This window comes from Cavia porcellus, unplaced genomic scaffold, assembly GCF_034190915.1.
Source record: "Cavia porcellus strain 051 isolate PalLab524CR breed Dunkin Hartley unplaced genomic scaffold, mCavPor4.1 scaffold_10, whole genome shotgun sequence".
Lineage (NCBI taxonomy): Eukaryota > Metazoa > Chordata > Mammalia > Rodentia > Caviidae > Cavia > Cavia porcellus.
In genome coordinates, this window is record NW_026947493.1 from 14,861,831 (window position 1) to 14,933,919 (window position 72,089).

The following is a 72,089-nucleotide window of genomic DNA, read 5'->3' on the forward strand; positions in this document are numbered from 1 at the left end:
TCTCTCTCTCTCACACACACACACACACACACACACACACACACACACAAAAACAAATTCAAAATAAATGACCCTACAAGCAAGACAGAAACCTGGTCTTAGAATCTGCTTTCCTCCTCAGTTAGAGGAAAGACTGGTGCTGAAGAAAGGAGCAATAAGCTGAGGATATGGGTCTCAGTGGTAAAGGCAGGACACATTTGAAATGACAAGAAAGAAAGGACCAAGGGAAGGGAGGAGGGGCCTCCAATAGGGGCACTCCCTTCCTGCCAGCCTCAGCTGGGCACTTGTGGTCCTCTTGGTTAAGGGCCTCAGATAAGCCTTTCAGACAACAACTAGAGGATGGCTACTGAAGATCAAGATGTAGAAAAGAAGGAAAAACTGGTGGGAGTTTTCCTGGGAGCTCACCCTGACCTGTACACGTCTCTAAATTAGTTCTCTCGCCTTCCACCACTGCCCTAACATGAAGGGAATTTTCCAGGGAAAATAAACCATCTTTGAAATCCACAACTGTAGTAATATTTCAAGGAGTTACTTTCCACATCCCCTTGCACCCAAACATACAATCTTGTGAATGAGCCCAGCTGCTACAAAAAAAATCAGATGCATTAAATGATACGATTTTACTAAGGTTAACAGGGAAATTCAGATTATCATGAGAATTGGTTAAGTCTCGTGCAACTTAGGGGTATGTTTGAAAATTATTCATTCAAATCTAATCCATTTATTTTTAAAAAATGCACTGTGGAGTAAACTTTTACATATTTGGAGACTTTATTCCGTTGTTTCAACTGCTTGAAATAAGATGTGTCTCCAACCCATTCAAAACCCATGAATAGCCCCCTAAATACCACTAAAATTTTTAAAACCCCTATATGAATCCAGCAAAGATCTTACCAGAATGTAAACATGTAAAACATCAATTACTGAATTATTTAATACTTACTGAACTCATTCTTCTGTTGTATGCTGTACTCGATGATACTACACAGGGTTAGGTGTAAGCCATATTTTTTTCTAGTCTGCATAGAAATAAACAATGTTATTTAAGATAATGAAGAATATGATAGCTACGCTAAACAAGGTGACTGGAGGTATGGGGAAGAGAAAGGGAAGGCAGTAAAGAGAACAATATCAAGTAACGTTCCTGAGAAGGTAATTTGTGGTCAACCCACAGGGATATTCTGATGCCCTGTGGGTCACACCTCTATGTTGCTACAACACCATCTGAGGGAGCTGTAGTATTTTAAACCATCCCTCCACGACCACCACCAATTAGTCTTTGGTTAAGACTGTCTTTAGAATAAAGGGTAACTAAATTCCCCTGTACTTCTTATTCTCTATGCATTCACTCATAGATGATTCCGGAAGCCAGAGGAATGAATTTCAACAAAGCAGTGCTCGCTGCTTTTAGTGCAAGTGCCAAGGTGGACCACCGTTATATGCAATTCTTACTAGGCTCTCTTTTTTGTGTAGATACAGAACTGAGACCTTGAGAGATTCTGACTCTCTCCTTTTTTGTTTTGTTAGTTTTAATTATATATGTCCTCTCCGCTTTCATGTTAAACAGCTGGAAATTCTAATTGCTTTAGTTTTCATTTACAAAAACAATACACTGACTCACCAACTTAAGAGTCTCAGGTATCCCTTCTTTTTGAAATTGAACTTGTTGCATCTCTAATCTCTTAATTGAACAAAACTGATCATAACATTTTGGGGAAGCAAATAGAACAGCTTTGTTTATAAGGAAGATTTTATCATTTTTTTCTCATGCTTTGGTGATGGTCCCAGCTTTGGACTGGCTATTTTAATTAAAGAACCCACTCCACTCATGTCTCTAGTACTGACCAGCAGTGATTTTTATACTTCATGGCATCAATCTATGGACTTTTAATTTTTCAACCCTAAAAGCTCTGCCTAGAGAAGTATACATCTTTCTCCACATATATAACTATTTCTCATTCATCTTTAGAAACTGGTTTTTTAGGGGAAGGATTTTTGCCCACCTAGAAGACCAGGTTGGATACACTTGAGTGCTATGCTAGCATTTTATTCTGTGAACTACCCTACTGTCTTCTAATTGTTTACTAACATTATTCTCCAAAAATTTCATCACATATCAAAAACAAGAACTATTTCTTATTATTGTATCTCTCAGGCTTGGCACATATAAATTGATTTATGAGTAATTATCAAATAAGCAATCTGTGATAAAATCTCTTCCTGAATCTTAATGGACATTTCCAAGCTCTCAAAAATTAACATCTTATGATTAACATCTTAGTGATCAGGATCCATTTTTCATCAATATAGAAATGAGCATAGATGTTCATTTATCAAAAGTGTCTTTTGCTCATTTTTAAGCATGGGAAAATACTGGGTACATGTCCTTTTATAGAAGCAATATCCTTCACTATAACCACTAATAACCTATTTAGCTACTGGAAAAGAATTAGCCCTTGCCTTCTCATGTGTTGTAATATAGTAAGAACAATGAATTAAACCAGTATGGCAGAAGACAATGTTAGCATTGCTACTCTGGGCCAACTCTAATGTCTGTGGTCACAGATTTTCTTATATTTAGACACAGTATCCACAAGCACGACTTTTTAAATTCCTTTCTGTGTGAGAATAAATAGTTCCCACAAATCAGCACTGCCTATGGAGGCAATCCTAGAACAAACTCAAAGATTGTCTTACACAGGGGTCGCAAAAGTCCAACGGAGGCGTTGAACTCTCCTGTTTGCCTGGGAACCAAGCTCCTCTGGCTCCCTGTTGGTCCGGTAAGACCAGCAGAGGCAGGGAACCCCGCTCTAGGCCAGTGAACTGTTTTCTCTGCCTGGGGCCCAAGATCCAGCTGCCTGTGAGTCGCAAAGTACAGCAGAGGGGCTGAACTCTCCTGTTCGCCTGGGGGCCAAGCTCCTCTGGCTCCCTGTTGATCCAGTAAGACCGGTGGAGGCAGGGAACCCCGCCCTAGGCCCGCAAACTGTTTTCTCTGCCTGGGGACCAGGATCCTGCTGCCTGTCAAAATCAGTGAGAAAGGAGGGAGCAGGGACCTCTGTCCCAGCCTGGCTGACCTCTCTACCTCACTTGGAACAAAACTTGAAGCACAAAAATACAGGAAAATGACAAAATGAAAGACCAAAATGCAGTCTCAAACATCCAGCCCATCCCAAGAAAGCCTAGGAGCCATGTGTATGGAAGAAAATATATGCCACATACCTGAAATACCATGAAATAATAGTAACTGAAATAAAGAAGCAACTCTGGGAAGCCTTAAAGGAAATCAAACTAGAAATAATCTCTCAGGTAAAAGAAGAAATGATAAAAGAAATGAAGAAGATGCTGAACATATCTAAAGAAGACACAGTTAAAAAACTTGAGGAGATAAACAAAAAGAATCCCTGGATGAACAATATAAGAAACAAACAGAATATATAAAGCAGATGCAAAGATATATACAGGGAATCAAAAACTCCATTGAAAGTTGTAAAAACCACCTCAATGAATGTGAAGATAGAATTTCAGACCTTGAAGACAAGATTGCAGCCAGTGAACAGGAAAGGAAAGATCTTTTAAAAATAACAAGAAATAAGGAAATAACAATTCAACATCTGCAAGATGACACAAAAAGGAAAAACATAAGGTTAATAGGGATAAATGAAAAAGAAGGGAACAACATAAAGGATGTGAAGAGGATATTTAGAGAGGTAATAGCTGAAAATTTCCCAAACATGAGACTTGAAACTGATATCAAGATCAGTGAAGCATATAGAACTCCAAATAGCCATAACCAAAATAAAACTACACTCAGACACATAGTAATGGCCATCCCAGAAATCCAACAAAAGAATAGAATATATTAAAAGCTGTAAGAGAGAAAAGACAGATCACCTATAAAGGAAAATCTATCAGAATCAAAGCAGACGTCTCAGCACAAACAATAAAGTCAAGAAGAGCATGGAGTGAAGTATTTCAGATCCTAAAGGAAAATGATTTCCAACCTAGGTTGATGTATCCTGCAAAACTGTCCTTCAAAATCGATGGAGAAATAAGACACTTCCATGACAAAGAACAGCTGAAAAACTACATGATCACCAAACCAACCCTGCAAAGAATACTGAAAGACAGCCTAGACGCATCTAGGAAAAAATCACTAAACAAAACAGACAATTAAACAGAGCAGAAAGATAAAGAAGCAACAGCAGAAAGATAATATGTCAACAATAAACCAATATATAACAGTTATAACCGTTAATGTAAATGGTCTCAATGCACCAATTAAAACAAATGGATCAAGAAGCAAAATCCAACCATATGCTGTCTACAAGAAACCCATCTACCCAAAAGGATACCCACAGACTGAAAGTCAAAGGATGGAAAAAAATACATAATGCAACAGGAACCAAAAAAAAAAAAGCGGGGGTGGCTATTCTGTTTGCAGACAATGTGAACTTCAAGCCAATAATGATTAGAAGGCACAAAGAAAGTTACTACATACTGGTTAGGGGGAAACTCCAAGAGGAAGAGATAACTATCTTAAATATATATGTACCAAATTCCAGAGCACCCAGTTATATAAAACAAGTACTAACAGAAATGAAAAACCAAGTTAACAGTGACACAATTCTAACAGGAGATCTTAACACACCATTGACACCAATAGACAGATCAACCAGACAGAAAATCAGCAAAGAAATAAAAGAACTGAATCGCACCTGTGAACAAATGGACTTAATAGACATACACAGAGTATTCCACCCAACAACAACAGAATGTACATTCTTCTCGGCAGTACATGGGTAATTTTCCAAAACAGACCATATATTAATTCACATGGAAGTCCCATTTGTTCCAGCTATTCCACTTCTAGGCATCTTCCCAGAAGAACTGAAAGCATCATACCAAAGTGATATATGCGCACCTATGTTTATAGCAGCACAATTTGTAATTGCCAGATCTTGGAAACAACCCAAATGTCCATCAACTGAGGAATGGATAAAAAAGCTGTGGTACTTCTATACAATGGAGTACTACTCAGCTATAAAGAAGGATCACATTGAGGTATTTATCAATAAATGGGCACAGCTTGAAACCATACTCATAAGTGAACTAAATCAAACTCACATCTGTGAACTCTGAATAGGTTCCCTAGTGTAGGAAATGAATCAAATATATAAAAGTACGTGATAACCATGATTCCCCATTATATGGCCTTGAAGCCTTATAAAATTTTTACTCATTAATTGGAATGGCTTTTTCTGGGCTGTTTCATATTATGGCCAGTGATGCAATGAACAGCTACTTTGAAGAAAATAAGACATATATATAATAGCTAGTGCCAGTTTAATACCATCTTGTTTTAAAGCCGCACCAAACTATGGTTCTTCTGTCTCCATTGATTTTATCGTGTTGTAACTTGTTTATCGTATGTGGTAGTATAAACAAAAATTGTTATAGGCAAAGAGATAATATAGAAACCATTGATCATTTTTTCTGTTAGCTGGTTCTAAATACTATACAATGCTTTCATCCACTTGAATGGTGTTACACAGTCTTGATATGTTTGATGCTATAGCATATGAAGTTATATTCAAATATTTCAAAGAAAAAGATACTATGGTAACTACTATTAAGTCAGGTTATTTGGTGGTGAAGCACTAGGTTGCTGAAAGTGTCATGCTTTAACCTGTATTGTTATGTTGTTATGCCCCCTTTTATCTCATCCTCTCCCTTATTCATTAAAAAATTATTTTAAAAAATATCTAAATAAATGCAAAAGGGTTGAAATCATCCCTTGCATGCTATTGGACCATAACACTATGAAATTAGAAATTAATGATAAAAGATACTACAAAATTCCCACAAACACATGGAAACTGAATAACACACTCTTGAGTAATCAGTGGGTCACAGAGGAAATCAAAGAAGAAATTAAACACTACCTACAAGAAAATGAAAACACAAATACAACTTATCAGAATCTCTAGGATGCAATAAAAGCTGTCCTCAGAGGAAAATTTATACCACTGAGTTCGCACATCAGGAAAACAGAATGAATATAAATAAATAACCTGATTTTACACCTCAAACATCTAGGAAAAGAAGAGCAAGTCAAGCCCAAAGCCAAAAGCAGAGAAGAAATTATAAAAATCAGAGCAGAAATCAATTCAATAGAGACTAAAAAAAAAAAAATCCAAAAAATCAATGAATCAAAGAGTTGGTTCTTTGAAAGAATAAATAAAATTGAGAAGCCCCTAGTCAACTTTATTTTAAAAAGGGGGGAAAAAAGCTCAACTTTATGCAATAAGGAATGAAAGAGGAGAAATCACTACAGACCCTATCGAAATACAGAAAATCATCAACACCTATTTCAAAAACCTCTACTCTCAAAGGCTTGACAACACACAGGAAATGGACAGATTCCTAGAAGCATACGAAGTACCAAGGCTAGGTCATGAAGATGTAAAACTACTGAATAACCCAATTTCTATTAATGAAATCGAAAATGTAATTAAATCCTTACCTACAAAGAAGAGTCCAGGCCCAGACGGATTCACTGCAGAATTCTACAAGAAATACAAAGAAGACCTAATGCCAACACTCCTCAAACTCTTCAATGAAATTGAAAGGAAAGCAATCCTTCCTAAGTCATTCCTGGAAGCAAAAATTACTTTAGTACCAAAAGCTGAGAAAGACCCAACTAAAAAAGAGAACTACAGACCAATCTCCCTAATGAACACAGATGCAAAAATCCTCAATAAAATATTGACAAATAGGATGCAGCAAATCATCAAGAAGATCATACACCATGACCAAGTGGGATTCATCCCAGGCATGCAGGGATGGTTCAATATACATAAATCAATAAATGTAATCCACTGTATCAATAAAACCAAAAGTAAGAATCAAATGATCATTTCTATAGATGCAGAAAAAGCTTTTGATAAGGTCCAGTATTCATTCATGATAAGAACCCTGGAGAAAATTGGAATAGATGGTCTTTACCTCAATATAATAAAGGCCATCTATGACAAACCAACAGCCAGTATCATATTAAATGGCCAAAAATTGAAGGCCTTTACTTTAAAATCAGGCACAAGACAAGGATGTCCCTTATCACCACTCCTATTTAATATAGTACTGGAAATACTAGCCAGAGAAATTAGACAAGAGAGAGAAATAAAAGGCATAAAGATAGGAAAAGAAGAATTTAAGCTATCATTATTTGCAGATGACATGATACTCTACATAGAAGACCCCTTAAACTCCATTCAAAGACTGCTAGATATAATAAATAAATTTAGTAATGTAGCTGGCTATAAAATAAATGCTCAAAAATCAATAGCATTCCTATACACTAACAACAAAGTCACAGAGAGAGAAATAAGAGAAGCCACACCCTTCACATTAGCAACCAAAAAACATGAAATATCTAGGAATTACCCTCACAAAAGAAGTGAAAGACCTGTACAGGGAAAATTATATTACACTGAAAAATGCAATTGAAGATGATCTCAGAAAATGGAAAAACATCCCTTGCTCATAGATAGGGAGAATAAATATTGTGAAAATTGCCATTCTCCCAAAACTTTTATACAGATTCAATGCAATCCCAATAAAAATACCATCAACATACCTCATAGAACTCAAGAGATCACTCCTAAAATTCATTTGGAGAGAGAAGAGACCTAGAATAGCAAGGACAGTTCTAAGCAGCAAAGGCAAGGCAGGAGGTATCACAATCCCTGACTTGAAACTATACTACAAAGCAACTGTAGTAAAATCAACATGGTACTGGAACCAAAACAGAGCTGAAGATCAGTGAAATAGATTAGAAGATACAACCACAACTGCAAACACACTCAACCACCTTATCTTCGATAAAGGGGCCAAACAGGTTCACTGGGAGTACGACAGTCTCTTTAATAAATGGTGCTGGAAAAACTGGCTCTCCATATGTCAAAAACTAAAACTAGACCCATGCCTATCACCATGTACTAAAATAAAATCTAAATGGATCAAAGATGTAAATATTAAAACAGAAACACTAAATCTATTGGAAGACAAATTGGGTAAAAACCTTGAAGATATAGGAGTAGGTAGAGAATTCATGAACAGGACTCAAACTACACAGGAAATACTTCCCAGAATCAATAACTGGGACCACCTCTTATTAAAAAGTTTCTGCACTTCAAAAGATGTCTCCAGTGTGGTGAGAAGAAAACCCACAAACTGGGAAAAAATCTTAGTGAACTGCCCCTCAGACAAAGGACTTCTGTCTAAAACATATAAAGAATTAAAAAAATCAGACCCCCAAAATTCAAAGACCCAATCCAAAAATAGGCATCTGAGATGAGTAGACAATTCTCAGATGAAGAAATACAAATGGCAAATAAATATATGAAAAAATGTTCATCATCATTGGTCATTAGAGAAATGCAAATCAAAACCACACTGAGATTCCATCTCACTCCTGAAAGAATGGCCAGGATCAAGAAAACCAACAACAACAAATGCTGCAGAGGCTGTGGAGAAAAAGGAACTCCCCTGCACTGTTGGTGGGAGTGTAGACTAGGGCAACCATTGTGGTCATCAGTTTGAAGATTTCTCAGAAAACTAGGACTGGAAGCCCCATATGACCCAGCTATATCACTTCTAGGCATATTCTCAGAAGAACTGAAAGCATCATACCACAGTGATATATATGCATCCATGTTTATAGCAGCACAATTTGTAATAGCCAGATCTTGGAAACAACCTAAGTGTCCATCAACTGAAGAATGGATAAAAAAGTTGTGGTATTTTTATACAATGGAGTACTACTCAGCTATAAAGAATGACTGCATTGAGACATTTATAAATAAATGGACGCAGCTTGAGACCATACTCATAAGTGAAATAAATCAAACTCACATGTATAAATATCAAATAGTTTCCCTAATGTAAGAAATGATAATAATACACAGAAGTATGTGGTAATCATGATTCCCAATCATATTGGTTTGAAGCCATATAATGTTTTCACTTATTAACCGCAGTGGTTTTAATCTGAGTTGTTCGATTTTAGTATCTATGATAACACGAATAGCTATTTTGAAGAAAGCAGCACAACATAAAAGCTAATGCTGATTTAATATCGTCTCTGTTTTGAAGTCCCATCAAGCTGTAGTACATCTGTTTCCACTGGTTTTAACATGTTGTATCTTACTATATTTCACTATATGCTATAGTATAAACAAAACTCTTTATAGGCAAAGAGATAATATAGAAAGCATTGTTTGTTTTCTATTAGCAGGTTCTATATACCCTGTAATTCTTGCATTCTCTTGAAAGGCTTCACATTGTCTAGATATGCTTGATATTATAGCACGCAAAGTTACACTCAAATAATTTAAGGAAAGAGGCACTATGGTGACTACTATTATGTTAGATTATCTGGTGGTGAGACACAATGATGCTTGAATTGCTCGGTTCTGCCCTGCATTGTTCTATTACAATGTCCTCTCTTATCTCAATCTTCCCCCTATTTTTAAATTAATCTATTTTCTCTTATTTTTTTAATTAAGGGAAAACTAAATTAAAGAATAACAGGACATATTATAGTAACTTTTTTGTTGTCCTATTAACCTGACTTGAACCCCAGTATTGCTCTCCCCATCTTGTTCTGTCTGATCATTATATATTCTATTTTGTTTGATAGTATCAAGTTTGAGGGTATAGGCAATCACTTTGAAGGCAATAAGATATACTATGATGCCCAGTATGGATTGACTATCATCCTTTTTTTTTTAAAGTCCTGTAAGGTCCTCAGTGTAGATTTTGTTGGTTTTGTTCCATATTGTTTTGATCAATTCTATTATATCTGATGATATAGACAACTCAATTTAAAAATAGCAAGAGGCACAATGGTAACCACTTTTTATCACCTGCTGTTCTATTTTTGCATCACGTGCTATGCCCACCCTTTTGTTCTAACTGAGACTGTTTTGCTTAGTCACATTTGTTTGTATTCTCTTCAAAAAAGTAATAAGAACCGTGAGAATAATAAAACCCTAAAAGTCTAATTGTTACTGTAAAAAAGAGAGGAAAGTAAGGTGGACTAAGGGATATAACCGCAGGTATGTTCAAGAGTGTAGGACGGAAAACCATATAACTGAGCTTTTGTTGGATCATTTAACGGAACTGTCTCCAATTCCACTGTATGAATGTTCACTTTATATGCTTTAATTTAGTGACATGGACAACTGTTTCTGGGAAGATAATGTGTAGCCTGTTAACTGGTGATTTCGTACTGTATATATTTTTCTAGATCTACTGTATTATTTGTACCCTTTTACTGTATTGTTTTTTTTTAATGTCCTTTCTTTTTTTTTCTTCTCTCTTTAAATAAAAAAAAAAAAGATTGTCTTACACCACTTTCTCTAGCTCTACCACTCATGAGATACTCATAAACATATCTACTCAGCTGTGTAATATCTAACCCACATGGAACACATTAAATATAACAAGTGACTAGATTAAGAGCCAGTGCTACGCCCTCCCAGTCACACCCAGGCAATTACTTCCCTTTTTAAAATAAAAGGCCCATGGTTACACTCTAAATTCCAGTACTAGACATAAAATAGCCCAGAGACTCAAACAAATTGCAGTCATAAAATGTATCACAGCTAAACTGCTCCCTTGGTGATGTGCTTTATTCTCACAACCAACACAGCCTTTGAATTTTTTTTCTTACATATGACCTTTTCCATCTTCTTGCCCAATTGGAAATCCTCTGCTGATCTCAGCAGGACTTCCCTAGGTCTAACTGCAGGACACAGGCTCCAACTGAGTCAAATCTATGGTGTTCTCAGTCTTCAAAGGCCATTTATGATGGCAGAATTTGAAGGGCTATGGTGGTGTATGTCTAAAATATACCCCTAAAAGTCTCATGTATTCAGAGATGGTATTTTTGAAAGGTTCATGGTGGTGTACACTCATCAGTTGATTAATCCACTGAAGAGTTCTTAGCTGAATGTCTTGTTAGGAGTTAAGATAGGAAGAGGTGGGTCATGGGATGTGACATGTAAGGGCATATTCTTGTAGCTCGATCTTCCCTCTCTTGTTTCTTGGCTGCCATATGTTGAGCAGCTTTCTTCTATCATATCTTTCCATCATGATGTATCTCTCTTGGAGCCTGCTGAACATGCATGGGCTAAGCCTTCTGAAACTGTGACCCAAATAAACTTCTTATCCTTTAGGCTGTTGGTGTCAGGTATTTTGTCCTAATAATGTGAAATAACTAGTATAAGGGCATAGCCCACTGGCACCAGCCATTGTTTACATTGTATGTGCTAATATCCTATTAGCCAAGGCAAGGTACATGGCCATATGAGGCAGGGTGTATATCCATCTTTCACAAGGGTGGGGAAAATAAAATGAATGTTTGTGGACCAATGAGCTAATCCACAACATATCATTAAAATATTTAATGTATTGTTTTAGTCCATGATGGGTTTGAGACCTAGGTAGGCCGGATAAGGACAGAGATATAGGTAGGAGCTTATAGCTCAGACTAGAGTATGGGACACTGGAATTTAACAAGACGCATAAAAGGAGATGTCTCAATACATGATCAGATAAGGTAATTCCCCAGCACTACTTACTGTTACACCATATATAAAGCATGTCTTGTGCTCACTACTTTTAATGAACTACCTTTCATATAAAAAGAGATCCAATATAAGATATGAAAACAAGAATTAGAGAAGGACTCACAAGACCTGTGTCCTCCTGTTTATTCCATCTGCTGCCGAGAGGCCTGTGGGAAACTGGTTCACCTTGTTTGACCTTAGTTTTCTCATACTGGGATGACATTTTCTTTGCCTTTAATAAGCATGATTACAAAGATCAAAAATGAGCCCACAATAGCACCTAGAGGGGAGCCAGCCCAGTGAGTGCTGCAGTGGAAACACAGGACACTGTATCCCATGGCGCCACACAGAGCCAACAATTGGAGAGTGAGGTAAACCAGTGCCATGTTTAGGCACACTTACATATGGAACAGAAACTGGTGGACAGAGCCACCGTTTTATTTTAAAGGGCTCAGGGTGAACTCCATCAGCAGAATAGTGCTGGCTTGCTTCATGTCCTGGAGTGGAATGAAGAAAGAGTCAGTAAGTCACAGTGGACTGCCAGCAGTTGAGAAACAGGCTGGGGTGGGGTGGGCAGATTTCTGCTGAGAGATAGGAGCCAAGACCACCCAGACTCCACTCTTATGGCTGCAGAAAACCAGTATTAGTCCTAAAGACAAAAGACCAGAAAAGTGCTTCTGTTCTGTGACCAGCAGGGAGGCTTTGACCCAGCAGCATAAGCAGGCAAGAAGCATTGTCCTAGAGTGAGATGAGGACATTCCCCTTGCCCCATAATCAGTGGGTAAGAGGAGCTAGTGGTGTGGAATACAAGAAGCTGTGCAAAGTCTGCAAGGAGGCGACTGTATACAGGGAAAACCCTGGGCTTTCCCTACCCCCAGCCACCCCAGCAACCAAGAGAGTGCAGAAGAGACAACCATGGTAAAGAGAAATGGACACCCAAAAAGCTTTCTGCTGAAGACCAATCCCAGCCTCCACATCCAGAGGCCAAGATCACCCTCTAAGGAAACACCGGTTCTACTGCAAAATTGCTGGGGTTATAACACATTTCTACAATTCAACTTGGGTACTACACAGAACTGTGAACACCAGAGGAATTTTGTTATTTTTCTTTTTCTTTGATTGGTTTTCCTGTTTCAGTCTAATTTTTATTTTACTAGCTAGATTTCTTACCTTTATTTTTGCTTTGTTCTATTCTTCTTCTTCTTTTTTCCCTCAACTATCCTCTTGGTTTTAAGAGACTTTCATGTGAATGAACATTGTTTCTTCTTTTTTCTGATTCACTTCAATATTCTTTTGCTTTTTCTTTAATTCTTTCTCTCCTATGCTTTTTTTAATTTTCCCAAAGCTTGTGTGTATATCCTATCCTTACAGCCTCACTTTTACTGTGTTTCTTCTCATTCATCTCTCTATTTTGTACCTTATCCCTCTTAAATACCACATAAATAAGGTAAAAACAAGCTATCAAAGAGAAACATTGCATACAAGTTCTGGATATATATTGGATTTTGTTATATAACTGTAGAGCATGCTTCTATGGTAAAAAGTATCAAATTAAACATTATCACAGTTTATCACTTGCCAGGCTATGCTTGATGCTATTGTTATTGCTAAATATATTACTTTAGCCAAGCTGTCACACATGTTGTAATTGGTTTTTCTCTATCTTATGACAACACTGACATTGTCTGGGGATAATAACCATAACTATAGTCCAATACCAAAGGAGAGTGTGCTGAGCCAAACAGATATCAGCTTCTCATCCTTAATAAATTGGGAATTTAAGTTCTTGGGATAGATACTAAGAGTAAGAACCACCTACACCTAGAAGACAGCTCTGAGAAATAGATATTTCCTAGGGAATCCTCAATACTAGTGATAAAGCTATTTACCACAAGACATCTATAAGAACCAACACAGAAAATAAAACAAAATAAAATAGAAAATACAAAATGACAAGACAAAGAAACAAAATGTGATCCCAGACCTCCAACCCACACGGGACAACTCCACAGCACAAGATATAAGAAATCAGAAGGCACACACTGAAAATTTCTGGAATGATAGAAGAATACATGAAAAAAATAAATAGAAGTGGCCATAGGAAAAATGACCTCTCAGGTTAAAAAAAGAGAGACAGAGACAGAGAGAGAGAGAGAGAGAGAGAGAGAGAGAGAGAGGGAGGGAAAGAAATGATGATCAAAATTAAAGACCTTCCCAACAAATCTAGAATAGACAGAGATTTTAAAAAACAGATAAACTTAGGAAAATAATGGAACCCATGAAAGTCCAACATAGGAACAAAACAGAAGCCATGAAACAGATCCAAACAAATCAGGGATTAAAAATTCCACTGAAAATATATGCAATGGGCTGAAGGAAGGCAAAGATAGAAAATCACATCTAGAAGACAGGATTGTAGCTAGCAACCCTGAAAAAAAAGTGTCATAAATGGAGCAAAGGACTATGGAAAATTACTCCAACATCTGCAAGATGAAACAAAGAAGAGAAGCATGTGATTTACCAAAGTCAGTAAAAACCAGAGATGGTACAAATGCCACAAAGAATCTCTTCACAGAATAGCAGAAACTTCCTCAACATGTATAAAGAATTTAGCATACAAATTTAAATGTAGCATATAGATTTCCAAATAGTCACAAACAAAATGAATATATACCAAGGCATCTAATAATCAAGAATTCAGAGTTTCACTACAAGATCAGAATATTAAAACAGCTGGAAAAAAGAAGCAAATCACCTAAAATGGAAAGACCATCAGAATCACAGCAGACTTCCTAACACAAACCAAAGGAGACCTTGGAGTAAAGAATTTCAGGCCCTAAATAACAACCTCCTACCCAGAGTGATGTAGCCTGCCAAACACTCTCTCAAAATCAATGGAAAAGCAAGATACTTTCAAAATAAAAACATGAAGAAATTCATGACCACCAAGCCAGATCTCCAAAATACTCTGAAAGATATTTTACAAAAAGATAAGAGAGGCCATTCACAGACTGCAAGAGAATAAGAAGCCCTCAAGAAGCAAACTCTTCCTTGCAATGCAATTCAATGCCATGCGCAGGCCACTGGGGGAACAACAAGACACCAGCCTTCTCCCGTGAGTCAGCACCATTTATGGACTATGGGGGAAAAGAATAAGAAGTCATTAAAAAGCAAGCTCTCCCTGAAAACCAGCGTCATGTGCAGGCTACTGCAGCTATTTCAAAGATAAGAAGATATATTATGGTAGCCATTTTGGATTTACTATTATCTGTTTTCCATGTCATCTGTTGAACTTATTGTTTTATTTTTATTGGTTCTATTTTACTCTGTTTTGTTTGATTTTTATTATGTCTGAAGGTATCTGCAGCTATTTTGAAGACAACAAGTAGCATTATGGTAACCATTGTTGATTTCCTATTGTTTTGAAGTCTTATTTACTTACACTGTTATGTTTTGATTGGCTTTATTCTGTTTTCTTTTGCTTGGTTTTATTATCTTTAAAATAAAAAATTTTTAAAAAGATAAGGGAGGCCACACTTCCAAGAATACCAGCAGAATACCAGTTATGGCAAGCAATTAAGCATAGGGGGTGGGGAAAGAGTATCAACAACAGAAAAAAAAAAGCACAAAAGGAATACACCAACATGTATAAGTTATACCACAAAACAGCATAAGTGCAAATAATCAAATGTTGAACCTCAAAATTCTAGAAAAAGAAGAACAAATAAAACTCAAAGTTTGTACAAGAGGAAATTATAAAGAGCAGAATTTAATGCAACTGAGACTTAAAAAAACAGATCAACTAAATTGACTCAGCATAGTTCTGGGTGTGGATGGCCTATTCTAGGGAAGTCACCAAAATGGTAAGGGAAATGAAGAAGGAAAGATTGGTTCTGTTTTCATTGGAGGAGCTCCAGTCTTTGATTTCACCTTTATTGTCATCTCCTGGCTTTTAGCACTCATCCTTTGCCTTCTGGCACAGGCCTTTCAGCCTCTTCACATGGACTCACCCTGGATGTTGCATGGAGCTCCAGGCCTTTGACTGGAATCTTCAGAGCCCCATTGCATAGACAGACTTTTCGCACTATTTCATGTATGCAGGCAATCATTGTAAGCCAATCTTTTAAACTCTTATGTATTTGTATATTTTGTATTAAATTTGTTTCTGTAGCCCTGACTGATACCACTACCATTTATATTAAAATCATTTGTTCTGGCATATAAGTTGGGGGTACATTTATTGTTCAGTAAGCACAATTGTTAATTAAAGGGACCTATGGTCTTAACTTTGATACTATAATGGACAAGGTAAGTGCCCTGCCAGATGACTCAGATACTATCCTAGACCATATATCTTCTTACTGACTCCATATAACACCCCCACCCTTAAACTTCATTCCCTCTTTTCTAAGCATTTATTTCTAATAGCCAATATATTCACCAATTTTTAATGCCCTCAAACTACTAGGACCTGACTTGATGTGTCTGGGAATTTATATGTCCCATAAAAGATTATGGGAAGAGAATTGTACCAGTGCCTGAAGAAAGTGGGAATAAGACAGCCCACTGACAATGGGTTTAGGTAAATCAACTGAGACCTATCCCCAAAAGTTCTGCTGTAGGATCACGTTGAAGTTATCCTTTAGAGGACTTCACCTGAGATTGCAAAACTTACATTATCTGTCGGTGTCGATCCCGGCCGGCAGGAAAAAACACACGACACGAGTAGTCGGCGGATAGCCTCTGATTTATTTTCTCTCTCCGTACGCCCTGTTCCGGGATCTCGGATCCCGCCTGAGGGAAGCCTCCTCTGGTCCGTTCCCTACGGCTCCTTGTGTGCTTCTCTCAGCAGTCCCTCTTCTTGGTGTGTGTTCTCGCCCCAGGGGTGGTGTCAGCATATATATGGACACATCGACCAATCACATCAAAGTAGGCAAGACGAGCTGATTGGCCAGCGTCAGCTGTTGCTGGGCAGACTAGCTTACAGGGCGTGTTGCTTACTAGCTAGGGAGCAGGAAATGGGCGCCATCTTGGCATACTCGATGGGAGGGGTAATCTAGCTCAGGCTTCACTCCTCACCACAGGCCTCATATCACTCGGTCGAGCTCCCAACATCTCCCCCTTCTTTATTTATTAAGATAGGGTGGTCTGTGGGTCCATGTGAGGTGTCTGGGAGTGGGCCTATTTCGTAGGCCGAGGCATGAGAGAATGTAGAGGTCTATACCCTGCTGTGCATCACCTTGTCTCGTACATATCCTTGCGCCAGGACCATGCTCAAGGTGAGTGGTTCATTTTTTCGCAGGGCCAGGCTTTTGTGAACCGAACCTGGATGCATATAGACATTCATTCCTGCCTTCCCCTCAACCCTCGAGGCGGATGGCACTGCAGTACCCTTGGTCTCGCATCTCAATGCCATAACTCTCACTCCCTAGAGGACCCTCGGAGTAGAGCCTGTCTTAGGTTGATCAGGAGAACTTCTCCCGTCTTACCCGTCGTTGGCTTGCCCACTCAACTCTTAAAGCTTATATCTTGGGGGGGACACGGAGGGGTCAGCCGAGTGACATTTGAGGAACCGCGTAATCACTAATTACCAACCATAATCCCCGTTCACTACAATCACTAATTACTATTTTCTAATTATCAATGGGAACACGCCTTAAGCGTGGGGTCCTTCTAGTCTAAGTTCGCAGCCGCGACGGGGAAGGAGACGTACGTAATAATACTAGAACATCCGTAAGAATAATGGCGAGGGCAGCCACGTACTGGTTAAAGGAGCCGTGCCTTTCTAGCCTGAGCCCAGAAAACGCTAGGTGTGGAATCCCCTTGACTCTGGGCCAGCAACATCATCAATGTCATATGTGTCTTTTGGGTCGCCCTTATCGACCGCAGGCACCTAAGAGTCACGAGAGTGACAATCACAAGAGCAAGAATGATCCCATACGCAAGAAGTGACGAAGGTTTGAAGAAGGAGCCTATCTGGCTTAGGACATCATCAAAAAAGGAGGCTGTAAGTATAGGCACCTCTATCTGATCTAGCTGCCGGATAGTCATATCCAGGCGCACGCTAGCGTTCCAAAAGGAAGAATTATAGGTGGTGAGAACATAATCCTGAAATTGCCTGTAAGCCGAACGGTTGACCTGGATGGGGGTAACGCACAACTGGGTGAATGCCCATCTGGCGTCACATAAATTGTTAGCCACCTCCCAGAGTCCCTGGACTTCCTGAGCGATTAGGTCGATCTGCTGCTGTAACGCCATTATGGCGTTGTGCTGGAGGAGGTTGACTTCTTGTTGCTCCCTCAGCGCCAGGGAGGTGGTGTCCGTAAGATTGGTAAAGGCCTGAGCCGTCAGCGTAGACTGGGTCAGAGCAACGGCAGCCGTCACAGCCGTCGCAGTCAGAGTCACGAACAGTGCTGTCAGGGCCGCTGTGATCCCAAAATCTCTCTTACGTCTGAGCATGGGTAGTTGGTCCTGCTGATAGACGGGATGAACCCAAACAGATTCGTTAAAGGGAACCCACATCAGTGGGGGTCGAAGAGCCAACATAGCATACGGGAAAGACCCATTCCAGCAGTTCCCTGTAAAGCATGGTTGGTTACTGCACTTAAAGGAGATGTCAGCAGAGAATACCCATAAGTAGGGCGGTTTTACGCATGCAGCCTCAGAATTAAGGGTGACATTGGTGGTTCCATTAGAGGCAGAAGCGTTAATAGCGAGCATGGGTCTTAAGTCCATGCAGGCTCCGGTGGAGAGGCACAACCAATTTTCATTAAGGGGGAAGGGGAAGCTTATTGCCCACTTGTTGTTCACTCTCAGGTAGGACTCCCACCAGGTCAACGCGAATATGTTGTTACTACCGGATGGAGGAGAGAACCGGGACCACCAAGACATGTTTAGATGAGTCACTCCCACGCCGTCGACAGTACAGGGCTGCCATGAAAGTTGTGACAGGTCCACCATCTGTCTTTTTCGGCTTGGGGACACACGGTATGGGCATGTGGGGAAATCGGGACGGGTGTGCATGGCTGCTCGGGGTTTGCAGGTTGAGTTAAAAGTGATGACTCCGCCGCTAAGTGTGCCAGCTTTAAAACATCCAGGCGAATGCAGGGATGGGACAGACAACCTCACCGTCAGGGAGGTATTGTACCATTTTACAAGGAGGGGCAGGAAGCTAACGCAGGATCCCCGGTGACACGAGGGGTTACTATTAGTGGAAAAAATGACCACGTCATTGGTGATGGGAAGGTCAAAACGTATGGGTCTGATGGTTAACGGTATATCTGGTATGCAAGGCAATCTGGCGGAGCAGTTTTTTGCATACAACTTTGGGAGAGAGGGGGCTGTGGTGGAGATAGCGGCTAGCGCTGGCGGATGATGTATTGCTGCCCACACCAAGTCTGCTCCTATTTCAGTAGTGGTGGTGAGCATCAAAACCAGAAGGAAGGGGGCTGCCGGAAGGCGGCGTGGCCTAGCCACTCTGGCTGCACCGTACCCTAAAAGAGAGCCAATTACTATCGAGAGCATAATCATTACTGTGTCCCATAAGTCATACGGTATTCCTCGGTCGAGCAGCAATATCCTGGTCGGACCGATCTTGATTAGGCTGTCCGCTGCCGTTGAGTTTTGGAGTGTCTCCTGCATTATGTTTCGTTGGATTCGCCACACGCGTCAGCCGTTCTGGGACCCACAATGGTTCTCGTCCTGGTTCCTGCGGGAAAACACAAACCGCACCTCGGTTCCAGCTAACTACTGGATCCGGGCCCATCCATTGTCCCGTCAGGACATCTTTCCATTTCACCCATCCCCTATTGCCAGGAGATGGATTACAATGTTCCATGGCCGGGGAGTGATTGTTGTTATTCAGGTTCAGAAAATTGTATGTGAACAGTGCCATGGAGAGCCGTGCCTTTGGGGGCAGGCCCTGACTTATTCCCCCTTTTTGTTTTTGTAGAATATCTTTAAGGCTCCTATGAGCCCTTTCAATAATTCCTTGACCTTGGGGATTGTATGGGATGCCATGTTTTAACTGTACCCCCATTTTTTCACAGAACTCATTAAAGGCTCTGCTTGTATAAGCTGGTCCATTATCAGTTTTTAATATTTTTGGTTTGTCCCATGCGGCCCAAGCTGTCAGGCAATGATTGATTACATGAGACACCTTTTCGCCAGTTTCAGCAGTCGCAAATATAATATGAGAGCAGGTGTCCGTAGAGACATGAACATATTTAAGAGATCCGAATTCTATCATATGTGTGACATCCATTTGCCAAGTGTCGCCAGGAATCAATCCCCTGGGGTTAACTCCCGTTGATACGACGGGTGTGTATGTGGCGCAAGAGCCGCATAACCGTACGATGTCCCGCGCGTCAGCCCTGGAAATGTGGTACTGGTTGGCTAACGTCCTGGCGTTGACATGAAATCTGTCATGAAACAGACGGGCTTGTTCTATTGAAGATAACATATTGAGTATCCACAACGGGCGAGTGGCCACGTCAGCTGCCGCATTGCCCTGTACCATGGGCCCTGGCAGGCGCGTATGTGCTCTTATGTGAGTGATGTATATTTTGTTGTGTCTATTTATCAGCAGAGTCTGGATAGACAAAAACAAATTAGTCACTTTGGAGGTTGGCTTAATCGGGCCCGCAGTCTCAAGGACCTGCATGGCATTAACAACGTATTTTGAATCAGAAACAATATTAAGGGCCCCTGGGAACTTCTCGAGGACGGTTTGTACAATTTGTAACTCTACCACCTGTGGTTGATCTGGTTCAAATTGTATGCTGATCGGAGGCATACCTGAGACCACATAAGCCCCTATCCCGGTTTTTGACCCGTCCGTATAGATCGTTGTTGCAGGAGTAAGTGGTGTGGACGCGGTGATTTTTGGAAATATCACCGGATGTTGAGTAACAAACTGTAGTATGGGGTCCCTGGGGAACTGGTTGTCTATCTCCCCAAGAAAAACACATCTCAGGATGGCCCACGTATCTATACAAGCAGTCAGGATTTTTATTTGAGAAGCGGTATAAGGTACCCGAATAGCATGGGGTGCAGAGCCAAAATGTTGGATAGCCCTGCCATGTGCCTCCAAGGCCAGGGAAGCGACCGTTTCCGGATAATGTTCGATAATCTTGGCAGGTGAGACCTTAGGGTGCACCCACAAAAGTGGTCCCTTTTGCCAAATCACTGCCGTAGGTTGAGAAACGGTCTGCAACAAGCAGACCTCAAAAGGCTGTTCTGAGTCAATTCTCCGCAATGCAGCTGTACTTAGGGCTTCCTCTATCTTTCTCAGAGCAACTCTGGCTTCCGGGGTGAACTCCCTGGGGGAGGCAATATCCGGGTCTCCTTTCAGGAGGTCGAACAGGGGCTTTAAGTCCGAGTTAGGGATGTGTAAATAAGGTCTGATCCAGTTTATATCTCCCAGTAGCTTTTGCATGTCATTCAAGGTCCTTAGGCTATCTGTTCTGATGGTTACCTTTTGTGGAGAAATCGATGTGGGGGAGACTTTGGTGCCCAGGTAGGTCACTATGTCTCCTCCCTGAATCTTGTCAGGGGCAATATGTAAATTTGCCTTTCTCAGGGCCCTGACCAATTGGCCAAGCATATCCTCCAACTCAGTCACATCTTTTGCACTGATTAGCAAATCATCCATGTAATGAATACATCTAATTCTGGGGAAGGCTTCACGCAAGGGGGCCAGTAGAAAATCAAGATACATCTGACACATGGTGGGACTGTTGGCCATACCCTGGGGTAATGTAACCCACTCGTACCTCTGATCAGGACTCTCTTGGTTAATGGTGGGTAGGGTAAAGGCGAATCTGTGGGTGTCCTCTGGATGCAGGGGGATTGAGAAAAAACAGTCTCTAAGATCTATGGCATAAACTGGCCAGGACCGAGGGATGGCTGAGAGGGCTGGTAGTCCCCTCTGGATCGCCCCCAGGGGCTGCATCTGTGAGTTGACAGCCCTCAGATCATGGAGCAGCCTCCACTTGCCTGATTTCTTCCTGATAACAAAGACAGGGGTATTCCAAGGGGAGGTTGACGGCTTTACGTGTCCCGCCTGAAACTGGGTTTTGACTATCTCAGTTAATGCTAAAAGCTTCTCCTTGGGTAAGGGCCACTGAGGCACCCAAACTGGATTTTGAGATTTCCAGGTGATCTTAATTGGAGCGGGCAGGAGAAGTTTCTCAGTGACCCCTAGGAAAAACCCAACCCGTGTCTACCTTCCCTTTTTTCTACAGGTACGGGGGATGTCCGGCCCTGCAGGGCTGCGCCCAGGCCCTTGCCGGGGACATATCCCTGATTTTTGAGTATCCCTTTGGCTTGGGGAGAGCAGGTGGATGTAAGAGTGACATCCATCTGGGTGAGAACGTCTCTTCCCCACAAGGATACTGGCAGCTGCAAGACAAAAGGTTGAAAATGTCCTCGGTGACCTTCCTCATCACCCCAAGGCAGGGTCACGGCACTAACCTGGGGGGCAGCCACTATCCCCAATCCTTGGAGTGTGTTGTCAGCTGTGTTGGTAGGCCAACTAGGGGGCCAGTCTTTCTTGGAGACGATGGAACGGTCTGCCCCTGTATCTAGGAGTCCTGTTATCTTTTTTCCGTTAATCCTGAGCGATAGCATGGGCCTTTTATCAAGAGTCATATGAAGTCCTTCAAAAATTTCCTTAGAGGAGCCAAGTCCCTGACCCCCTCTAACCCGTTGACCGGACCGGGGTCTCTCATGGAGACTGGGGAACAGTAAAAGTTGTGCTATCTTATCCCCTTCATCAATTACTATGGTCCCTATATGAGATTGTACCATGATTTTGATGTTTCCTAAATAATCTGGGTCTACAACTCCAGGGATCACGGTAAGGCCCCGGAGGGCTGTGGAGGACTGTCCAATCACTAAACCAACCAGCTTGTCGGGTAGTGGTCCTTTGGAGGTGGTTTCAACCACCTGAACGCCCATATCGGGTGTTAATAGGAGTCTGGAGGCGACACAGAGGTCCACGCCTGCTGGCCCGGGGGTGGCCCCTGTGGGGGGGTGCCATCTTGTGTTGTCCTGTCTAGGGAGTGGGGGCCCGTCCGTAAGGAGGGCCCCCTCTGGCCGTTTTTTGGCTCCGTAGTCTCCCTGCCACTAATACGGTTCCCCTGGGCATCAAAAATAGATCTGCAATCTTTTGCTTTGTGAGAACCTTTACCGCACCTTTCGCAGGTTCCCGTTCGTCTGTCTGATTCCTGTCTCTTGGATATAAACTCCCCCTGTCCGGTCTTGGGGCAGTTTTTCCTTATATGGCTGGGATCCCCACACTGGAAACATCCCCTGGGCTTACCAGGGTGATTGGTCTTCTGAGGCCCTGTCTGTTGTAAGGCGGCGGCTAAAAGGGCAGCCACGCCTGAGTTGGATAATGGCCCCCCTATTTCTCTACAAATTTTAATCCACGCCTCTATGTTTTTACCTTTATGGGGTGCTATGGCTGCCCTGCAGTCCTTGGTGCACTGTTCGAAGATTAACTGTTTAATAAGAGGAGCAGCAGCACTCGGATCTGAAAAGAGTCTGTCAGCTGCCTCCTGCATTCTGGCCACAAAATCCACAAAAGGTTCTGTGTTGCCCTGAACAATTTTAGAGAGGCATTGTGAGGCCACCCCTGTGTTGTTTACCTGCTTCCAGGCGCGGATGCCTATGTTATGTATCTGTTCATACACATTTGGAGGGAATCTAGTTTGATCTTGAGCGTACTGACCCTTACCCACAAGCATATCCTCATTTTGCCCCCTATGGCCCCTAGCCGCATTTTTTTCAGCCTGTTCGGCGGCAAACTCAGTATACCAGGCGCGCCAATCCAGAAAAGCCCCGGGGGCCAGGCAGGCTTTAGCCAGTTGGGTCCAATCACTGGGCGTCAGAAAGCCACCGGCAGACAAATTCTCCAACATAGTTATAGTGTAAGGAGCAGTAGGGCCAAATGTGGCAACCGCATTTTTAAGCTCCTTAATTTGCTTGATCTCCAGTGGTTCCCAGTAATTGGGTCCTTGGCCTTGCGCTAGGAGCACCGGATAAAGCCCACATTGTTCATACTCATTCGCCCCTTGAGGAATCTGTTCCATTCTAAATGTCCATCTACGAAAATACCTTCCCTGGGACCTTGGCATTTTTTCACAGGGTGGTGCCTCCCCATGAGATGTCTGTCCCTCCCTATCACAAAATTGTATCTCTTTGTAACATGGCCGACCAGTCTTTGGGGCACAAGATGGCGGGTCGCCAGGCAGACAAGATGGTGGCCCTACATGTGACAACGGTCCAGGCCACTCCCTCCATGGGGGGGGTGACGGAGGATGGCCCCAGGCCGCCATCTCACCACAGGAACCGGTGTTTGGGACCTCCCAGGGTGGCGCGGAAGGCTCTACGGCTTTCCGTTGGGGAGTGCTCAGGAGTTTCCTTCCCTTCTCTAGGTCTGTCTGCATCTTGACTAGGTCTCTACGTAAAGCTGCAAAGGGATTAGGGGGGTCACTTGCCTCATTGTCCTCGCCTTCCGAGGTACCTGAGCCCGAGGAATCCGAGGCAGGGGGTACCTCTCTCTTGCCTCGCTCTCGCGAGCGCCTCCGCACGCTCCCTGCGACGGACCCCTCTCGGGAGGACTCCGAACGGGCCCCTTCAAAAGCTCGGCGGGCCTGAGAGAGCCCATCTGCGCTATCCTTAGCCCCATTCCTCTCCCCTTTGAGGCATGAATGAATCATCTCCCAGAGCGGCCGAACCGAAAGTGGGAGTCGGCGCTCCTCTTCTGCTCTTTCTAAATCCTTACCTAATTTCTCCCAGCAAGGTAGGGACAAGTGCCCCGTCGGCAGGAACCAGGGTGCCGCCTCATCTACTTGTTGGAGAAACTCCGTAAGTGTCTTGGAGCTCATTGATATACCTGAAATCTTGAGCAGGTCTTTCACCGCTCTTACCAGTGACTTGGAACTCTTAGTGGGTAAGTTGCCCATGCCTGTCACTGAGGAGTCCGTTCTCACCGTGTGAGGCTAACCTGCCACATACACGTGAGCTTGAGGGGAGTCTAAAAAGCCCTGTAGGTGCGCGCCACCCAGAGCCCAGGTTTATCCCCTACTCACCTGTCCTGCAGAGCAATACTGGAGCGTCGTCCGCCTCGCCTCGGGGGTGATCAGCTCCCCGTACGGGCCACCAAATGTCGGTGTCGATCCCGGCCGGCAGGAAAAAACACACGACACGAGTAGTCGGCGGATAGCCTCTGATTTATTTTCTCTCTCCGTACGCCCTGTTCCGGGATCTCGGATCCCGCCTGAGGGAAGCCTCCTCTGGTCCGTTCCCTACGGCTCCTTGTGTGCTTCTCTCAGCAGTCCCTCTTCTTGGTGTGTGTTCTCGCCCCAGGGGTGGTGTCAGCATATATATGGACACATCGACCAATCACATCAAAGTAGGCAAGACGAGCTGATTGGCCAGCGTCAGCTGTTGCTGGGCAGACTAGCTTACAGGGCGTGTTGCTTACTAGCTAGGGAGCAGGAAATGGGCGCCATCTTGGCATACTCGATGGGAGGGGTAATCTAGCTCAGGCTTCACTCCTCACCACAGGCCTCATATCACTCGGTCGACGGGAGGGGCAATCTAGCTCAGGCTTCACTCCTCACCACAGGCCTCATATCACTCGGTCGAGCTCCCAACAATTATCCTTTTCCTGTTTCCCCATTAAGGAATATTTCATTAATGAATTACTTATATATGGATCCTATTCCCAAGGACTACCTCTGAGAAAGTTATCTTAACAGAACCATCTGTGCACATGTCACAAATCATTCAGTATCAATAAGCAATGGGTTTGTTGTTAATATATTTATTGTTGTTTGGATTTAAAAGAATGACTCCAGCTATACAGAAGAATGGTGCATATTAAGAAACACTATTTTAGAATGATTAGCAAGATATATGATCAAATTTTAAAAAGATGAAAACAAGAATGTGTAGTATGTCATCTAAGAAAAAACAGAATAATATGTATGCCTATTGTGATTGAATGTTTATATTCTCCCAAAATAAAGACTGAAACCCTAACCTTCAAGTATGACTGTATTTGGAAATAAGTACGGATAGGGAGGAGGTCAAAAAATTTTAAATGAGGTCAGAGGATGTGTTCCTAATCCAATAGGACTGAAGCCCTATAAGAGAAAGGAATACCAGGGATCTCTCTATCTCTCTGCCTTATGGGGACATAGCAAAAAAGCATTGTCAGCAAGTCATAAGTAAGGTTCTCACAGGAAACCAAATTGAGCAGCATATTAATTATGAACTGCTTGGCCTCCAAAACTATAAGTAATTTTTTGTTAAGTTACTCAGCCAGTAAGATTTTGTATAATAGTCCAAGACTATTAATACAATATTTACTTTATACCATATTCTGAAAACAATAGAATAATTGTTACTGTGGGCATAAGAATCCAGATGGGTTTCCAGGTTCTCATACACAAAGATCAGAGCATTGGACAAAAAAGCAGCAAAATTTAATAAAGTTTAAGGAGTAAAGTTATACATGAAGCAAGTGGATTTATGCTGGTGGAAAGGAAAATGACACAAATAACAGACGAATGACATGAGCAGGAAGAAAAGAAAATAGCTCAGGCCTTGAATGCATTTAGGGATTTGAAATATGTGTCCATCCTACGCACCTTCAACTGGTTCTTTCACAGCATGATTGACTGCGTGATTGACAGAGTGAGTTGGGGTTGACACCAGGGCCTTGTCCAAGATGAGGTGAGTGAAATAGAGTGGTCCCATACCCCTAGTTGTACTAATTATACTCTTCCCTATGAGATCCTATCCCCTGAAAATCTTTTTTCTTGCAACCCTTTTCTGCAAGGGTCGCAGAGAGGGTGGAATGTGTGACTTCTAAAGCTACTTTCTGCTGAATAGGGGCACTGGCACTACCTATAGGGAGACTAAAAAACTCTCAGCCTCCCTGATCTAGCACGCTAATAGAGCCATTTTCTTTTACTGAGGATTTGTTGATGAGCCAGAGATGTAGAGGTGGGTTTTAGTCCTTGGTTCTGGTCATCAACCATAGTTAATGGCTGTTAAACAAGAAGAGGCAAATTTGCCTAAGAGACTAAATAAGTATGGTCTAAACAGTAAGATTATGAGAAGCATTAATGAAGGATATTAGCCTCCAGGGCCAGATAAACAAGGGTGTATGTTCCTGCCCAGTTTGCTGGAAGACATGGTAGAAATTAGTGCCACATAGAAAACAAGGTTCATAGTCTCAAGACAGAAATGATTTTCAGTGAAAAACATACGAATAAGCTATAGCAAGCACAAGAGCAGTAAAACTAGCTATATAGCCATGTAAGAAGAGAACCTATTTCCAGGATGGCACTAATTTTTTTTTATTTGGAGGAAACAAAACAGTTTCCTTACCTGGCTCAGCAGGCTGCTTGGTGTTTTCTGAAGAGAAACTTGAGGCCATCCATTGGCTCAACAGTATATGAGGTTTATGGCCCATTTCCTGGTGCCTCTAGGTGTTTGCTTTTCAGCCTGGAGAGGTAAATTTAAGGGTTTTCAAGGGAACAGACAATACAAGACATAATTTATAGGATTATTTTATAATATTCACCCAAAAAGTCAAATGCAGAGGAGTGCAAAAGAGCTGTGTGCTGGAGACCCCAAGAATTGCCAAGAGCATGGATCTCATGGCAGTGTCCCACATGAATCCAGCTGAAAGCCTGGAGCTCATGGCAATGGCTCATGCAAGTCTGTATCAAAGATCAGCCAGTGCTGCAAAGCATCTGGACTATTATCAGAGCCATGGCTGTTAATCCTGAGTTTATCATAGTTTACGGGATTGGGCATGCCTTGATGCATTCCCACTAAGATGGCTTTGAAGTGGTTTTCCATCCCCAGTGTTATAACTCTACTGGTCCCCTTTTTAAGCCCCAGATAACATATTAGTTGGCTGATGATCAGTGGGTGTAGCCCTAAAGTTTAATCATAGACCTGTATTGCAGCTTTTACAAACTTTCTCCTTTTGATTGCTGTGAAGCAAGAAATCAGGATAAACTTGATATATTATCAGGTCAGATCAAAGCCAATGTCAGGATATGGAAACTGTCAGCAAACTTTTCTGGGCCCTTAGAAAATTTACCCAGCTTCTCTTTTTGTAGATAAATAGACTGAAAAGGGACTTGACCTTGGTACCATCTGCTCCTGCCACTTCTTGAAGGAGTAGAATGGTGACAGGCTTAGATGTTGGGTTCATGAGTCCAATGCCTTATGGCAGGCAGACCTGGAGGAAGTATGGGGTGGGCTTGAGATATTGGTTTTATCTCCTGGGGGCAATGACTATGCAGCTTGGTAAGGAGGTAGCATGTGGGTGGGGTCACATTTACCCCTGTGTCTGAGAAGGTATTTAAGCAGGGAGTCTGGTGGAATGGATGAAGCATATCCCAAGATGGGTTTGTGGGGAAGAGGAGTAAATATTAGGCTGTGGGAACCTTATAGGCCTTCACTGGGTCAGTTCTTGGCCTGTTTGGTTCCAGGGGATCTCCTATACAGCTAAAACCCTTGGGATTAGTCATAGGAAACTTTCAGAGTATGCTCTGTGTCGCTCCCTGCACAAGAACCTTACAGGGCATGCTATGGGTTAGTCTCAAATCCATTCAGTCCTCCAGAGCATACTCTGGTAAAGCTGAACTTAGGATATGTCAGATACTCTGGGCTTTTGTGGGCACTAATACTACTTCCTCTGAACCTATGAATCTCCACATTAATCATCATCCATCTCCCAAATGGGTCAGGACCTGGGATGACCTACTGGGTGAGGCTTCAAACCAATTACAAAATCACCTAACAACACAGTATACCTGTCTAAGGATAGGTAATAGAAGTGCTTCTGTCAATAAAACCCTAATAAATTTCCTTACATAGGGAACCAAGAAACAAGTAGGATGGAGAGAAGAAGAGAGCTAGTATTAGAGAAATAATCCAAAAGAGACTCCAGGAAGAAATATCTAGATTCAGTAAGAATCGATAAGCAGGCCTAGGACTCAGGAAGGCTGTGGCAGAGCCTAGAGAAGGGCTAAAACAGAGCCCTTCCTGTGAGCCTCTCTTACCAGATGGAAAAACAGATGCTTCCCCTCACCCCTCCCATGCTGGATGGGTACACTAGCTCCTCTACTTTCCAGTTCCCTGTATCTCCCTGATAACTAATCCCAGGGTTCAAGAAATGTAAAGGATTTGAGACAGAGTTAAAGCAGAGAGAAAAAATAAAAAACCTTTTGACTGAGTTTAACAGAATTGAGGTCTCTGAGGTCTGTATGCCTCTTTGTAACTCCTGGCTGGCTTGTCAACAGTGTTATCATGGAGAATGGAGATCCAGGACAGGTTCCCAGATTCTCATGTGTGAGGAACAAAGCAATGAGCTTTGTACACAATGGTATAGAAAAAGCAGCAAAATTAAATGAAGTTTGAAGTGTGAAGCTAGGCTCAGAGTGAGCGCCTCCCGCAGGCAGAAAGGAAAATGGCATGAACAAAATGAAGATGGCATGGGAAAGAAAGGAAAATGGCACAGTGCTGAATGCGTTTAAGGATTTGAAATGTGTGCCTGACCTAGCATACTTCCCGTCAGGTCTTTCAGAGCAATGACTGATAGCATGATTGATAGGGTACCGAGTGAGGTTGGCCCCGGGGCACTATGTACTGTATCTATAATGAATCAAAAAATTGACAAATTCGTTACCAGAGTGGTAAGTTAATGGTGGGCTTGGAAAACTAATACACAAAATAAGTTAGATGACCAAAATAGAATGGAATCAGAAGTGAATAATAGAAATTTAGAGAATATACAAATATGTGGAAATTAAACAATTTAGTTCCAAATAACCAAGAGATCAAAGAAAGGGAAAAGGAAAAAAAAAAAAAAGAAGAAAGAAAACTAGAAAATCTATCCATTAAGCAATTTGTCTCTCGGATATATTCAACTGAAGAAGTTGTCTCTGGGCATTGCACTTAAGCATCTTTGTTAGCTTAAAGCTCCCCCTGACAATCACCTCTTTATGGCCTAATTCTGAATCTGTTTCAGTTCCTCAAGGCATTGGCTTCTCCAGGCTTATCAGGGCTTTTCTAGAAATGGAGAACCTAACAACCAGCCAACATCCTCCAATTTCTGCATTCCCTGGCCCAACCTCTGCCCCATGGCCCCAACACATTCCTCAGGCTTAAATACTGTTGTCCTGCCCTCTGGCTGGCTGGCTAAAGTCTTTCTTTCAGATCTCAAATTAATAGTGACTTCTGCTTGGGTTGGAGGTCTCTAGGCCTTTTAACCCACTTTACATGGGTTTCACCCTTTGGGGTACAGTATATTGTTTACCAATCAATATTAAAACCAAACCTTAAGACATCATATTAATTAACAGGAAGTGTTCTGATATATGCAGTAAAAGGAAAAATATTTGTCAACGGGATGTTGTTCTGGTCTATACAATAAAGGGAACTGAAAGCATTTTCAAATAATTGATTCACATAAATTCAGCCAAATATTCCTTCAAAATATTGTAACATTTGTTCCAATAGGACTCAGTGTCATGAGGTGTCATGGAAAGGAAGTTAGGACAGTTACAGTTAAGCGAGCATTCTGGAAACCAGGGACAGCTGAGTGCTATTACACTCAACTGTGAATGGAAGTCAGTAGTAAAGGAGGGTGAACAGCACACTTCAAAATAGGCAGCAAAGTTTGGGAAGAATAATCACCAAAGTCTAAGCAGAATTTCTAAATAACCAATATATGTCTAACTGTTAATACAGTATCTTTGACACCAAAAATCCAAATTTCTGTACATCAGAAACATTTAGAAGCCACAGATAACAAATTATACTTCTTCAAAAAGTAAACAGGTGGGGTTTTTGAAGTATTAATTGTAATAGATTTCAGTATATGTTATACATCTATCCATTTTATCAAACTAAAAGCATTAAAATGTTATTTTTTAATTTTAATCACAGAGGCAAATCATTTGATTGATCCAGTATTTTTAGAACAATGAAAATAAAAGTGCAATATACCAAAACTTATAGAATGTATTTAAAACACTAGAGCAAAATTTAAAGTCATAAAAACCTATATTGAGAAAAAAATCTCAAATCAAGGACTAGTTTCACCTTAACAAACTAGAAAAAGAAGAAAACTAAATTACAAACAAAATGAAGAAAGAAAATAAAGATGATAGTAAAAAGTGAAATAGAAAAGAGAACAATTTAACAAATTAGAAAAATTTAACAAAATCAGAGTTGGTACTGTGAAAAAATAAAAATTGACAAGCTGAGCTAAACTAACCAAGAATAAAAAAGAAAATATTAAAATTGTTAAAATCAGGAATGAATAAGGAACTACCATTATCCACAGTAAAAATTAATTATAAAAAATTACAACATTGTGTGCCAAAAAGTCAAAAACTTAAATGAAATAAATTTTCCTAGCAACTTACTGAACCTACAAAACTTATTTAAGATGATACAAATAAATATCTACCACATATAAAGAACTTGACCTAGCAATCAAAACACTTCCCACAGAGAAAAACCTAGATAGCTTCATCACTGGATTCTACCAAACACTTACAGAAGAATTCAATAGCTTATAAAACAAAACAAAACAAAAAACTAGGAAAAAACCTAACCAATGAGGTTGGGGAAAAATAGAAACTGGAAAATGATACTAGAAAATATTCATCCATCAGTATAATTAATATTGTTACAATAATCATATTATCAAAAACAATCTACAGATTCAATACATATTTCATCAAAAATTAAAAGTCCAATGACATTTTTCACATTAGTAGAAAAAATTCTGAAATTTACATGAAAGCACAAAAGACCCAAAGTAGGCAAGTAACACTATGCAAAAACTACAATGCCGGTATCACAATACCTAATTTCGAAACAAACTACAGAGCTACAGTGGTAAAAGCAGCATGACACTCACATAAAGGCAGACACTCAGACCAATGGAGTAGAAGAGAGAACCTAGAAATAAACTTTTGCAACTACATCCATTTTGTTCTTGACAAAATTTACAAAAACATACGTTTTAAATAAATAGTACTGGGAAAACTTGAAATCCATATGTAGAAGACTGAAATTAGATCACTGTCTCTCTCACCCTATCAAAAAAATCAGTTCAAAATCAAGTCAATGAACACAGTGTAAGACCCAAAACTTTGAAACTACTACATTAAAAGATAAACACTTTAAAAGCCAGGCATTGGTAATGGCTTCCTAAATAGGTCTCCAATAGCTCAGGAAATAATAGCAAACATTGACAACTAGGATTGTGTCAGATTAAAAAGATTCTGCACAGCCAAAGGAAACAGCTAGCAATTAACTACAGAACAATTTTTCAGAATTAACAATATATTTGCCAGCTACTTTTCTGACAGTCTTAATATCCAGAATATATAAAGAACCCAAAAAAAATAAACAACCAAAAAACAAGAAAGTCAGTCAATTGATGGGCAAATGAACTGAACAGACACCTCATGAAAGAATTATATATTGCCAATATTACATGAAAAAATATCAATATCTTTAGCCATCAAGAAAATGCAAATTAAAATTACATTGAGACTCCATCTTATTCCAATATGAATGGCTATCAGGAAGAATACAGAAGCAATGAATTCTCACTAGGATATGGTGGAGAGAAAGGAAAAGAATTCTCATTCCCTATTGGAAGGTATAAATTAGTATAGCCACTTTGGAAATCAGTATGAAGGTCCCTCAAAAAGCTATACAATAAAATTACTATATGATATGGCTGTATGTACCACTCTTCAGTAATGCATACTTTATAGAATTAAAATCAGCATTCTACATGGATAACTGTATATCTATGTTTATCATGGCACAGTTCATACTAGCTGAGTTCTAGAGTCCTCCTAGGTACCCATTCATGATGAATGAAGAAAACATGGTGTATATATGCAATGAAGCAATATTTAGCTATCCAGGAAGAGCACAATCATCCCATTTCCAGGCAAATTGACTGAATTACAACATTGTTAACTGAAATACACTAGATACAGAAAGACAAGTATCACACATATTTTGAGTTTTGTTTGTTTCATACGTGGAATCTAGTGGAGAAAAACACACCATGAAAGCATAAATGAGACTACTGAAGAAGAGGAAAGGCATCCAGAGGGAAGAATGGAGGAAAAGGAAGGTAATGTGGCTGGAGATATGATCAAAGTAGGTACACGAGTGTACAAAAATATCACAAGAAACCCCATTATTCTATGTAACTAATATGTGCCAATAAAAAAGAATTAACTTCAATCACTCCAAAATCTTTCCAAAATGTAGGAAAAAGTAAAATATTCTACTTTATTCTATAAAAGCCAGAATTACTCCAGTACCAAATCTATCAAAGAATTTAGCAACAGAATGATGTCTCTTATGAATACAGTGGCAGAATTCTCAACCAAATGCTAGTAAATTGAAGCCAGCAACATATAAAAGAGAGCAAGTTGAAATTATCCCTATGGCACAAGAGCAGTTATACATACAAAAGTTAAAATAACATATGATATTAGTAGAACAAAACATATAATCAACTCAAAAATCATATTACAAAACCTAATATCATGGAATGACAAAAATGTTAGCTTAAGTAGAAATAGAAGAGAATTCCCTCAATCTAAAAACATCTGTGAAAAATCCACAACTAATATTGAACTAATTTTCAAAATCATATTTGTAATAATAACTTTTAGTATTTTACTTAAAACTCCTCTGACAGATTGTTTCTGTAAATTCCATATTCGCCAAAAAGAACCATGGTTTCATGGAGAAATGACTAGTTCCAAATGTGTGACAAATTAACAGGATGAGTTTAAAAGTTCATAAAGTGAGAAATCTTGAATATCACTAGGTTCACATTTGGAAAGGTTTGAAGCCAAATAGAAGTTGGCACATACATAGAAAGATGAATCAAACATCAAAGATGCTGTTTAAAACCCTTGAGTTCAACATGATACAAAAAAAACTACTTTTGTGTATAAACTACACTTCAGTGTTACTAAATAGATAATGAGCGAAAGTCTGCTTTATAGTTAATAAATGCTGATGGCTTTGATAGAATACCCTTGAAACAATGAACAGGAAATAATGAATGGCTGTTAAAATAATAAAATGAAAATAACTGGACTTTATATGCCTCCTGGTGCTAGTATACATATAATTAAAAGCATAACTGAATTTGACCAAGTATCCGGCTTAAAGAACCAATTACTAAAAAATGCAGAAGATTGGAGAAATGTTACACATCATTACAGGCATGCAACAAAATCCTGTGAGTGTTGACCTTAAGTCCAACAAGACTTAACTCTACAGGAATTTCTCCAGGACAAATGGGCCAATTTCTTAAACAAGTAAAACAAAGTAGCTTAAAGGATAAGAAGGGAAATAGAAAGCAGATGTAAATAAAGTTTTCACAGTACACACTGTTCTTCAAAGAAAAATCAGTAAATAACATTAGAAAAGGAGGTGTACTTAGACAAATGGATATTCAGTGGAATTATAAACATTTAATTTACTCAAAGGTAGGCAGTCTTCAAATAGTGGAGAAAGGGAACAAAAAATAAATGGAATAAATAGTAATCAGCTAAATTGTTAAAATTAATAAATTTAAACTCAACCATATCTATAATTACATAAAAGGTAATGGTCTACATAACCCATAACTGAATGTAAAGATATTCAGTTTGGATGCATAAGCTGTCTAAAATAAGTGCAGAGATCATCATTTAATGATAGTAATGAAAAATGATACTACGCAAACACTATTCAAGAGAAAATTAAAGTAGTTACATCAATATTAAAATACATGTCAGAAGAAGGAAGGTTATCAGTAAAAAATGGAAACATCTTACAATGCCTAAAGGGCTGTTTCACCAAGAAGACCTGATAACCCTAAGTATATATGTACTTAAAAAGAGAGCTTTAAGGGGGTGGGGATTTAGCTCAGCGGCATAAGCGCCTGCCTTGCAAGCAGGCAGTCGTGAGTTTGATCCCTGGGACGATATCCCTGGGACGATAAAAACGAAAAAGACAAAAAAAAAAAAAAGAGAGAGCTTTAAAAAGTGAAGCTAGAACTTAAAGGAAAAATTGAAAAATCAATTAATATAGTCAAAAATTTAATATCCTTCAGTCAGAATTGATAGAGTTAGTACAGGAAAATCAGTACAGATATAGAAGATTTTAATAACATCATAAAATAACTTGACCTAATGACATTTTTTGAACATGTTAACTAACAAAGCAGAATGAATATACATTTTCAAAGAGTACATAAAATAAGATAGATTATGGTAAAGGTCATAGAACAAACTTTAAGATTTAAAAGAAATGTAGCATACAAAATAGCATAATCTCTGACTATAAAAATAAAGAAATCAATAACATACATTAGGACATTCTCAAATATTTGGAATTAAGCAACATACTTCTAAATAACCTATAGATTAAAGAGGCATAAGAGATCAGTAATAAATATTGAGTGAATGGAAACGAACATACAACATGAAAATTTGTGAGATGTACCTAAAATAATGCTTAAAGGTAAATGTATAGTATTAAACGTTTATTGGATACTTACCTGGCAGGGCAGATACCATGATCACGAAGGTGCTTTCCACAGGGTGAGGCTTATCCATTGCACTGTGGATGTGCTGACTCCTGTGATTTCCCCAAATGTGGGAAACTCAATTGCATAATTTATGGTAGTGGGGGGACTATGTTCACGCTCTCCTATATTAAAAAAGAATGAAGAAAGAAAGAAAAACAAGATAAAAGAAAAAAAATAAATGTTGGAAAATGGGAGTGATAATAGATTAGTGATACAACCTTCCTTGTTACTAGACAAAGAAGAGCATACTGAACCCAGAGCAAGCAGAAAGAAAACAATAATGAACATAAATCAGTAAAATTGAAAGCAGAGAAATAATAAAGAAAATCAATGAAACCAAAAGTTGGTTCTTTGAAAAGATTAATAAGACTGATAAGCCTTTAGCAAGACTGACAAAAGAAAAGAAATGACACACATTACCAGGACCGAGAATGAAAGACAAACACCAATAGACCCTGGCGGCACTGAAAGAATAATAAATATTTTATACCAGTGAACTGTAAAGTTGTGTAAAATAAACAAACTCCTTGAAAGAAACCAGCAAGCTGAAAGAGATGACATGAGTAATCTTAAATCTATTAAAGAAATTAAGTTTTAGTTTAAACCTTCCAACAAAGAAAACTCCAGGCCTAGATGACTTCACTAGGGTATTCGGCCAAACATGTAAGGAATAGATAACGTTAGCTCTACGCAAGCCCTTCCAGAAAAATGTCACCAAAAAAGAGAAAGAAATAAAGAAAACTACAGACTACAGACCAATATCCCTGATACACATAGATACAAATATTAGTAAACTAAATCTAGAGGTCTGTAAGTTTCTACGGAGAAAAATAAAATATAGAGAAACTGAGAGATTAAAGGAGATTTAAGCTACATGTCAACGGGCTTTCTGTGTGGATGCTGAGGACAAAGAAGGAAGAGAGCAAAAAAGGCAGGAAGCAAAAAAGGCAGGGAACAAGGAAAGAAGAGAGAGAAATATCTGGACTCAGTATTGGTTGTTACTAAGGATTCTTCAGTTTCTTCACTGTGAAAATGGTACTCTCTTTTTTTAAAGAGTCTTTTAGAGATGCAAAACAAAATAGCCACATATGCTGAAAAGTAAAGATCAAACACATAATCTCCAGAACTGTCTTTGAAATAATCCCATATGTAATGCCAGCCATAGGAAATGGGAGAGGCTGTAGAGGAAACAAGATAGGCTATATGCTAGTCACTGGGAAGCTAGGTTCCTTATTCTTGTCTCTCTACTTTTACCTATGTTTAAAAATGTCTGTAACTAACATTTGATAGAACAAGTTAATGTAAAGCTTTTGAAACAATAAAAATACCCCTCCCTAGGACATCCCTAAGTGGTTCATTCCATTTAAAAAACACAACCACAGGCCTGCTGAGCTATTGATCTTCCCCCTCCCCCCCCCCCCCCCCCCGCCGCCCTATTTTGAAAGGAAGGCATTTGAAGTCTAAGCATCAAGTGCAAAAAGCTTTTATATTTCAATACTTTTTTATACATTGCTGGAAAATTAAGACATTTTCATATTGATAATCTCCCTGTTTCTATTCCAGGAAAATGTTTTTACAATTTTTTCTTTAATGTTTACAAGGTGCCAGGTATCCGCAAACTTGCAAAGATATGCTACTGAGAATTACGTGAAAAGCGTCTTTCTGTTCAGTGTCTGCTATGCACAAGCACTATGATGCATGTCACTTCATTGGAAATGAACATTATTCACAATATATAAATGAGAAAGAAGACTTAACATGATGTGTGGCCTTCAACCTGTATCATTGTTTCCGCAATGTGTTTATAAAGATAGAATCTAGATAATTTTGCTGTTGTGTTTTATTTCCCATGAGGGTCAGTGAGTTTGTTTCAATAAAAGCCTATTAACAGGTAAATCTTTCAGAATGTGATCTTTGTCACAGAGTCTGCTTTATTTTGCTTTGCTTTGCTTACAACCATTTCATCATGTAAAATAAGAGAAAGAAAGGAAAAAAGAAAGAAGAGAAAATTCTTGGCTCTCAGACTTACCCCAACATAGGCCGATTTGTTCCATGGGTCACAGCTTGCCAGCGACTGGAACAGGCTAGGGTATGTCTCATTTTATTTCATCAGGAATAATTCAATTAAAATCCCCGAGGGAATATTGTATTAGAATAGAGTACTAATCACGATGGAAGGTAGATCATGAATACTTCATATTTGCTGTCCGATGATTACTATTCCCCAGACATTTCTTAATGGACTGAGGATGATGGACTGATGAAAGTAATACCAAGAGGTAGCCTGACCCACAAAGCATGACTTTTGCAAGTGTTTTGTCAGGGAAAAAATGTGGTTATCTTAATTCTATAACAACTACATTTATTCTAAGGCTGCAGCAAGTTGATAAAAGAACTCGATCAAGATAATAAAACATGCCTGTCTTCACAGGGGAGATAGGAAGTTAGGACTCGGTTTTCCCATTCAAGTACCCTTGAAGCACAAAAAATAAGTCAAGATTATGCTTAAGCCTTCTCTACTGAGCTAAGTTCATGGAAATAAAGTGTATTCTAAACTAAAATAGATGCAACCAAATAGACTGTGGTGTTTTTCTTTCTTTCCCTCAGGATCATGTATCCCCAGACCTTGTTGAACTCACCAAGATTAAGATTGCTGAGCAGGGTTGCAAAAAGAAAGACACGGTGCTCCAATCTTTTGTTTCTAAATCAATGTTTAAATCTATAGCAGTAACAGGCATCCTGGATAAAAACAATTTGAGAAGCCAAAGTGAAGTAAGCCTCAACGTTATGCCCTGAACAAGTGCTGGGAGAAGAAAAAAGACACAGATGAAAGCAGATGCAGTTGCTTGTGCTCATCTGATGAGGAGGAAACACAAATGGAGGGGAAGCTACCAGAGAGGAGAGTGATGGAGCCAGAAATGGTCATGGGGAAAGAGAGGAATCCGCTTTGAAAGGCTGTCTGTCAGCTTTGGTGCAGGCAGCCCAGCCTAGCTGTAGGCCGCATGCCACATCAGTGAGCGCTGAGTTGTTTGAGGTGAGGACAGCTTCTGCAGGGGCCAGCAGGTCTCTTGTTGGTCACTTAGCAATAATGATGCCCATTGCTGCCCTGATAACTTGCTTAACACAATCTGAACACATGAGGTGGGCAGATCGGAACACACTTACAACTGCCACTCCTCATTCCCCTCATACACATCACCTGCAGCAGCGGTGTTGAAACCCTAACGTAGGTGTCACCACTGAGGTCCACAGAGTGTTAAGTACACAGAGATACCTGCTGCCAGATGTCAAAGCCAGACTCAAGCCCGGACTACTCTTTCCTTAACCTTGCCATTATGCTTCCACCCAAAATTCTAAATTCCATAATGCTTTCTAAAATGAAAGTCCATCTTATTTGTCAGTGCACAAATACACACAGAGTTCCTTATGTTTATCCTGAGCCCACCCAGAGTTCCTCATGAGCACTAGCTCCCTGGAGCCCCACAACCACACGCAAGGTAAGCAAGGCTGAAGATGGGGATGGATACTTGGGTCGGTTAATTAATTTAACCCAGGCGTATGGCTAGTAAGTGGCACGGGCCAGCAACAGAGAAACCCAGTTGTGGCTGATACAGATTTTGCTCTTTTCCATTATAGCAAATCTACACATACATAAAATTCCTGAAAACAAATTGCATCATATTTTGGAGGTCTTGTTTTTTGTTTGTTTTCATTTTTCATTTTTGAGACAGGGTCTCACTATGTAGTTCAGGTTACTCACTACGTAGTCCAGGCTGACCTTGAACTTGCAGTGATTCTCCTGCCTCAGCCTCCTACCTAGAACAAGTACACTTCAAAAAACAATATTAAATAGTGGTTTTGGATTTCCAATAAATGTGTGGCATTTTTTTGTAAGGCAAATCTTCTACACTACTTTCTATGAGGAATGTCAATTACTCATGGCTGATTTAACTCTGTAATCTCAAGGCCAAGTATAATTATCTTCAGGAGCGTTCCCATTTAAAGTGAATAAAGTTCGATGCTGGGTACCAAAAAATAAACATTAAAAAAATAAACTGAATCAAAAGCCAGGCATGATGCACATGCCTATAATCCCAGCACTCAAGATTCTGAGGCAAAAGGATCCATGAGTTCAAAGGCAGCCTGTACTGCATAGTGAAACTCTGCCTCAAAAAAGAAAAGAAAGAAAGAAAAAAGAAGAAAAGAAAAAGAGTGAAAAAAATGAGTCTTTAACAACGCTTCCAAGTGGTCCCACATCTAAAGCATTGCAAATTTTTCAAGTCCAGGTTCAATTTTGCTCAGTTAATCTGAAAATTAAATTTTTTTTATACTGGGGATCAAACTCACAACCTTGCACTTGCAAGGTAGGCACTGTGCCGCTGGCTATATCCCCGGCTGAAAATTAATGTTGAAGGAATCTTTGTTGACATTATTAACAGCTGTGTCTTTGTTAACTAGCAACTGATATTTTAAATATGAATATGTCATCCTTAGTGATGAAGGATTTTGTTCTTCCAATAGGCTATAACAGTTTTTAAAGGTTTGCTGGTTTATAATCTATTTTGTTTCTTGGCTACAGCATCAAATATTTACTGGAGTAACTAATGGCAAGCATATGACATTGTCAGGCACAGAGAACCTAAGTTCCTTCCAGGACAAAATGAAACACATTTCCTCCATTTGAGTTCAGTAAATGTACTTAGGCAGATTTTCACAAAGCCCTGCAGTGACTGCTAATCCAGTGCAAATAGCAAACAGCAGTGTTCACATTGGCAACTCCATAGAAAACTGCTTGTCTGGCAGAGCCTTTAAATCTCCCCTTAGGGCCATATGCCTTTTACCCTCTGGGTGAATTTGTCGGGGTCAGTACAAGTTAAGAAAAAAGAGCTGCATATTCTATTCCAGTATTTCCATTTTTCACTGTATACAACTGCATTCTTCCTGCTGTACCAACTCGCCCCACTCCTGACCAGTCCATGTTACCCTAAACCACCTGGTTCCATCCTCTCTCTTAATCTACACCCCTTCCCTATTTAATCCCACAACAACCATGGGTGTTTATTAGTAAAAGTGGGAGTGTCTGTGTCTCCTGGTGATTTGGATGGTTACAAAAACCTTAAAAACCTGAAGTGTTAACTGGGGATCACAAAATTATGTAGACTCAAGGACCATGGTGTTTTTATTAAAAGGGACAGGAGGTAGCATAAAGCAGCATACAGGAACTCTTGACCCCAAACAACACTATGGCCAGTCCTCCACCCTCCTGACTCAGCCCCTCATCACTCTCCTGTCTGTGCACCATGCTGGTGACCCCACACACATACATATGCTAACCTGGTTTGTACAAGTTGCCTATAACTCAGATTCAGTTAACTCCAAAGTATAACTAAAGTGCCTCCGAAATTATTTTCTTATACAGATTCTCTACAGATAATAGAATCTGAGTACCTTATGAAAAAGTCCAGGTAAATTCTGTCCACACATTTTTAGGAGCCTGAATCAACATCACCTCTGGATTTTTTTCCCCAAGGAGTTGTAATTCAGATCCGACTTGCAGACTTTTCAACAAACACAATTCTTATTTATTTCAGTTTGGTACACATGTGCAATCTCCAATTTCACTCTCATGAACCCATTACACAATAAGCCCAAACTGAAAGTCCTTTCTCAAACTGAAAACTCTTCCAGGTAAAAATGAGTTTGAAATCTGTCTTCTCTTTGGCCCTAGTTTTAAATAATGATCCAGAAAAAGAATTCTATTTCCATGAGTCAAATGCTCAGTTTTATTAAAACAGTGCAGCAGCTACTGATGAATGGAGACTCCCAGGGTGGTTCCTGACTGCTGCCCTCAGCTCTGTGTCCCAACAGCTTGGTTAAATCCCCATGGCACATTCACCAGCCAAATGATTCTCCCTATCACTTTTGCTCCTTCCTTTCACGTGAAGAAAGGACCTCAGAGAGCCTCTTGTTATAAATGATGATTACAAAAGCCACTCTGCATTCCTCTGTTCTTCTGTCCTTTCAGTGAAAAGCCACAGGGTTTTGTGAAGGTGAGCAGATCCGATTTTAATGTTAACAAGCTTTCAAAATTTCCTTAATTAAAATAATGGCTGGCTGACAATATCTAAGTCTTATGACTCACTGGTCTGAGTGCTAACGCTCTACTGCCTAACTAGGTTTATTTGATCACTATGCAATCTCTTATTTGTATACTCTGGCTCTGTCCATCTCTACAGCATAAGGCCAGAAGCTACAAGATTTATTCGTTAATGTTTCATTGCTCCTCCTTGTAATCACTGCACATACATTCTGTAGTTATAGCAGACAGTTCTTAGATTAACTGAGAAACCAGAGGACAGAAATGTCTTTTCTGTGGTCACACATGCTCCAGTTTTTGTAAAACAAACAACAACATGATGTTAAAATGAAATATCAACAAAATATCTTTTCAAATGAAATGGCTTCTGATTACCCAAAGAGTGGGGATAATGATTTGCAGTTAGTAATTCACTATTTGGAGAAAAAAAATTTTAACTTGGAAAAGCATTGCACCTACTTAAGTAATTACAAATTAAAACAATGGCTATGGAGGAGTTAACTTAAATGGTTTCATGCTATACACCTCACATTTCCACTAGGACTGTGCTCAAAAGTAATTTTATAGGTCTGTCTGGATTCACTTCATGAAAGTCAAAGAAGACTCAAAGCATATTTGATGTGATTTTTCCACTCATGAAATTTTGTGATTTCATGAAAGAAGTGCGAGAAAATTACCCTGATGTTTGATATTATGCATGCAAGAAGCATCATGGAAAATTCAGCATGCAAATTGTAAGACTCTCAGCTGTACAAAATTTGATAACCTCCAATTTACATGTGATTATGAATCTTGGAGAAGAGATGATAAAATTTATGTTTTATCAAAATAGGTACATTAAGAGCCATGTAATTTCATGCTTGCTTATGTGTGACTTTAAAACATTAAATCATAAAGTGCTAGAATTACTAGAAATCTGAGATCATCATTTCTGACTTTCTTTAGTGAGACGATGACACAAAACTGTTAGTAATCAGCTGAAGGTTCTTTTGCTCAGTTTGGATGGAAATCTCAAAATTAGCAAAGTGCTACTCCTTTAAAGTTAGTGGCTTTGAGCTTTGAGTGTTGGTGGCTCCCAACCCATAGTGCCACAGCTCTGAGCCTTCAGTGACAGTGCCTCTTAGCTCTTAGTCTTGCAACTCTTGGTAATACAAGAGTTAATGTTACTGCCCCTGGCAACTTCTAGCCACCTCTCTCAACTTCACCAGAGCCTAGGGCTGCTAGGTCCCTTTGTGGCTTTCTGGAGCCCTACCTAGCAACTTTTGCTGTTTCTCTGGGGTGCTCTTCCACCTGCCTCTGTGGGGGAAACCCCCCAGGTTCCAGCCTGTTACCTCTCCCTTTGCCAGCAGCCTCAGGCCTCAGTTCTGTCTTTTCTTCCATGATCAGCCTTCTCCTCCAGGGACCTCAGGCTTTGCCTCAGCTTCAGTCTTTTGCTGGCATCCTCAAACGCCATATTGGCTTCCATGTGAGCCTTTTCTGGATGCCTTAATCCTCAAGTCTTTGGTCCCACTTCCACTGTCTCTCAACTCTTTGGCATTAATAACCCCTGTTACCAAGCCCTTTTAGTGCAGCTCACTCAGCCCACCCTACCTGAGGAAAAAGTCAGGAGCACAGAAATGGATCACAAAAACAAAGCATAAGGACCCATGCTGTAGCACAGGATGGGAGTGTGGTGGGAGGAGTTGTCCTCCACTGACCTGCACAGTGTGAACCAGACCTGCTTATTACACAGAGGAGTGAAGCACAGTCTTACACTTTGTGGATTAACTCACTCCAGGAATTTTAGCATAGCATCAGTGGGACCAAGATCATCTGGATGAGTGGGGCCACCGAGGGCACCATGAGGTGAAGCTATCTAAAATAGGTCCATTTTTCAAACCTATTGCCACAAAGGTCAAGATCTTCTGGAGCACCCAGAGAGTGTCTAGGACAGCCTCGGATACTAGGGCAGAATCTCCAGAGAGTTCCCATGTGTCCACAGAATCAGTGCAGAGAAAACTAGGGCTCCTGGGACTTCCCCTTCATGCTATACTGGGGATTGAATGCAGGAGACTCAGTCTAGCTGTTTGTTTTCTTTCCATTTTGAGAAGAGGTCTCACTAAATCACCATGTTTCCCAGGCAAGATTGAGTTTATCTTCCTGCTTCAGCTTCCCAGAGTGCTAGGATTGTAGGCTTTTGCTCCCAGGCCCAGCTCCTGTGATTTTGATAACATCTCCAGGAGGAACTGCAGTATTGCTCATGGCCCATTGTGGTTTAGACTTTGGTGGTGATGTCAGCTGTGGCCCTGGTGCCTCTCCAATCTTTGCACATTTTCAGCTGCTCTTCAGGTGCTTGGATCAGGGGAGGGAACCACCAGTTAGGTTCTTCCCCCAGATGACTATCAGGACAAAGGGAAAGTGTTGGGCCCCATTTCTATCTCAGATCCAGAGAGCAAATAGCCTGTTCGAGTCTCTTTTTATTCCCTTTTCCCCATTCTCTTTCTCCTCCTCCTCCTCCTCATCTTCCTCCCTCTCATCTTGTTCCTCTTCCTCTGCTTTTCCTTCTCTCTTTTCCTCTTCCTGCTCTTGCCAGTTACTCCTCAGCATACCACCCAATATGAATTCTGCCTCCTCCATCCACCCCATCACAGGAACTCATCTCCCAAAGGCAGTACTACGCTACTGTCATTTCACCCTGTCTTGAAAAATTCTTTCCTCTTCACTTAACACATTTCCCTGATTTTCTGCCTTATGACATCACCGTAGAGTGCCCTATGCTACTTTCACTTACGTGTTAGAGTGAGGACTTCTTCGTAGGCCTCTTCTCTTCTCCTCCTACATGCTGTCTATCTGATAAACCCCATCCTCCTTAGCACTGATCATCCCCAATTTCTGTCTTCACCCCACACTTCTTTCCAGAGTATCAGGTCCATGTATCCCACTGCCTACTGGAGCTACTGATTTCTCAAATTCAACATGTCCCAGACTGGTCATGCACCTTCTTCCTGTATTTCCTAAGTTAGATAAAGACATTCTAGGTGCCCAAGTGACAAACTGACATAGCATTTTAAACTCTACCCTTTCTTTTCTGTTCTTTTTTGGGGGGAAGGAAGTGAGACAGAGTGTTTCACTGTATAGTTCAAGGTGGGCTTGAACTCACTGGGTAGTACAGGCTGGCCTTGAAGTTGCAGCAATCCTCCTGCCTCAGCTTCTGGAGTACTGGGATTACAGGCATGTACCACCACACACCACACCCAGTTGCTTCTTCTTGTCTTTCTTTTTTTTTCTTTTTGTCTTTTTTGAGATGGGGTCTCGCTATGCAGTTTAGGTTGGCCTTGAGCTCACTTTGTAGCCCAGGCTGGTCTCAAACTTGCAACGATCCTCCCACTTCAGCCTCCCGAGTGCTGGGATTACAGGCATGAGCCACCAAGCCTGGCTTGTTTCTTCTCTTCTTTAACCACTAAATCCAATGAACTAATAAGTTTTACAGATCTTGTTAAAGTGTGTTTCTCTAATCCATAGATTCTCTTCATCTCAACTGTGACCATTCTAGTCCAAGCCATTGCATAACCTTCTAACTAACCTCTCCCTTCAATTCAGGTCTTTTTCTAACATATTTTCATCAGAGCAGCTAAACCAAGGTTTCCTGACATTTCATTATTAAATCCCTTTGGTGTTTACCTAGGGCTCTTAAAATCAACCCAAATTCTGCTTCAAATGGCAAGGTTCTATATTGGCTTGCTCTTCTTCCATTACAGAATGCACATTATGCTGGGTTCAGTGGTTCTCAACACCACTGAAATGTTGAAAAAATGTAACATTTTTTACAAGTCAGGTTCTCCTGACAACATGCTTTATCTTAAAAACACACGCAAATGCAAACACAAAAAAAAGCCAGGGGCAGTAACATTAAGAATTATATTACCAAGAGTTGCAAAAAGCACACACAAACTCTGTAGGTCCATGGAGGACAGCTCCTCCTACCATATTCCCATCCTGTGCTACAGCATAGGTCCTTATGCTTTGTTTTTGTGATCCATTTCTGTGCTCCTGACTTTTTGCTCAGGTAGGGTGGGCTGAGTGGTAATGGGGCTAGAAGCTGGCATGTTTTCTTTTGTTCCTGTGCCTTTACTTGCTTTTAATTATGCCATGTTGCTAGAATGGACCCATCAATTTCTGCACACATTCTGAAGGACCAGAAAAATAATTACTGGTTTCTCAAAATACAGCAGCTATTTATGTTTCCCCTTTGGATACTTCTCTCAATGCTCAAATTCTATAGAAGTCCTTTCCAAAAAAAGAGGGTTTTTTATCAAACGAAATTTCTGGCATTTTTAATATATGCAAATGCCACAGAGAACTGGAAAGAATGAGGCCAAAATCATCAAAGAATAGTGTCTGTGGTTTCCAACTAATGCCCCACCAAAGGCATTGTTAAAATATCCCAGTGTCACTAAATTATAATACTTTTCAGGGTCACCGAGAAAGTTTTTGAGAAATATGGCCTGGTATGATCCATAGGCTCCTGGCTCAATGGGCTGTGGGTGATACTGGAACACAGGTTTGTAAGCCTTGAACACAGATAATTTTGATGCACAAAAACACTCCAGAAACACTGAGATAAACATCAGCAACCAGTTCCTGGAGAATGTGTTCATGGGGTTGCATCTCTGAAGTTGCTTTAAGATACCTCACACTGTTCAAATCTGGAGATAAGAAAGACTGTCAGAGCTTTACAAAGTATTAGGACACCAGCCTGACCAAATGAAGCTGTCAATCAACTCATAACCCCTCCCTAGCCTGAAAAGAAAAAAAACAGGAAAAGCCAGGATGTAACTCTATGAGGCAAATAAAAATTCATGATGAGAGAGAACAAGAAGATAGATCAAGATGGCATTCCTATTTATTCCTGGTTCTGTTGATGTTCTTTTCTTTATGCAGATATATAAAAAATGTAGTTTAGGGAATGTTGTAGACATTTTCCAAAAGTTTTGAGAACATTATTTTTGTAGTAAGTAATAGGTCTTGAGACTCACACGTATTTAGGACCAAATCTTTGCTGTGCATCTAACTCCATGATCATGAGGAATTTGCTTACTTCTTTTGAAACTCAGTTTCCTCTGGAGTAAAAATCAGAAAAACACTAAATAGTGAAAAAGAAAGTGCTCAAGGGAATCAAATTGCCCTGGGATGTTGCAAAAAGGTAGTGACTTACAGAGAGGTAGGACAACAGTGCAGAAATCAGAAGTGTGGGTAGGTAGAGAAGCTTGTAGGCAAAAGTGTTAGTCTTTGGAAAGGGAGTTCAAACAAGAAACAAAAACAAAAAAATAAAAACAATAACAGCAACTCCAAACCAGTAAGTCTCTGATTCAAGGAGGGGTGGGGTATGATTCTACTAGCCCTGATTCAACTTCAGGTACATTTTTGTGACAATACACAGCAGAAAATGAGAAGCAGGAAGTATTTTCAAAGCCCTTAAAATCATCAGTGATACAGATGTACAGATTTGACTAGGAGGAGTCACTGTAGCAGCTGGGAAAACCAAAATGCTCAGTGAGGGATATGGAGGATTTTAGTTTAAAAAGCATCATGGATATGTCCTAAATACACAGGGTTCCATAACATTTTTGCCATAAGCCACACAGTGATGGAGAAGCTAAGAAAAATAGAATTCAGCAGTTGTCAGAGTTTTGAGGTCCATTTTCATCCTGACTCTGTCAAGCTGGTCAAATAAGAAAAATTTTATTTTATACGCATATAAAGTTTCTAGCACACACTAAGAACATCTGCTCAGCACCCTTTTAGGTACCGCCTCTGTCCCAGTTCAGTTAATCAAATCCAGAGCGGCTATCTTAACACCGAATGACCTCAGCTGGCCCTGGGAATGGATCTGTTCTCCAAGACGTTTAGGCTTAGAATGAAAAGCTTGAGAATAGTCTCTAGCTGTTCTGATCATTCACATTTCCTGCTGTACACAATGAACCTGCATGATGTGAGAAGCAGGGGTAAAGATACAGCAGTGTGAGGCCCAGCTGCATGCCTGCTCTTCCCAAGACTCCTGTGCAGGACTCTTTTTGCCTCTGGGAGACACCCCATTATCTTTCCTTATTATTGTTTAAGACACCTATAGTTGGTTTCTGTAATATCCATCTTAAAGAATCTTAACTAATGCTTAAGTAATAGTTGAGCTTGTCTTAGCAGTTATCTACATGGGAAATAAGAATAATTTAGTCTGATATTATATTTACTGTCCTAGAAATATTTTCAACCATCCACTCAAATGTATTAACACAGCTTATTAACATTTATGTACTACAGTGCATAACTACAGTACTACTACAGCCCAGTGTTAACAACTTGAATTTTGAGGCCAGACATCCTAGCTTTGAATCCCAGCTACATGTGTATAGTATGCTCTGTAACATGCCATCAGATGCCCCTTCAGCACTGAAGAGGATTTATTTCCCAGTTTCTAGGAGTGTGACCAGCAGGTTGCAGTCATCCCTCAGCTGCCCTCTGCTGAAGAGAGCCACTGCACTCAAGGTCACAGCCCCTGCACAGGGATATCTTGCATAGTATCAAGGCAAACCCATTTGACTCAATTCTGAAACACAGTATGGGACCATCTCTACCCCAGAACTCTTTGTAAGGTTGATGGAAGACTTCAACTGACACTGAAGGACACCTTAACTTCCCTTCTGCCCACTCCTGTGTCTGCCTTCCCTGCTCCTTATGTGTATTTTGGAAGCACTCCCAGAGATACCTCCTCTGTGCAAATCCCCATGCCAGTCTCTAGAACTAGGGCACCCAGGCTGCAGTGATTCATTTAAAGAGCTTGCAAATCATTCAGTTTCTCTGTACCTTAGTTTCCTCATCTATGAAATGACTAAAATAATATGACCTGCTTAACAGAAATATCATGAGATTAGCTAACGTAAGTGCTATGTTTTCTATCCAATAGTTTAATTTTTATTATCACTACAAAATAACAAATTGACTCATTTTCCTCAATTTAAATTGGTTATTAAGGTTATTCAAATTTCCAAAGGACTATAACTTTGGACCCAAGAAATTTGACTGTTATAAGGTCCCTGAATCAAACATTTTTCTTTTAATTTGGTTCATTGAAAGTCCAAGTGTGCAGGCCTTCAGGGTTCACAGAAGGAGATTCATCTATTGACACCAGCTTGCGCCTGAGAAATGGTGCTGGGCATTAGCACAGAGCCTGATCTTTGCCAATCTGTTGTTTTTGTAAGCAGCTCTTTGTGCTTGTGCCCAGAGGGGGTAGTGATGAGTACATTGCTATAAAACTGACATAAAACATGTGAAATGGGGCCTAAATCACAAAGACAGAAATTATAACAGCAGGTTATATTTTATTGCTCTAATTTGTCTTAGAGTGACATGTAGCATTGCTCCTGGCATATCTTCTAGTGCCACATGCAAATCAAAGCTAAATATGTGCCCAGATAATTAAATCTAGTTCTATGGTAAGGTCAATCTTGATAACTGAACACTAACCTTGACTCTTGAGGAAGGGATAAACGTTTCTTTCATTACTCTGTTAGGAAGATAAGTAAAATGATACATTTGTGTTCACCTAGAAAGTGATTAATTGAATATTTCAATGATGTATCATATAACTCCAAAGCAAAAAACAGAAGTAGAGTCACTGTTAGAAAAAGAAATAGGATATGAACCACCCACATGGGTAACTTACTGCCATGATCATTTAAGCATCCTGATATAATGAGGCAAGTGGAGGGAAGGGAATAACCAGAGGAGGCCACCTGGCCATAGCTTTGAGAAGGAAAGATATCGGGCCTACTTCTCTATCTATGCATTCCTAGTCCAGCGCCACAGCTATAAAGACCATCTGTATTTCAGTAACTCCTGAAAGGACTCATGTCCTCTCCAGTGAGATGCCTGGCCTTCCACATAAAACTCAACTTGGATGTAAAGTAAGTATCTCAAGTATTGCATGATGCTTGATTCTTTTCCACTAAAAACCTGTTTAGCTCTTGGATTTCTGCCTTGTTTCCGGGTTTCCGGTGGTTGTTCAAATCAAAACTCTAGGAGTCACTCTTAACTTCTTCTTTTTTGAAATCTATTTAATTTAATCCATATTGTGATGATTTCAAGTTTTTAAGTCGTAGAAATAAAAAGTACATAAGTTAAGTTTTCCCACAAAGAGCTGTAAATCTTGAACCTCAGGAAAGTAAAAGGGAAACTAATAGAAGGCAAAAAAAAAGGAGTACTAGAGAGAAAAATAATCAACGTATTTTACATGCATGTACAAATATACCAAAACCCATTATGCATGTAAGTAATACCTAATAATAAATGTCAAATCTGAGTCCGGCTGCAGAACCCACCTTCTTCTCACAGTTACACTATTTTGCTACCAGATCACAGTTCTTCCTTTGTTGCTCTTTTGGTTCACAATTATAAATAAGCATTCATGATAAAAATAATTTATTTGTTTATACACTTACAAAAATATCCTGGTTCCAATTACATTTATGCAAAGATATTATATTCTTCATAATCATGAGCAAAGAGTTATGTATAGTTATAGAGGTTATATAATAAAAATACATCTCATTTTCACCTTTGAAAAAGACACATACTTAGTTCTCTGTGCTAAAGTGTCTTTTGATTGAAGCTTATAAGTGGAAGGATTGAATTTTTCCTCTTTCTCTTTCTCCTCTGTCATATGCCTCTCTCCTTCTTTCTACTTCTCCTGCCCTGCCCTTTTTTTTCTCTATAACACACACACACACAAACACAAACACACACACAATCATTGCTCTTAGAATTCTTATCATAACACATAAATGCTACCTCATATAAAGTGTGAAACCACCAACAATTGGCTTAGCATCTCTGTGTTTCAACTTGTTCCTCGACAGATAATTCAAGTGACCCAAAGTTTTTCTACCTTATAGAAAGATGGAAGGGAAGAAAAAATATTGGCGGGCCATCTCAGACTTTTCAAAGTAAAACAGTAGTCATTCTCTCCAAATGAATTTTATTGCTTCCCGGGAATGTACAAAACTCACCAGATTTTTACAAATCATACTATTTCTATCTTTTGGCCCACTAAATATGAAAAGAAGTGATTCTACCAGATGGCCTCTAAGATCACTGCCAGCTGTAGCCTCCCAAAAATCAAAAGCAGAGTGGAAAGAACATAGGCTTTGGAGTAAAAAAGACCCACACTGTAACAGCCAGTGAGCCTCGCTGAACCTGTATTATTTGGTAAAAGTAACATAATACATAACTTCTCAGAGTGGGTGTATACACTAATTATATATTTAGTAGAAAGCCTAGTATGAACATACTTTTAAATGGTCACTATAATGATTGTTGTGGGTTAAATTCTGTCCTAAAATAGATACATTTGAAGCTGCAAACTTCAATAATTCAGAATATGACCTTATTTGGAAATAATGTCTTCATAGAGATAGTTATATTAAAATTGGGTCACTAGGGTAGGCCGATATACCTGGAAGCCTTATGAAAAGGAAAATTCGGGTGCAGAAAGGCAGGAGAGGATCGTACAGAGATGAATGCAGAGATCAAGCAGACAAGGAACAATACAGAAGCTGGGCAGGAGGCAGGGAGCAGATTTTCCCTCGTAGCACTAACCTGCAGCATTACCTTCGTCTTGAACTTCTGGCCTCCAGAACTGTGAGACAATAAATTGCTATTGTTTAAGCGACTCAATTTATAGTACTTCATTATGACATCCTGGCAAATTAAGACCAACTATGAGTGACTCATTGTTCTTGATGCATTTGTGTTGTTTTTTCAACTATGTTTCAATGTTTCTCAAGTTTTTTTGAGAGCAAGCCCAGTAAGACCAGTATTTTACATAGTTATAAAATATTTCATATATACAATATATATGTACACAAAATACCTAGTTGAAAACTGATATAGATCGTTATTTCCTGAAATACACACTGATATTTTTAATCTAATAATGACCCATTAATTTGATTTCACAACCCCCAGTGGGTCGTGACTCCATTCGTGAAGAATTAGGCTATACTCAAACTCCTTCAGAGAATAAACACACCCCTCTTCTCATAGCTTCTAATATAATGCTGTGAAATGCTTTGGGAGACAAAAACACCCAAGATAAAATTATTCTTCAATGAAAATATTGATAAGCAGTTATATTTTTAATAGCTGATAGATTTAATTTTAGAGAATAAATTGGTCTTCGTGCTGAAGATTTCCTTTAAGTTACTTACATAAGCCTACAGCCTTGTTGATTTGTTGTGTTCTAGTGTCCTCCAATGGATATTCTCGATAGTACTGGTACCGCTCAGTGCATTTGCTCTGACAGTCATCAGGAGAGGACGTTACAGAGCTTTGTGAGCAAACCCATTTAAAAGAAACCCAGTTCTCTCAGCCTTTACTGAAACCATGTAATATTTATGCCACATTCGAAAATCATTCTCCACAGTAGAAAATGAGCTCCAGAGTCTTTTAGATTAAAACCCATTTTCTTATCACACTGAACAAGGTGGAAGTAGAGGATGCATTTATATGAAACTTACTGTTGCAAAGTGTACAAAATATACTTTAATAACTGCAATTCAAGAATATGGGAGAGACTGTGGGTATCAAAAGATACAATTAACATTCTTTTATTAGCCTAAAGACCAACAGGAAATAATGCAGAGCAATGAAGTTTGTCTTAAAAGCAGTTTTTATGCAAAATTTTAAAAAGATTTAAAAATTCTGTATTATATTCATTAACAGATGTATCTGTTACATGTATGAATTATTGATAAGTCTAAATGGAAACATTTTTTTAAAAAACTGTGCTTCTTCATTTTTCATAATCAAAATAGGATGTAATTTCAATAGCTACTCCAAGTAATTATAATAATAAACCTAGGGCTATTCTTTTAAACTAATTGTGCTTAGAAGGAAGTAGCAACTATATATTCAAAATGTTTTTGCTATTTCAATTTTAAATATTCCCTTTGTTTCCCACAAGTGTTGAATCTTACATAAGATCAAGTGTTCCAATTTCAGTACAGAAGAATATGGATCTCTTAGACACATGCAAACAACTTTTTGTTAGCAATATGGGCTATACCCTGCTTCCCCACTGAACTGGATTTTTCTCTGGACATAATGCTGTCTGGCTCTTCATGTTCAAGAGAGTTTCAAGGGTTTATATGTGTCCCAGATGTGCATGGTACTGTATGATGTGTGTGTGTACCTTATATATTATAGGTGCATGTTTTCCTAGTGCACATAACTTGCAGATGTTTACAGTGCCATATGCCATTTAAAATAAACATAATTGTTTAAATAGCAACAAGGTATTATAAAAATTCATGGTTTTACTTATATTTTAAAGAGAGTAAAACAAAGCATAACAAACAGAACAATGCAGATCAGAAGAAAACAATGTAAGTGACATAAGATTTCAAAGCAAGACAACAGGAGATCAACAGTGGCTACCATAATGTCTCATGTTTTCTTCTAAATAGTTGTCTATATCTTCACACATAATGAATTCATACAAAACAAAGTAGTATAAAACTGATCAGAACAGAGTAATGAAGGCATTACAGACCTTCAAAACCAGACAATGGGAAAATCGACAATGGCTACTCTAATGTCTCTTGTTCTCTTCAAAATAGCTGTCGATACCTTCATGCATGTTGAAATTAAATAATACAAAACAGACTAACAACACTCTGAACAAAGAATAAAATCATTACTGGATTTCAAAGCATGCTGATATGGAATCAGCAATGGATACCATAGTGTCTCTTTTTCTTCGACATAGCTGTTCATTTCATCAAGCATAATACAATCAATTCTTGTAAACTGTTTAGGAGAAGTTCTAAGCATGTATAAGTCTCTACATGTATACCTCACCTTTCTACAGTAGAGGGAAAAACAAAATAAAACAAATTACTAGAAAAACAAGAAACAAAAAAGACAACAATATCAAAACAATGACAATATAGGTCTTCAAAACAAGGTGGTAGGAACATAACTAAGGTTGTTATTTTACATGATGATCTTCAAAAGAGTTCCTCAGATCATCAGACACAAACACACAAAATTGATCCAATCCTATGAATATTAACTGTTTTGTTCAAAGAACTAATTGAATTTATAGCACAATCATCTTAGTTATCCTGTGTGTTTATACAAATTTAAATATTTTTTTCTTTTTCCTTCCTTTTTTTCCTCTATTTCCCTGAGATATATAAGTGAAATAAATCAAACTCACAATTGTAAATACTGAATTGTCTCCTTAGTATAAGAAATAATATGAGTATATGATATAAAATCTTCAATAAATATGATAAAAGGGTAAGAATCTGCTCAAGGGGGAATAAAAATAATATACACATTTATAGGGACAATATTGTGAGTGTGATCCTTTCACCTTACTCCACCTGTTTCATGAGGACTCCAAAGACCTGCAGTAAAAATAGGAGATCTAAAAAGTTTCTAACCACTGAATTGAAGATAGATATTTTAATAAAATGATGGCTCATAGCCCTCCAGTAGATCCAATAACTTGTGTTAACTTCAGATTATGAATACTGTATTCTTAATTGTAATCAAATAACACCTTTGGTACATTCTAAAAGCAAGTAATAACTATCAATAAGTTGAATACAACTGTTCAGCTACATAGATCTGCATATACTTTCCTGTGGGGAACCTGGGTACAGTTCTAAGCATAAGTAAACAGCCCCACTGAGATCACTAAAGTCATTGAAAAAATACCTCATGAGTTTCTTCCACCATGATTATTAGCAAACAATAGTGGAACACAAATGAGTGCATGAAGACATAAACAATGGAGCACAAGAAGATGCGTATACAGAAGTGTACACAGGTGGGTGAAAATGACTGTATCAGAAACTACCCGAGCTAAAGCATTCAGCATCTCGTGAGAGAAAATTCACCAAGTTTCTTGATGGCTGAGTGAAAAAACTAGCAAAAATAAAAGAACTGTCACTCTCTAAAATTTTCCACCACCAAAATGGATGAGTGCTTCTCCTATCATGATACGGTACTCAGAGCATATCTAAAGCAGCTCACATGCACAATCAGCTCAGCTCTCGGTGCCTGAGACAGGCACTGAACTCCCAAGAGTTCCTAGGACATCATCATTTACAGCTGCACTCTTCTGGTGAAGCTCCTGGTGTACAGAAGTTTATAGTTTTACAAAGTGTAACCAAGTTCCTTGATAAACCAGAGAGGTAGGAAACATTGAATGATTTATGAAGATGTATCTGGTCTCAAGATTGGCCCTTCGCTTCTGTGGTGATTCAACTTAATTGTATCAACCTGACTGGTTTCGGAGCCTCTGAGGATATTAATAAGGCACACTGCCTGTTGGAAGTGAAATAGGGAACAGCCTTAGGTACTATGCCTGGTTTGGCGTCCCTTCCTCTCTGGCACTGTTTTCTCTCCTCTGCTTTCCAGCTGCCACGAACTAAGCAGCTTCGCTCTGTGATGCTCTTTCACCGTGATGTTTTTTGTCTTGAACCCAGCTGATCATGGACTGACTCCCCTGAAGCCATGAGTCAAATTAAACCGCTCCTCCTATAGCAGTTTTAATCTTGTGAGGGGTATTATATCTCAGAAACAGGGAAGTTACTATTACAGGTTCTGCAACCAAAAAGGGACTCACTACCTTTAGTAGCCCCTCATATGTACCCTTTCCTCTCTTCCATGTTTAACCTTAATCTTTATGCTTGAAAGATTGTCCCAGAAGGTCATAAATCTTAAATTATTTAGCCTAATTGGTTTTTTTCTAAAATAGTTTTTAATCATATCCAAATCTTTAATGACTCCTTCCCCATTTCTTACGGTCTAAATTCATTAACTTACAATTCAAAGATCTTGAAGTTCTCTGCTTTCCCTTCTTTGCTCACTCTGTCTCTCCACTCAAAGATGATAAAATCCCTCACATACTCTGACCTTCCTATCATTAAGAAAAACTGTCTAACATTTGGAAGTAAATGATATCTATTCAATGTGATGTGGAATCATCGCTTTAAGAGTTTACCAATGATTATGGATTTGTACCTACCTTGTTCAATTTGATGTTTACAACTAAAGACCTACATATAGTGAAGTCTTATAATGACATATGAATTTTTGTGCAGTTAAAAAAAAAGAACCCCAGTGGTTAGTTTATTGCCATATGGAACATTATCCAGTTTTTATATGCTTTGTCTTCCTTTATTATACTGACAAGAATATTCAGCTCTTCAAATGCCCTTAGAAATATACACATCTTCATACTAGTTCCCCACTAGGGAATGAGTGAATAGTCTGATATATGTTCATTTTACATTTGTAAAATCATTCCTGCTTGTAAATTTTTGAAAAGTGTTCTACTTTAACGCTGATCTCTTTCTTCAAAGGATTTTGCTCATCCTCCCTTCCAATTCTAAAACTGTTGTTCCTGTCCAAAAAAAAGTCTTATACTTTTTTGTACTGTTCAAATCCTTGAGTTTCCCCTTGAGTTTTTGTTCCAATCTTACTTCTCTGAAAGGATCTTTAAATTGATTGGATATTTATAGCCTGGATTATTACTTGTCTCTTTGTGATTTAATTTATCTTTAAACATTTATTTTGTGTTTTTAACTAATCCAGACAGCAACAATGCTGCTACTTTTAGTTCTAGAAAAACAAATTTAAAATATGTATGTTTAAATATAGATGTTTGTGCATACACATAGAAAGCTATTGTGTGGTGATTTATAGAACTTTGGAAAATATCATAATTAGTATATTTATATATTATTATGGAATACATGAAAGGGGTAGATGTTTAAAAGGAATTCAGCATCAAAAATATATTAATTAGAAGGTTATTACTTTCCTAAGTCTTTGGATTCTTAAACAAAATCTGGGAAACATTCTAGATAAATAAAGTATTTGCATAGTGAAAAAGGATCAGCATGGATAGAAAGAGGGTACCAGATACAGCTTCAGAGTCAGATTCAGTGAAAATTTCACTTCTAGATAATCACTTGTAAATTTATGTAGCATCAAAATCATTATCCTCTCAAAAATAAAAACATATTGCTGTGATTCTCAGAGGTAAGAGTGTGGTCAGTTCCCTGCACCCACTCCTCTATCACTCAAGATCCTTCTATTTGTGTATTTGCTTATCATGCCCTATCTCAACACCCAAATGTTAGGATAGTTCTACATTGGCACAAACAGGAAAACTCAATTCTGAGCCTCAGTTATATTTCCTGATTTTTTGCATTAACTAGTTTCAACTAGGCATATAATTTAATGATATAACCCAAAATAAAATTTGAAGAGGTTAAAGTCTACATTTCTTAAATTAACCTAATAAGTAGGAAAAAAATTCTCATTCCTAGCCCTTTACCCAAATTTTCCATTTTGGAGAGTTTCTAGACATCTAGGCTTATGGGTAGATGAAGATCAATATTGAAACCAGGCTTCACCCATGAGAATGTTAGGGTGGATTGCTCCTGAACTATAGCAATAGCCTCCTGACCATTTTCCAAAATGTTTTTATTCACTTCATATCCCTAGAGAACCATCTGCAATATCATACTCAAATAGTTCAATAGTTTATTCACTAAAGAGAATCTAACTTTCACAGAGAGAACCTAAATTTCTAGTCATGTCATTCAAGACTTTCACAATATAGTCCTAAAACCTCTTCAACGGCTGTTGCCCACTACAGTTCTATATGAATCAAATACTTCAGCTCAATTGGAATCTTCCAAAATTCCTTATATCTATGTCTATACCTTTTTCCTTTTCTTCTCTCTGCTCAACACACCCCTAACCAAGTAATACTAATTTTTCTAGGCTGTTCCCGCATGCCACACCGTCCTTGAAATCTTTTGTAATCAAAGTAATTTCTTCTCTTTCTCTTAATTAATATAGCTTTTTGCTTTGCGTTATCCTGTTGTTAACTATGTAATAAGCACATGTATTATTCCTCTTTAAATATGAGCAGGAAAACAAATATGTCTTATATATTGGAGTCTTTTTTTTCCATGGTGTGATGTATTTATTCATTACTTACTCGCTGGAATAATGATTGACAAAAACAAACAGTAACCTCAATATTCTGTGCTAAGGTTATGGATTCTATTTTTAGGAGATAGGGTTAGTCATTTAATAACTTTTGTATTTTTACCCTAAAGTGAGACAAATAAAAATTATTTTATTGTATCAAGTCCACCAAAATGTTCACAAACTTGTAAAATGTTGGTACATTCACACTAGCCTCTTGGTGTTACCCAAGCATAAGTCTCTGAAAACGTAATACCATATCTGTTTGACGCCAAGTTCCCCATCTAAGAAAACTGTGTAACAGTTCCCATCAAATGTTAAGTTCAGTTGCCCGAAGAATCTTTGGACAATCTAAGAGGTCAGAGCTATCAGAACAGGCTGAGTTGGTGCAGGGTATTTATTAGGATTTGTCAGGAACTATAACTTCAGGGATAAGGAAGGAAGGAGGGAAAGAGAAGTGAGAGAAGTTGGGCAGTGATACAGTCGTGATGAAGTTCTGATCCTTAGCTTGGAGAGAGCTGGGCCTAGGGTGATTATGTTCATGCCAGAAGGCAATCAGGCCATCGTGTCCCTAAATCAATCAGTCATTAAATGTGAATTTCCCTGAAAAGAAAGCACATTTCAGAAGGTGGCTCCCTGGTGCAGGCAACTCTATAAGAGCGCTGAATAAACATCTCAGCCGATGACTTTCCCAGCATTCAGGGGAATAAATCCTTAATTTCTGAAGTTAAGCCTGAGTTCAATACCCACAACTGAATACTAAAACAGTTAATAACCATTCTAGTAAGCACTAGAAATTTTTTGTTTTGTTTTGTTCTGCTTAACATTCCTTAATTCTATACGACAAAAAACAATCTGATGTTTCTCTACTATTCTTTCCAAGTATTAAATACATATCATAGTTCTTCTCCCAACCCCAAAGCTTTTTTATTTTCAAAATAAATCAAATGTGTCTTTGCAACTTTCTTTGTTCTCACAGTTATGTTGCAAGATGAATGATAAATAGGAAGACTTATATTTAGAAGCTAAATGAGGGAGAAAGTAGAAATGTGTCCTAAACACTTCAGGAAACTTCATTTTATTATAGTTAGGAACGTATCTAAGGCAATATGCTATAGTACAAAAAAATCTGAAGAGTCAACAAATGAGTCTGGCAAACTTGGTCCAACAGAATGACTCAGGGCCATGCTCAGACTTGTCTCCTTGGACTAATTCTATAGTGTGGGTGTCTGCGTTAGAATCTACAAAGGACTTACATTATTTTGTCATTTTACCAATGATTTTGTAAAATGGCTGAAAAGTATTTTACTACAAAGTAAAAACTGGCTAGAGAAATAGCTCAGCAGCACAGCACCTGCCTGGCAAGTGTGAGATCTTAAATTTGTTTCCCAGTACAAAAAAAAAAAAATATTGTACAAACTGACCCAAAGAGCTTAAATGATTTTTCAATGTTCCACAGTTAGTAGACAAGGGTGACTCCTCTGCTGAGCTGTTCTGAGTAAACCAGCGTGGCTAACATCACACCAGCAGAAACCAGCCACCTGGCCCACTGTGAGGCTGTCACAAATCATCGCACAGAAATAACATGAGAAGCCTGCAAATGATTTATTCTTACATATAAGAAGGAGTTGTCTGCATGAAATGTCTCTGCTGCTCATTTGTGTTCTAAATTCTTTCTTTGGCAGAAGGAAATAGCTAGAGAAGAAACAGTAAGGCTTGGATAAGCCCACGGGACTGTGTCCAGTAGGTGAAGACCATTTATCAAGTGACTTTCAGTTCTCTCAGGATGCGTCCTGAGTGGTACATGCAGTACTGCATCACGCTGGCTCTAAGATCTATGACCATGTCTCCTCTTTTACATTTGCCTGTGTAGACAGTTCCTGAATTTTGACCTCGTTTTTAGAACTCCTTTGCAAGACATGTTAACCATACCTTATTTCTCTTAAAACCACTGATTAGCTGTACATAAGCTTTTTACTAACTAAAGTTCAATATTAATTCTCTTCCACCTTATCATGTCTTCTTATTTTTATTATTGTGTACCTAATTCTATGACATAAAAATATATGCATCAAAAATGCTTATGAAGTTCAGAATACTAAACTTAATTATAATACAAATATTTATTTATTAGTGATTGCAGAAGTCAACCTACATATCAAAGTCCAGTGTTTCAACTGCATTAAGGAAAAAGAGAAGGAACAGAACACTGTCAACAGCAATCACCAATCAAGGACACTACAGCAGTTTTAAAACTGTCATGTTTTACACAAAGTGGTATATATAAGAAGTACCAGAATCAGAAAGACTAGCTAACAAACTCCAATTAATCATAATAAACTACAGACCTTATAATAGTCTATATTAGAAATCAAAGAGGTTGATGCTCTTGCTAAATAAGAATGAGGCAGATTTTTAACAAGCTTATTATAAAACACAATCAAAGGCATAGATGCTCCTTTGCAGAAGAATCACCTATAAGGCTATCCAATGGGTGTCTCTAACTAGTGAAACTAATTTAAATGTTACGCATTAAAATTAGTCTTGCCTTTGTAGTCTCGCCTAGGGCAATTATTTAGGCCTGTGTTGTGGGTTTGGCCTATAGTGATGATGAACTTTCTAGAACTTTCAACTTTTCAACTGCTGTAGCACGCATGCCATAGGCTTGCTGCCACTAGCTTGAGCATTTTATAACTATTCAAAAAAAAAATGTAATCACATGGGCATGTGACACCACACCGTTTCAAGTTTATCTTCCTTTATGGCAGAATAGTACACCACGTGTGTAAATACCACATTTTCTTTAACTGATCCTGAAGAGGCTTCTACACTGTTGTTGGGAATGTCAACTAGTACAACCATGGAAGTAGCAAAAATTAAAAATAGAAATTCCATTTGAACCAGCTACTCTCCTTCTCAGTATCTTCTGAAAGAATTAAAGATGACATATTTCAGTGATACCTGTTTATCCATATTTATAGCCACATAATTCATAAAAGTTAATCTTGGAAGTGGTGAATACGTCCATCAACACATGAATGAATAAAGAAAATGTGATATCTATACTTTATGAAGTACTACTCTGCCATGAAGAAAAAACAATTTGAGTTGCATTGTGATATCATCCAAAATAATGACAAAAAAGTACATTGATAATATAAGGAAAACCAGAAACAATTAAAACTTGGATAACTACATTCTTAAGCTTTAACCTTAAAAGTGGCCTTAAGGTATAATTCCTTGTAAATTAGTGAGATGCAACAAAATTGTTCAGCAATGACTAAGTCTATCCCTTTAAATAAAGGGTAAAAAATTAAACAATAAAAACTCAGATAAATTTTATATTTTTTAGAAATAATAGTTACATATGCTTTAAAGTTTTCCCAGTGTTTTCACACAAACTTTTCTTACAATATTTTCCTACAGTAGTTATTTTATACCATTTTACAGGTGAAATGGGCATGAGAGAAAGTGTAATTTTTGTTTGATTTTAAAATGCATTGAAAACTGAAAAACAGGTAAAACAGAGTTTGGATGGCTGAAGGAGAATTACTCAACCCAGAGGCATTGGAATGCTTAGGCCCAGATAACTTAAATTCTTTGGCAACTAATAATTTTTGTTTTCACATAATCAAAATAGATGTCATTTTAAGCATCTGTGAGATTAAGATGGGATCAAATTAAAACACTAGGTAGTGTTCCAAAAGTTGGAAGACTTCTCACTGAGGGAGAAGATACCAAGCCATGGCCTCACTATATCCTTGCATCACTTGATTTTTAAATTGTTACTATCATAAAAACACTAATTACTTACGCCAATCATAAACTCATGCAACTGGAACAGGAAAAGCTACTCCTAGAGAAACTGGCTGTCGAACTAGAAAAAATAGGTCTTCATAAAGCCTGGATTTGGCAAACACAGAGGATTAGATTAAAAAAGCCCTGCCTAAAAGTTTCAACAAACAACAGGTAGTATTTGAAATTATTGATCAAAGAAATTCCAAATGCTACCTGTGCTTTGTGGACAGAAAAGCCTTATGCTGTCTTTATGGGTAGGAACTATAATACTTTATACTTGTTAGAACATTAAAATATTTTCCTACCTGCTTATAATTAAACGCTATACTACTTACCTCAACAATCTCTCCAGATTCTTCGCTGGTACCTGCTTAATCTGCAACTACTAAAGTTAAGGCTGCTTCAATATGAAATCTCTGATTTTGCCTATTGGGTTGTTAAATATCTTTTAACATCATCCCTAATAAGAGCCAGAGTCAATTGATTTATTCAGAGTATTTTAATAGCAGTTTCTTTTTCTTTTCTTTTCTTTCTTTTTTTTGGGGGGGGATAAAGACAAAAGAAAAATAAGCAAAACTCTCAAAGAAAGGAAAGCTGAGCAACACAATTTTGGGGTGTAAAGAAGAAAAGCTTAGTAAAAATTGTGCCCAGACAAAATCTTTGCTAGTAATTTAAAAGACAAACATTCTACTCCTTAACTTTAAATTTTGCCAAACTATGAGAACATTTTGCTCTCCAAAATGTTCAACAGTGTTATATTGGGATGTATTACTGGTGTTTAAGGAAGAGAAGCATGTGAAATGATGTCCTATGACTGGAAAAATATGGAAAGAATGATAAGGGTAGAGGCAATGATGTGGTTGCACACAAAATTACCTAGCAAAAGAGATGATTAACACACTCTGTGATAGAAACCATCCCAAAAGAAAGGTGGTGGGGGACACTCCAAGACAACAAACAGATATGGAACAATTTTAAAAGGCCTAAAAAACATGAAGTCAGTGTTCCAAAAGAGAATAAAAAGAGAGAATACAGGAATAACATTTGAATACAAACTGGCAAAAAAAAAACTTTTTCCAAATTTGAATTATAAGCATGTTGATATAAGAATCATAGCAAATCCCAAGCAGAAGGAACAGGAAGAAAGCTACACAAAGAGAAATCAGCAATTTAAAAAGTCTTAAAAGCACTGAGGAAGCACACACCTCACATAGGAGGACAAAGATATGAATAGTGGTGGATTAGCTATCAGAGAAAAATGGAGAAACAATAGGAAGTCACCAAAAGGGGGAAAAACACTGTAATTCAATTCCCAATAAATAATTATTCATAAATCATGTTCAAAACTAAAGTAATTCATTTCCAGCAGATGTACTACCAAAACCAATTTGTAACAGTTAAAATATATTCTTTAAGTAAAATAAAAGTGATACCAGATATAAATATGAATCTACACATATAAAACAAGAGCACCATAAATTAAAAAAATGTGAAAAACTTCAAACTTTCTCACTATTTAGATATCTTTAAAATATTGTAGACTGTTTAAACAAAAATAGTAACAAAGTAGTGTGGGCTTATAATGTACAGAAGTAAAATATATGACAATAATAGTACAAAGCCAAGAGATGAAAATTTGAAATATTCTATGGAAAGAATCTTATATGAAATATATGTCACTTAAAATAATTTCAGAACAACAAATATAAATATAAATAGCACTTGAAATTATAATTCAGAACAACAAATATAAACAGTTACCAAGTTAATTTCACAGTGATAAAACGATCAATTCATCGAAAGGAAATAATTCTAAATGTTTGTATATTCAGTAACCAAGCTTAAAATACATATAATGCAAGTCTTTTGTACAGCTAGATAAAGAAACTAATATAAGTGCAAATCCACAATTATAGCCAGATGTTCCACTCAGCAAAAATATAGACTATCAAAATTATGAACCAACTTGTCCAAATTAACACTTATAGAACACTTCATTAAAAAGTGCAGAATACATTCTTCTTCTTACACGCATACAAATTTGTCAAGATAGACACTATTTTGGATCATAAAAAACAGTAAATTTAAAAGTATCCAAATTATACAAATGTTATTTAAAATGAGCTAAATTATAAAACATTAATAGAAGATACATGGAAGATCTTCAAATGTTTGGAATCCAATGGTAAGCTTATAAACTACTAGTGCGTCAAAAGAATAAATCAAAATTACATTAGAATTTTAAACTGGATTAAAATTAAAGAATAATATATCAAAATTAGATGCAGCTAGAGTCATAGTTAAAATAGAAATTGATATTATGTATTGCCAAATTAGACAAGAAAAAAAACTCAAACCAACAAATTAATCTTCTACCTTAACAACATAACAAAAGAAGACAGATTAAATTTACAGTAAGACAAATTAATAAAAATAATCAGAGGAAAAACAATGAAACAGAAAAGGGGAAAATAATTTGAAAAATCAATAAAACAAATAGAAGATTATAAAGGTCAAATAAATCAATACCACTGTAAACAAACTGATTATGAAAGGAGAGAAAATATAAATTATTAATATCAGGAATTATTAATATCAGGAAGAGTTTACATCATCAGACTTTCTAACAAAAAGAATGTAATATGAAGAAATTTATGTGAATAAATCCAGCAACCTAAAAGAAATTGACAAATTCCATGAGAGACAGATTTCCAAATTACACTCAAGAAGAAATAGATAACTTAAAAGCATTATATCTATTAACTAAGTTGAGTTTATAGGTTAAAATCTTCTCACAAAGAAAATAATAGGCCTGTATAGCTGCTCTAGTGACCCCTACAGAACATTTCAAAAACAAATTGTCATGATTTGTGTTGGTGGCCTCCAGGCCTCATGCATTTACATTATGCATTTGTGATTGGTTCATTGTCTAAATACTTAGATTGATGGTATCAGTGCTACACCTGTCTAGAGGTAGAGCCAGTACACATGTAATGGCAGGAAGAAGGTGTGTCTTGCTCTCTTGACCATTTCTGTCTTGCTGTTTGCAGCCACCATGAACTGTGGCCCTGCCATGCCACCTGGCCTTGGAGCCAATTGAGTATGGACTGAAACCTCTAAAAACTCTAAGAAACAAATCTTTCCTTTCACAATTTTGGGCATCAGGTATTTTGTGTCAATGACGAGTAAAAAGTAAAATTGAAAAGGCTGAAATATTTCCAATTTATTCTTTGAATTTAGCATTTCTAAACACCAAACAAAAAGATTATTAAGGAAAAGAAAATTACAGTCAAATATCCCTTATGAACATGAAAATAAACAAAATTTTAACAAGTTAAGCAAAAAAAAATTGTAGCAAGTTAAATTGAAGAAGATACACAAAATCTAACACCCACTCCTACAGGGTATAATGGCGCATGCCTGTAATTCCAGCACTTGAGAGGAGGCAAGAGGATCACTGTGAATTTGAGGCCTGCTGAGTTACATAATGAGTTCAATGCCAGCCTGAATTACATAATGAGGCCCTGTCTCAAAAAAAAAAAAAAAAATTCTGATATTTACAAAAACATTGAACAAACTAGAAGTGGGTGAATTTCATCAGTCTAACAACAAACTTACAACCAATCTCATGCATAATGATAAAAATACTAAATTATTTTATCCTAAAATGAGAAACAAAACATAGATTTTTTCCACTGTTGGTTCAGTTCACCATTGTACTGAAGGCTCTGACCAATGCAACAAGGTAAGAAAGTGAAATAAAAGAAAGATAAAGGTATAATTTTTATCCACACATGGCATGATAGTCTTTCAAGAAAATCTGGTAGAATCTACAAAAGTTACTAGAATTAGTTAATGAACCTAGCAAACTGCCAAGATACAAAATCAATAAACAGAACTCCAGTGTATTTTTGTATGTTAGCAATAAAGAACTAAATACTGAAAATAAAAATTATTGTCATTTACATAGCTTCAAAATATATTGAATAGTCAGTGATAAATCTTAAAACAAATACCAAAGAATTGCATACTCAAAACTATAAACCCTGGTGAGGGAAATTAAGAAAGATCTAAGTAATGAAACATATACTGGATTCTTCTATTTTAAATTCAATTCCATTTCTCACGAAGTGATGTATACATGCAGTATGGTCACACTAAAGTCCCAACAATGTAGAAATCGATTAACTGATTCTAAAATTCATATAAAAACACAAAAGACCTAGAGAAGCCCAAGAAATTTTGAAACAGAATAACATCATATTAATGCTACCTGATAGTATTAATGTTAGTATTAATGCTACCTGATTTTGTGACTTATTATCAAGCTACAATAATCAACACAGTCATACTGGTATAAAGTAAACAACTACATCAGCAAAACAGAATCAAAAGGACAGTAAGGTACTCATCCACACAAGAACAACTGATTTTTTACGGAAGCACAAAGACAGTCTATAAAGAGTACATAGAGCATCTTTTTAATAAGTAACATTGGTGAAATTGGATATTCATTCATACTCATATACATGCACACACACATGGACACACACACAAAATAATTTCTAGTCCTATATAATCGCATTCAAATTACAAAAAATAATTCAAACAATCTATAAAAGTATAAAGAAAAATGCAGATGAAAATCTTTGTTACTTTAGGTTAGGAAAAAAAAATTTTGATATCTCATCAAAAGTATAACCCATAAAAGAAAAAAAATTTAACTAAACATCGTCAAAATTTAATAAGTTGCTTTTAAAACAATCCTATAAATCTTAGAAAGTGATCAAACCCATTGTCAATTATTAAAGTAAATCATTCAAAAATGTCATAAGATACAAATACTTAACCCCAAAAAAAGGATAAATAAGCACAAAAAGAAGCTTGACATCATTAGCCACCAAGAAATTACAAATTCAAATCTCAGTAAAACACTATAGCACACCTACTAGAGTGGCTAAAAATAAAAGAACTGAGTTTGCCAAGCATGTCAATGAGGTATAGAAACTGAAAAATCTTGCACACTGCTTGTAGAAATGTAAAAGGGTATAGCTACTCTGAAAATGAATTTGATATTTTTCTTTAACTAATTAAAAAAAGACCCTACCATATGTTCACCCATTGAATTCCTAGGCTTTTTACCAAAAGGAAGAAGAGATATGTCCACAAAAATACTTGTGTATGAACATCATTGAAATTAATTTATGAGAACCAAAATGTGGGAGATAAAAACCAACTATCCATCAACAACTATTTATCAACAGGTGAACTGATAAATTGGAATATCTACACAATGAAACACTCCACTCCTCATGAATAAAAATGACAATAAACAACTTATGACTACAATATAAATCAATCTCATTACAGCTATGCTGAGTGAATAAACCAGTCAAAATAAAGAGTACTGACTATATATATTCATATATATATATAAAATTCTTGGAAATGAGAACAAATGTACAGTGACACAAAGCAGATCAGTGGTTGTGTTGGGTCATGCTTAAGGAAAAGACAAAAGGAAAGAACAATATTACAAAGGAGTAGAAGGGAAATTGTGGCATAATAGTTATCTTCCTTAACATAAGTTGGCGATGGCTTCACAGGAGTGTGCATATACCAAAGTTATCAGTTAGTATCCTTTAAATTGGTATGTCTTGCCATATATAAATTATACTTCAATACAGTTTTTGAAAACATTATAAGCCACATATCAAACACTGTCTTTTTACTTGAGGGTAGTTTGTTCCCCATCACATGTGCTTTTCATATCTGTACTTCTCATGTCTGGGGTACCAGATATGATATACAAGCAAGAATTGGAGTTAAGCAACGGGGGAGCGTGTGTGTACTCTTATTCAGGAACAGTGAAGACTGGTAATTGACTGCTGTCATATCTTTCTAGGTATATAGGAAATTCCAATTCATTGTGAGATTATATGTATCACACCTAAGAAATCATGATAGGGATATAACTTCAGAAAGATAGACTAAAACAATGGGAACCTACATGAAAGGTGTTAATGGGGAAATGAAAGCCAATGGCAAACACTGAAAATGAACCAACAAGAATAATACAAAACATGTATGTCCTAGTCTGTTGGGTGACATTCAAGTCTCACCATATTAGAGTGTCTGCATATTTACTTTAAAATACTATACTAATGGTAGAATTTTATTAATTTATGACTTAAAGTTAAGGACAGCTTATTGCCCCTACTAAAATGTCATACTTTAAGGAACAAAAGAAAGTAACTAAAAGTACCACACTCTAGTGGGAACTTCTACAGATCACTCTTGATTCAGAGCAGATGTGTCAATCTTGACAATTGCCATATCTTGATCAAATATATAATCAAATTCTAGGAATATGGCCCAGTGGCATTACGCTTGCTTATCCATGGGTTCATCTCTAGCACGTCAAAAGAAAAAAATCATAACACATAGCTTATTGATATACCCGGTGTTACAAGGGTTATGTTTTTGGTTTTGGTTTTGGTTTTTTGGTGAAATTGCTAACATGTTAAATGAGATGATAAATGTGTTAACAATCATTTTCATTGGTAAAATAATAGTTAAAAACACATATCGGTGAAATAAATCAGATATACAAATTTAAATATTACAAAGCTTATTTTATGAGAGAAATGCAAACTATAAATAAATTAAAAAGCCAAAAAAAGATAGTAGGAAACAGAGAGACAGAACTTTGCAAAAGGGAAGTGGACCAAGAGGTGGAGGGGAAGAGAGGAGAAAAAGAAAAGGGCTATAAAAAAGAAGATTACTTATGTTATGTACATAGACCAACTCCCACAGTGCAAGTAATCATTAAGTATTGCAAACATGTACTAATAAAAATGTATATTGACTAAAATTTTTAAAGACACTCCCTACCTTTCGTGAAAAAGAAATAAGAATCTAATAGACTTCCAGTCTGACAATCTTAAGGTTTATATGCAAGTCTTGCTCCCAAGGGACCCTGTTTCAACTATTGGTTAAGAAGGTTTCTCATAGTCTGATTCCAATTATAAGCATACTTGATTTCTTCTAGGAATATTGTCACATCTGCCCTCAGTAAACTTCTCATGCAAGCTGACTCTTCATCAAAATGCAGAGGGAGAGCTGAGACTTCCCTAAGTTTAGGAACAAATTGTGGAACAGACTGAATCTAGTTTCTAATTAGAGTTTGCTTATTTAATAAATGAAGAATGCAGAAGCAATCATCCAAGAATGACAACAGTGACAAAAATTCCTATATTATAGCTTTCACGGATAAAACAACTTTTACTATAAAAACCTCAATTTCCAGTGGGGATAGAATCATGCCCAGATTCCACTGCTCCAGGAAGTATAGCCCTGGCCAGCCGTTCACTTATTCAGTAAACAAATGTGTGTAACAACTGTGAGTTACAGGTCTGGTTGTTAAGGGGGAATAAGGCAGTCATTGGTCACATACCCACGAAGACCCTCCACTGGGGAAGAATTGGAAATATCAGAATAAAAAGGTAGCTTTCTTTGGTGCACAAGTAACTGCATGTCAAGGAAACCAGAGAATGAAATGCAGGTTTCTAGTGCCCGGAGACCTGTGACTCTAACCATCAATAAACTTTGTCAGGATTCCTGTTATCAGCATCATGTAAACTGCAAAATGACCTATAAATATGTAATCTCATCTTGCATCCATGAATAAAGAAGACTCAGTGCCCCCAAGCACTTAAGTTACTGTGCCAAAATTTCATCTTCAAAGCATTTTGATAAACTATTTCTTTCAATTATGTGTATATTCGAAAGTTTCCCATAACAAAATATTTTCAAATACTTGTAATGCACAGTCATTAAGCTTCACCTGAATTTCCCCAGATGTGGTATCCTACTACTTCATAAAACTTACGTTGAACTGAAACTATGTTTTCTGTAATGTCTGACAATTTATCAAGCAAAGTCCTCTCCCATGACCTCCATAAATGTAGTTCTTCATACAAAATTATATCTCTCAACAAGAGAATCTTCTGAATAACAAGATGGTTACTGGTAGCATAATACTTTACTATATAAACGAAGGAAAAATATAAAAATAAAAGCACTAAAATAATTACAAAACTTAAACTTATATCTACTAATGGAATAATGGGTTTTATTATAGTGGGGTTTATGTAAACATTCTAATCCAACATTTAAAAAATAAGCTAACTCTTTAAAAAAAAAGTAAATAGCACATATGGAACACAAGCCAAGCAAATGAGACTTGCCAAACAGGCACGAGTACAAAATAACCCAGGTAAAGCCAAACAAGTACTCAGCCTACTGACATGTCTTTTTATCATTACCCTCAGGTTAAATAGCTCCAGTTCAATGAACTCTTCTGACTGCTTCAGGATACAGTTTCCTCCTTCTGTTAACATAGACTAAACATATGCCATCGAAAACAAAACACAGGCCAGGCACATAGCACCCTGACACAAGTAAGAAGGCCCACATTGGTTGTGCGGGCTACAATCCACCAATTTTAAACTGGCTCCACATACTGATTCCCCTTGGTATAGAGCGGAGAGGCACAGACTAATCAGCCAAACTGATCCTGGATAAGGACAATGCCTGGGGATAGAAAATAAGTCCAGGATGTAAAGAAACTCAGGAAAGTACAGGGTCATGCAGCAATATCAGCAACTCAATGTCTACCCGCCCAAAGTGCATAGATGAAAGATAAGCACAAGAGACCACAGCAGAGGAGTGAACCAGACACGAACCCCTCCCCGGGAATTCTGAAGTCAGGCTGGGAAGAACACAGATCCTGCTTTCTGTGAGTATTGATGATTAGTCCAATAGTCTATCACTCACCCCACAACATACATCTAGCAGAGACCAGGGGTCTGGTTGTTTTTTGCCTACCGATATGAGCAAGGACATGACTTGGCTTGGACAGTAACAGCAATTTGGCATGAACAGATATACAGCCACCGGTTAAGAGGAGGGCACCTCCAAATCCCATAGCCCTAAAGCTGAGCAGGGAAAATCATGACTGCTGGTCCTAGAACAAGAAAAAAACAAAACAAAAAAACCTTGGCTCTTTTAAAAACAGAGAAACTTTTTCTTTGCCTCTATCTTTTTAATTTTGTATATTTTTAAATTTTATTTTCATTTTGAAATCCTGTGTTGCTTGCATTGTTTTGTTCTAATCTGTTTTGTTTTGTTGTGCTGTGTTTTAATCTCTTTAAAATAAAGTCTTCGTTTTAAAAAATTATTTCCTGTCTTTCATTTGCTTTTGGGGGTAAGAATTTTTTTTATCCCTTTTCTTGTTTGTTCAGGGATTTTGTTTATTTTCACTTATTCTCTTTTTTTCTCTTCTCCCCTTACAGTTTTTGTTTTCTGCCTTATCATTTATTTTCTGTATTTTGCTCTGTATCTTTCTTCTTTTTCTTGTTCATTCTCTCCTGTGACTGTTCTCTAATACTATTAACTTCCTTTTACCCCCCAACTGCACCCCGCCTCCAGTTTTTCTCCATCTCGTATTGCATTCATTAATTTTTAAAATTTTACTTTTTTTACTCTTTTGTTCCCCACCTCTTCTAGCCATACTAGTATAACAACTAAGTTTTGTGACTCTCTAGGTTGCAAGTTAACTTGATATTACTGTTGAATACTGTTGCATTATTAGAAGTAAAGCTTAATAGGTAACCTATTAATAGCTTAACCTACTCGAGATCTATAGTAGGTTAATATTCAGCTTGTTTTAGTGTTCATACTATAATTGTAGTTCTCTTTTCTATGGTTATGAGTGGTACATTATTGGTTTTGAGGTTTTTCAATATCTAGTTTGTCTTTAATACCATTATTGTTGATTTTATTACTAGAGCCAAAGAGACATTTGACTGTTGCTATTAGTTTTCTCAGGATGCCATATACCCACACTGTTTGAAATGATACCAGAAGAGAAAGCAAAATAGATCAATAAGGTCTTTGATAAGCCCAAAGGTGATATAAGTAAACAAAGAAACAAAATGGTAAGCAAATCTACAGAAAACTCTCATTAAAACAGCTAGAAGAGTTAGAAAAAATATGAATGACAAGTATAGAAAAGAATTAAAATCTTTAGGAAGATTCCAAATAGAAGTTCAATAGATAAAAGTTCTATTGAAAGTAAGGGCAGCAGAAGTGACTGGGTGATGACAAAGCATCAAATTTAGAGGACAAGGCCATTGTCAGTGACCAGTTAATGAGAGATATCTTAAAAGCAACAAAAACATGAAAAATGGACACAATTACTTCTAGATGACACAAAAAGACTAATTGAGTAATCTAAGGCTAATTGGAATTAGTGAGGGCTGGGGATTTAGCTCAGCAGCATAAGTGCCTGCCTGGCAAGCACAAGGTTGTTAGTTCAATCCCTAGTACCAAAATAATAATAATAACAACAATAATAATAATAATAATTTAGGCTCAGTGATATAACTCAGCAGCATAAGCAACTGTCTGGGAAGCTCAAAGTCCTGAGTTCAATCCTTGGTATTAAAAAAAGTGGAATTAATGAAAAAGCAAAAGACAGCACAAATGCCATTTTAAAAAACATGTCTACTAAAATAATAGCAGAAAACTTTCCTAATTAAGGGAAAGAATTTAACCTGTAGATAAGTGAGACATACAGAACTACAAATAGCCCTCATCACAAAATAACTTCTCTATGACATATCATAGTTAAAATTTCAGAACTCCTAACAAGAATAGTCTTTAAAGCAGTTATAAAAAAGCAATAAATCACTTACAAAAATAATCTTAGAATTCTCAATACAAACGTTACAGAGCAGGAGACTTGAATGAAATGTTTCAAGGCCAAAGAAAG

General features: G+C 38.1%; 1 protein-coding gene and 1 non-coding gene across 2 annotated transcripts; one reads left to right on the forward strand and one right to left on the reverse strand.

Annotated features, from left to right (window-relative positions):
- Positions 1 to 16,357: 16,357 nt before the first annotated feature.
- Positions 16,358 to 25,292, reverse strand: LOC134477839 (uncharacterized). Its single transcript, XM_063257006.1, has 2 exons — positions 24,731 to 25,292; positions 16,358 to 19,341 (listed from the first exon to the last, which is right to left on the reverse strand). The coding sequence occupies exon 2, from the start codon at positions 19,272 to 19,274 to the stop codon at positions 17,400 to 17,402; it is 1,875 nt and encodes a 624-aa protein (XP_063113076.1). The 5' UTR covers positions 19,275 to 19,341; positions 24,731 to 25,292; the 3' UTR covers positions 16,358 to 17,399.
- Positions 25,293 to 35,266: 9,974 nt separating this feature from the next.
- Positions 35,267 to 35,429, forward strand: LOC111754691 (U1 spliceosomal RNA). The gene has a single exon (XR_002789367.1). It is a non-coding gene; the product is annotated as a U1 spliceosomal RNA (small nuclear RNA).
- Positions 35,430 to 72,089: the final 36,660 nt, after the last annotated feature.

What these genes read in the sequence shown, in the direction of transcription:
- LOC134477839 (XM_063257006.1), bottom strand. Translation starts at nt 19,274, where the DNA reads ATGCAGGAGACACTCCAAAACTCAACGGCAGCGGACAGCCTAATCAAG.